This window comes from Petaurus breviceps, unplaced genomic scaffold, assembly GCF_028583685.1.
Source record: "Petaurus breviceps papuanus isolate PSGF00001 unplaced genomic scaffold, PetGlider_PUasm1.0 224, whole genome shotgun sequence".
NCBI classification, from domain to species: domain Eukaryota; kingdom Metazoa; phylum Chordata; class Mammalia; order Diprotodontia; family Petauridae; genus Petaurus; species Petaurus breviceps.
In genome coordinates, this window is record NW_027185887.1 from 13,375,670 (window position 1) to 13,447,758 (window position 72,089).

At 36.3% G+C, this 72,089-nt stretch overlaps 1 pseudogene; it reads right to left on the bottom strand.

Annotated features, from left to right (window-relative positions):
* Positions 1 to 23,353: 23,353 nt before the first annotated feature.
* Positions 23,354 to 45,252, bottom strand: LOC138166501 (nucleolin pseudogene; annotated as a pseudogene).
* Between the last annotated feature and the right edge of the window lie 26,837 nt (positions 45,253 to 72,089).

Sequence of the window (72,089 nt, forward strand, 5' to 3'; positions counted from 1 at the left end):
AAATCTAAATATGATGTTACTACAATTAAAATTATACAAGACCTAGCAGCAGGGACATTAAAGTACCACATGTCTTGGGAGACAACATATCAAATAGCAAAAGAGCTGGGGCTTAGACCAAAAATATCATACCCTGCAAAGTTACGTATTATCCTCAATGAAAAAAATGGTTATTTGATAAACTCTCAGAATTTTAAGAATTTGTCAAAAAAAAAAACTGAACATAATAGAAGATTCGACATACAAGAACCAAGAGAAATATAAAGCACATAAAGATTGATTATAAGGCATCCATAAGGACAGAGTCTTTACTTTTTATATATATGTTAAATATATGTCTGAGATTTTTATTAATAATTGGGTAGCTCATAAGAAAGATTGGGGCAAACTTGAATATAATATGTATTTAAAAAGTAAAACTATTTAGTAACAGCTAAAAAAGAGTAATTATTTTATGCAAATGAGGTGCAAGAGGAAAAAATGATACAGAGGAATTAGATGAGGAAGGAAGGCTGGTAGTTCTGGTATCCTACTTTAATTGGGAATAGAATTAAATGGGAACAATGCATATATATTTAGAAGAGTATAAAAGTCTTTCAAATGCACAAGAAATAAAATGGTAGGTTCATAAGTAGGGGAAAGGGGACAAGGGAGATATCTTTACAGGGAACAGGTAAAATAGAGGTATAGAAGGGTATTTAGACTTATGGAAATGGGAGGTTAGAGGAGGCATCCTTGGAGGGGGTGTAGGCAAGTAATAGGAGGGCAAGGTAATAGACAGAAGTGAAGTAGATGAGGCAGGAGGGATAGGGAAAAAGAGGTATGCAAAAACATACAAACAAAGATGAGGAGTAGAATATGTTTGAGAAAGTATATGTCTATATATGTATGTCTATATGTCTATGTATATATCTATAACTATTGAGAAACATATCTGAATTTTATTGTAGCCTTCTGGGGGTTGGGCAAAAGTGAAAAAAGACCAAAATAAAACAATGCACAGCAGAGAACAAAAGCAAACTTACAAGGAAGCAAAGAAAAGATAGACATTTCTCAATACAATGTGTATTATTTATCATAGAGACTTTCTTGAAATGAAATTTTAGTGTTACACATTTTGAATCCTCTCTTATATTCTGTTATGTACAGAACTTTAAAATTTTTAAATTTTAAATTTTTAAAATTTTAAAATTTTAAATTAAATTAAAAAAAATTCTTCGGATTTAAGTTCTATTATTTAAGTTTATGCTATGTTTTTGTTTCTTTTCTTTATTCTGTATTTGTGTTCTGGCCCTTGAATCTAAAAGAAAATTTAAAAAAAGTGACTTGCAATGCACATACTCACAACTTTAATGTCCCAAAGTACAATCTTTCTACAACTTGGTTTTTGGAGGAAGGAAGGAGCCATTTTAAGACAAGCCAGTTCTGAGTGTATACAAATAATATATTTTCATGATTTTAGACTTGTTTTCCCAAATCAAATAAATTATCCACTTTATCATTACAGTGCAAGTTTACATAACTTATAATAAAACAACTTTTGTTGTTGTTGCTACTGTTTAATTTTTTGACAAAAAATCCAAAAACCTACACAGTTTTATAAACATTGTAAGCATAGATTGTTTCCAAATCAAGCTTTTAAATGTTGCAAGTCACTAAGGTGACTTGATGATACACGTGACTGATTAAGATACATAAAGTATGATCCATTTATCTGGTCCACATTTTTTTAGTGATGGATGATGGGAAAGTCCAGAGAAGGTGTGCACAACTGCAGGAAAAGGAGAAGGAAGTATCTAGTATCTCAGTATGTCAAATGAAATTGGTATGCAATGTAATGATCCAAATATTCTTCTTCTCTCTCTTAAGTTATTTGAAGCCCCTGTTATGGCATCTTCTCTCCATAGGATACCTTATTGCATCCTCCACAATCTCTGACATCTTGTGGCCCCACCAGACTCCGTGACATAAGTGTTGTTGTTATTTCATTGGAAAGTTGAAATTATTGACTTCTCCAGAATCACAGTTAATTAAGTGTATGAGGCAAGGACTTGATTTCATGTACTCCTGATTCCAAGAGCAGTTCTAAATCCACTGTATTGTGTTGCTGCCTCGCAGGGAAGTTTGTCAGTCTGATGAGTTCCCTTGCAAAGGTAGCAGGCAGGGGAGAAGGTGCATCATAAAGTGACCTGTTTCAGACCCAGATATAGACCTGTCTCCAGTATCCAAGCAATTCTTTTTTTCTGAAATAGAAATTGCTAAGGATTGGAAGGGCAGCTAGGGGGAAAGTGGATAGAGTACAGGGACTGGCATGACAAAGACTTATCTTCATGAGTTCAAATCAGCCTCAGGCAACTAATTGTGTGACCTTGGGCAAGTCACTTAGCCCTGTTTGCCTCAGTTTCCTCTTCTGTAAAATGAGCTGGGGAAAATATAAAGGAGCAAATCCCTCTGGTGTCTTTGCCAAGAAAACCCCAAAGGGGTTACAAAGAGTTGGAAACAAGTGAAAAATGACTAAATAAACAACAGCAACAGCGATCACCGCATCTTTTGGATAAAGTAATGGAAGCTTATAAGCATACAGTGTTTGGACCAAGGTCACACAGTTATTAAGTGACAGAACTGGGATTGGGCTCCAGCTCTTCCGATTCAAAGTTCATATCTCTTTGTTTAGTCCAAATTTAGTTAATGGATTGTCTATGTACTTTGCTCTGTTGTAATCAGTTCTCTTCCTTGGACTTGTATATCAAAGGAGATAGAGCAACTGAAGTTTCTGACACTCATTCAATCGTCTAAGCAATGGAACAAATGTACTATGCTGAAAATGTTTCCTCATTAAAATTCTTGTTTCGTAAATGTTTGAACTTTGGATATGTGGAAAGCTATTCACAATTCTTTACAAAGAAAGGAAGTAGTGGTCACATAAAACGTTCACATCTGTGACTTTCTATAAATCAAATACTGAATGGTGGAAAAATAAATAGCCCAACACTAGAGTAATCTTAAAACCCCAAAACACTGGGGATCACTGGCATCCTCTATTCTTTGATGCTTTGTATCTCCAGACTGAAATGATCATATAGTTTCATCATTATTTTTGCAATTTGGAGAAATCAAACAGTCACATACTGATTATCCTTTGTGGCTTATAAAACAGACTCTAAAGAGGAATTCTCAAAATGTTTGGATTAATGGCAACATCGTTGGACTAATTTATAGCCTTTTGAGGTGAGTACTTTGAAGGGGGCAATGTCCATTTGGATATTTGAACAAATTCATTAAGTCCAACTGTCTCCCTACCCAGAGTGAAGCAATCTGTGATAAACTGAAAGAAGCACATTAAAGTTTTCAGGTCATGGGGATTCTATTTATTAAACAGTAAGTCCAAGTGTCCACAAAATGGCACCCTAGAAACCTGAGATCATTAATGTGTTTTCCAGAAGACCTGACACACAGTTAGAATGACACACACACCTGTCAGGGTCCTTGTCAAGATAATTAAACTGGGAGGTAAAGATGTTATCTACTATCCTTATTAAACAAATTAAGTTACTAAGGTCAATTTGCCTAAAAGTACCCTAATGCAGGTCAATATTTCGGTAAACTTGGAAACAAGAGCTTGAAGTGATGTGTCTGATAGGAGGTACAATTCATTTAGTGCTTTCATATCCATTTGAAGGCAAATTAAAATAAGAAATAAACAAATTCATGGAGTGCAACTCTTCTCCCACCTGGAGAGAAGCAATCTGTGATAAATCAAAAGAGTGAATATGGTCGCTCTCCATTATCTCTTAGACAGTTAGTGTAGGGGAGAAAGTGGAATATAAAATGATATTTGTAGAAACTTCTGGGTCTCATTCTGAAATTTATTTAACAAGGTTCTATGAATAATCTAATATCCAACACAGGTGTGAGAATAGCTATATTTGCAGCATGGTATCCCTGGAAACATTACTGCAAGGGCCAAGATATTATACAGTATGTTATGGAACTTCAGAGTGGGAAGGGACATTTGAGATGTTACTAATAGGACTTGGGATATTCAGCCCAAATGGAAACATAAACTATTTTTTTTCCTAATATGAAAATCAAACTAGATAAATATAAAACTATAAAGTTAATGAAAATTCATGATTTTACTTAGGTGAGAAATGTGTGCGTGTATATGTTAATATTCTTACATGTATTTTTAAAAAATGTCTAAATTCAAGATTAAAGAGCAAGGGTATATTACATGTTTTAATGCTTTTAAGAAGTTTGAATTTTCCATATGTACTGAGGTTAAAGCTAGTTAACTTGATACATTAAAAAGTAGGAATCAGTTTAGCATTGCTGTAGGGCAAGAGAATTTACATTTTGGCATACCTCCATCTATTACCCTGCTCTTCTGTGCGACAAATCTGAAATATGAGTTGCTGTAAGTAGTTTAGTGGAGGGGAAAAAATGAATACAGGAATCAGATAACAATTTACTTAGGGCCTGTTACTTTGTACAACATCAATAAGATTGCCTTTGTGACAATCCAGAGCCTAACATTAGCATTTTTATGACCCAAATTCTCATTAACAAGCATCTTGCTTAGGGTATGTTTCCTCAGATGGATAAGGTAGGGAATAGAACAATCAAGTATGCCCGCAAGATTCAGGCTGAGACAACTTACTGGAACCAGACTCCATGTCCTTTTGATTGACAAGGAACTTGAAAGCATCACTCATGGCTGTTCATATCTGGAAGTCAATCTTTTGTGCCTTTATTTTTCAAATTGCCATAATCATCTACAAAAACTATAAGGAATCATACCTCAAAGTCTCTGTTGCAAGAAGACTTATAGACCTAGGTTGCTGCTCTGTTTGGAGATGTTTTGAAAGGCCGAGAATCTCTTAGAACTTAAATATCTAAATAAGTACTGATGCTTATGAAGCAATCTCCCTGGATTATTACACATTTAGTCTAATAATACTGAACTTAATCAAATATTTTTGGAATTCCTTTTCAAAGGACTTTTATGAGCAGCCAAATAGAATCAATAGCCTTACCAACTGTTTATTCTTTTACAAACTTGCAGTTCCCAGTTTGTTCATATACTTTATTTTCCTAGCTTAGTCCCAAATTCATACTCAAAGGATAGAGATTTTGCACTACTATTCTATGAATATTCCAAGTATATACCTGTCTCCCTCAACTTCCCCTACCCACCCACATTCTACTGCAAATCTACCCATCTCTGTCATTATACTCTGGGAATGTCTGATTTCATCTTATTTTTTAAAAATTCTTTTGTCACTCTTTCCAACTTGTACTCACTGAAACATGGTTCCCTCCTGATGACATAAATTCCCTGGTCATCCTTTCTAGCACTTGTAATTCTATTACTTGTTTATTATTATTAATATTATTATTATCATTATTACTACTTGTAATATTACCACTACCACTCACCTGGGTGGGAAGAGATATAAGGGAGGGGAAGTAGAATACTCCTTAATCCTCATCACCACTTCCAGAGTCTCCTTCTAACACCATTATGTAGATGTTCACTAAATCCCCGTTACCTAATTAAGATTTTGGTAGGAGCTGCCTACTTAACTTAGGACTCTTTCCTTCTCAAAGAGTTCACTATCTGATGTGGTCTTTATTTCCTCTTCAATTCCTGTCCTTATACTAGGGGACTTCAACATACATATTAATACTCTCTTCAAAATTATAAACTCCCAACTCATCAACTTACTCTTTTCACAAAATATACTCTTCTATGTGACCTTAACCTTCACAAAGATATGGTCATGACCTTGATCTTGTTATCACCCCCAAATATTCTACTTCTGTGTTCATGAACTCTGAAACTCCATCAGATCATAATCTGTCATTATTCCACCTCTCCCTTTGCTTTGCTGTCCCCTTAACCCTATCCCCTCATCTTCATCATGACCTCCAATCTCTCCAGCCTTCAGTTCTTTCCCAGGCCATCACCCCTACATTAGCTACAGTTTTTCAGCTTGACTTTTTAATGAACCAGTTCAATTTCATAGTTTCCCCTTCTCATAAGTTCCTTGCCTCCTTTCTCCTATTTTTCTGGGCCAAGTCTCAGCTTTGAATCACTCCCATTATGCAGTCCTTTACTTCTACTTATGTGCTACTGGGCAAAGGTGATGAAAATTATGAAAACTTACTGACTAGGCACACTACATATTAGTTATATGATCTTATACGAGCCTTCACTGTGCTAAGGCAATCATTTTATACCAGTCTAACTGATTCATTATCTCATCCTTCACAGTGACTATTCCACATCTTTTCATGTCTTTTCAAACCTCCAAAGGCTTCTCTTCCTTCACTTCTGAGTTGAGACATTTCTTGTATATTCCACTGAAAAAAATCTTATTTTCTAAGATTTCCCTATCATTCTTCTCTCACCTCACATCACTCATATGTCTTTCTCTATTATCTCTTCTTTCACTCCTTTCCATGGGAAGGCAGTCCTTCCCCTTTCAAGGGTAAATCCCTTTATATGTCCAGTTAATCACATTCTCTTCCATCATTTCCAGCAGATTGCCTTTTCTATCTTCCCTATTCTCTTACTAATTTCTATCTCTCCCTGTCAACTGACTGTTTCTCTACTAAATATACCAGCACATTGCTTCCTCATTGAAAAAAACAAAAACAAAAATGCTCACTTGATCTATCCATTCATGCTAGCAATTATCTTATATTTCTTTTCCCTTTCATGGCTAACCTCCTTGAGAAGGTCAACAAAAACAGTGCCTCCACTTCTTTTCTCTGACTCACATATCAACTCTCTAAATTCTAACTTCCAACTTCCTCACTCAATGGAAACTGCTGTCTCCAAAATTACCAATGATTACTTAATCACCATATCTAATGACCTGTTCCCAATCCTCATCTTTTACTTCTCTGCAGGCTTTACCAATTTCAATCAACTGTTTCCCCCTGATATCCTCTTCATTTCAGCTTTTTATGATGCTGCTTTCACCTGGTTCTTCTTGTGCCTAACTATTCACTCTCATTCTCCTTTTCTAGATCTTCAATTTGGTCATGAAAGTTAATTATTAATGTCACCCAAAGGTCTGTTATAATCCCTATACAATTTTGCTTGTTGAACTCATCAGCTCCCATGGATTCAATGATCATGTCTATGAAGATTATTGTCAGATCTATTTATTGAGCCTTAACCTCTCTCCTGACCACCTGTTTCATCTCCAACTGCCTACTAGACATCTTGAACTAGGTGTCCTGTAATCATATTAAATTCATCATCTCTAAAACTGAACTCATTATCATCCCCCCCAAAAAAAACATTCCTAATTCCTCACCAACATCCACCTAGTCACCCAGTCTAACACCCAAGATATTACAGTTCTAATTCTCTCCCAAATTCTCTGTGTAATCACTTTCCAAGTTTTGCTATTTCTTCCTTTGTAACATCTTTTGCATACTCCCCCTTCCCTCCACTAATGCTACCATCACCCTGGTATAAAGTTTAATCAGCATATGCCTGGACCATTACAATAGCCTATTGGGTTGTCTCTAATCTCTCCCTTACTACAGCCTATACTCCACTTGGTAGTCAAATTGATTTTCCTAAAGTGTTTGTCCCATGTTATGCCACTATTCATAAATAAACTCCAATGGTAACTTCCTGTCTTTTGGAACAAATATAACATTCTGTTTGACTTTTAAATCCCATGATAAACTGGCTTCTTTTTACCTTTCAACCTTCTTATGCATACATATTCTCCTTTTACTCTTTCATCCAGTTACATTGACCTCCTTGTCATTCTTGACACAGGACACTCATTTTCTCTGGCCATTTTTACTAGCTAACTTCCATGCCTGATATTCTCTCTTTCCTCACCTCTCTCATACCTCATCAGTACCCTTTGTCCTTGGGGACCCTTCCACTGATTGACAGATGGGGAATTCCTCCCAGAACCTCCATTTAAGGAGAACGGCCATGGCCAACCTTCTCTACTAGTCTCACTCAGCTGTACTATTCTAGAATTCTCCATTATGCTCACCTTCTCCCCCTCATTTTCTCTTTTCAACTTCTTTTTCTATGCAGACTCCTTGTATTACACTGAACAGTACTTGAGGGCATGTATTGTCTTTTCCATATTTGTATTCCCAGCAGTTAGCACAATGTTTAGTACATAAGAGGTCCTTTAGGGTTGGCTAGATGGCACAGTGAATAGAGCACTGGTCCTGGAGTCAGGAGGACCTGAGTTCAAATTTGGCCTCAGACACTTAACACTAACTAGCCATGTGACTTTGGGCAAGTCACCTAACCCCAAATGCCTAGCCTTTCCCCTCCAAAAAGGAAAAACAAACAAACAAACATACTAGGTGCTTTAAAAATGTTTTCTAACAGCAAATTCTAGCTTTTAGCCTTTCCTAATTCCTTTTAATGCTAGCACCTTCCCTATAAGACTATAGCCAATTTAATCCATATAAGTCTTGTTTGTATAGAGTATATATTTGCTAAAAGAATTCATTCACATTATTTTCTCATCTCATTGACATCTTTAGAAAGCATATTTAGTTTTTCAATAGAAGAATGATCAGGTATAGAATTATCCAAATAATCTGGTCCCAAAGAAAACTTTACCATTGAGATGGGAACAATAATAAAATCCCTTCTGACTCAAAGATTTTATGGTTATACGAACACAAATAAAAGAGTGTATTATTGATTTTTTTCTAGCTGAAAATTTCAGATTGGCTGTGTTTAGTGATTGAATTCATGAGGCAATTGCTTAAATCTCCATTATACTTTTTTTATCTGTTGTTTGTTTTAAGAAACCTCCATTTTTCTACCAAGGTACATTAGAGTTTGTTTGTTTGTTTGTTTGTTTGTTTGTTTGTTTTAAGGAAGTATACCAAAGGTTGCTTCCCTGATCCCATTCCAATTTGCCCTTACTATTAATAACTGTCCTCTGAATCTGTGTACAGGGGCCTGTGTGTAGGGAAGCAGAATTATTTCAATAAGATAATTTCATTCTTCAACCTACTTATACAAATTCTCAAGAAGGAAGATAACTAAGTAGGCTATTACTAAACATGATAAACTTTCAGCTTTGACTCAACTGACATTCAAAATAAAATATGTCCCTAATTTTTTAAACCTTTCAGGAACAATATTTCCAGAGTAGTAATTCAGTCAGAAGCAGAAAAGAAAGGAGAAAAAAACAAAACAAAACAACAGCAAAAGAGACAGCTCTTCACTGATTTCATATTATGCTTGAAATTCTCCACACATTCCTGGCTTTACTTTCAGTGCCTTGTTTTTTCAGTAAATGTGTCAGTATGTGAGAACAAAATGAGAAGACAGATGGAGCTCCAAATGAAGCATTGTTAAGTGTTGCCCCATCCCCCACCCCTTCCTCTAACTGTAATTAAGCTCTTGCAGCCTCTTGAGCCTGTCAAGCTCAGGAAAACTTTCTTTTGGTTTGTTTGACTAAAAAGCTTTATTGCAGTTTCTGTAATAACATGGATTACCTGTGCTAATTGGTTGTAGTATTTGGTCATTTATAAATGATTTTCATTATCAGGGCTGAGAGTCTGGAAATAATACATTACTATCTGCGTTGAGACACAGAAATTCTGGACTTATTAGGCTAAAAATGAGAGAATGCTGCTTAGTAACCTTATCTGAGGGGCACCATCTTTGAAAGTCAAAAAAGTATCTGGGGCCTTTTGCTACCACACAGACAATTAGTATTGTACTCTCCAAAAGGAACAAGATGCAGAGGGCACTTCAGAACTTCAGAACTAGTTTTAGTGATTACATAGAAATTTCTGGCATTTGACTTAAAAACAGGAGGAGGAAAACTAAATATCAATAAAAGAAAAATTAATTTAAAATAGAACAAGGGACTCATTTTCCAGGAGGTATTCAATTCTATCAATGAATTAGGTTGATCAAAATACTTACTAATTTTGTGCCATGTCCAAGGCACTGTCTAAGAGGCTAGGATAGATATAAAGATTAATAAGGCACAGTCCAATACCTTCAAGTAACTTATAATATAGGAGAGAGAATTAAAATGTGTATATAATACAATGACATGAAATAGAATCTGATTTTAACATAGGAGAATTAGAAACAAAGTGTTATCAGAGTTCTAAAGAGAGATGGTATAGTTAAGGCATCTACCATGTAAGCCAGATCTTGAAGTATGGCCAGGATTTCATTAAGAAGAGCATTCTGTGATCCTGTGAGCAAATCTCTTGCAGCAGGAATGTATGGGTTAAAAAAAAATCCTAGCAAAAGAGATACTTTTCCTCAGGCCTTAGAATTCAATGGCATAGGGTGGCTACGTGATACATTGAATAGAGCATCAGCCCTGGAGTCAGGAGCACCTGGGTTCAAACACAGCCTCAGACACTTGACCCACTTACTAGTCCTGTGATTTTGGGCAAGTCACTTAACCCCAATTGCCCTCCAAAAAGCAAAAAAAAAAGAAGAATTCAATGGCATAACATGGAAAGGTGGTATCAAAGAAGTAAGCACATAAAACTTTTGTTACTATATCTGTTTTCTCAACTTCAGAAATAAGGTAGGTCAAGCACAAGTTTACCATCCTGAAATCTTTAAATGTATAGATAGTCCAAATTTTTACTTGCTCCATTTGAAAGCACACCTCAGCTCTCCTGAGTATCCTAATGGTTGTTGTTCTTCATTCTTGAAAAGGACCAAAATGAGATCACTACATAAGAGTCAAGTTACAATGTGTCTGACTGATTGATTGCAAGCTCTACCACAGACAGGGCACAAATAGTCCAGGTGAACATTTGGGGTAGATTCTCTAAATTCGTGCATCTTGAATTTCTTTTGAGCTACTTCAATTCTACTTGCTCATAGAACACAATGGCCTCTTTGATGTGGGCATGTTGGGTGGCCCTTTGCTATCATTTCCCACGTCATGAAATCAATTCTAATGTTCTTCAGAGGCACTTATAGAGTGTCCTGTATATTGCTTCTTCTGAACACCATGTGAGCACCTTCCTTGTTTCTGGGTGTTAGGGGAAAAGGAAAGATCTTCCTCTATGGTCTTTCTTTGTCTAACATGGGAGAAGCACTTTCAATTTCCCCTCTATTATTCAACTATTCTTTTACTTTAGAAGAGATTATAGCATGTAACATTTTCAAAAATAAACATTTTCACATAGCCAAGGTTGAGTTACATTTATTTCCCAACCCTTAATAAAAATGCATATTCAGGGTTTATTGTGCTTTATTTCTTCCATTCTATAGAGTATTTGATATTATACAATTGGGTTATTGCAAGCCAAGGTCTCAAGGGGCCAAATATTTCAGTGTCAACCTCTAAAGCATTAGAAAGACTGCAGGCATATGGGATGGATCAAGAATTGTAGCCATTCATCTTTTAGAACTACCTGAAGTTGTGACTAGAGGGGAAAATGTATAGAGTAGGAGGCAAGACATATTTAGAACAACTAAAACTCCTAGGTATGCAAAAGAAAAGAAAAAGAAAAGAGAGGTGCAAAATGACAATAAGCCCTCAAAGAAAAATAGTGTAATAACACACAAGAGAAATAAAATCACTGATCATTCTTCTTTGTTTCATTAATTTGGGACCTCTTTGATCGACATACTTTCTATCTTCCAATTCTGAGGGAAACCTGACTGTCTCCAAGCAGTGTCCTAGAGAGTACCTTAGATACTAAGGTAAAGATTTTGTCATTTTTCCTTTAGGCAGTAAAGAAACAATGTTTTGTTCAGGTGTGATTAAGATGAATATGAAAATGCTATGAAAAAATTCGTTGGAGAGGGAAAATAATAGAAATAGGGAACAATTAGGACATGTTTCCAATATTCCAGATGAAAAATGATGAAAGCCTCTGGTTCTCTATAAATGGAAAAGATGAAATAGAATTTAGGGGAAAAATATGAAAAAAATTGGGGCAATGATTAGGAATACAGAGACTGAGATACAAAAGTTAAGAATGACTTTATATTTTGAACTTGTGTAAATGATAGAATAGTTGAGATGTAAACAAAAATAATGAAGGTGCAGGAAGAATGATGATTCAGCAAGATGATAGGTTGGGTTTTAGACATGCTGAATTTGTAATTCTTTTGGGATATCTACACAAAGAAACAAGAAACATCAAGAGAGAAATTGGGGCTAGATGCATAGATTTGGGAGTCATCTGCATAGATCTGGTGATTGAAAGCAAGGAGGTGGATGAGGGCACCAGGAAAGAAAGAACAATGAGAGCCAGAAACACTTCCAGGAGTCAAGAAGACAAAGTAAACAGTAAAAAGCTGAGGCTTTCCCATGCTCACCTCCAAACAACTATAAAATAAAGCCCCCAAGCAAATCTTGGAATAGCAGAGTCAGCAAAAAGATGAGATAAAACAAACTTTTAGCCCAAAAAACTTGTAGGATCAGCAAGAAAGGTCCATGTCAATCAAGTGAATAGGGAGCACAGCCCGGGACAGGAAATATCCCAGCAAGCCAGAAGAAAACTCCATCTAGCAAGCCAATAGGACATCCTGAGCCCCAATGTGGTGGAGCACTCAAATGCCAACACCAGGACCCCCACCTGCCTTAGCGCTGCCCATGGAACCTCCAGACTCCAGCTCTGAGAATCACAAGGTGCGTCAGTGTATCCCTGGGCAAAAAGGCATCCTCCAGAGGCCTGACTGCCATGTGCTTTAATTTAGACATGAGGAAATGCAGAAACATGCCTCTGCACCTCTACACATGCCAGACACCACCACTTTGACCTCAGCTCAGCACCAGGTAAGCCACCAGACCCCCTATGGACTCCAGTAGCAATATCTAACCATGAGCCCAAACCCTCAGTACAGCTCCAGAAATGAGGTCCCCCATGGGCCTCCAGGCAACATAAGTGCAGCACCAAATAAACAGCAAAGGCCTGTAGCCACTAGCACAAGAAGCCAGAGGCAGTGGCCCTGCCACCTTGGCAGCACAGCTCAAATTTAAAAGAAAGTAAAAAAAAAGGATGAGCAGAAAATAACAACATTCTGATAATAGAAAGTTATTATGATGACAGGGAAGACCAAGGCACAAACTCAGAAGAGGACGACAATGTCAAAACATCTATGGGAAAAACCCCAAAGAAAAACAGGAAGTCATCTCAAGCTCAGAAAGAACTCATACAAGAGCTCAAAAAGGAATTTAAAAATTATGTGAGAGGAAGTAGAAGCAGAAAACTACAGAGGCACACCAGCTGCAGCTGCTTCCTCCTGGCAGCCTCCAGAGCTCCTGACATGCAGATCTTAGGAGGACCAAGTGAACCTGCAAAGGGTAATCGCTCTTGCTTTGATTTGCTTTGATTTGGGTCCCTATCTTAGGTGGTGGTGCTTGAAAGTGAAACACCAATGTGGCAGAGTTTATGGTGGCAATAGATAGGACACCTTCCTCAGGGCTCTGATAACATGTGCAAAAACCACACCAATTTTTGACAAAGCTCTTTCCACTCTGGAATCAGAGTTCTACTGTGGCAAAGAGCACAAAAGTCAATTAATTGGCTGGCAAGATGAGCAAGCAGAGGAAGCACAATCAGACCACAGAATCATTTTTTGGGGAACAAAAAAGGATCAAAGCAGGGAACCAGAAGAGGCAACAAAGTCAAAACTCCTGCATCAAAAGCTTCTAAGAAAAATATGAATTGCTTGAAGGCCATGGACGAGCTCAAAAAGGATTTTGAAAATCAAGTAAGAGAAGTGGAGGAAAAATTGGGAAGAGAAAGGAGAATGATGCAAGAAAATCATGAAAAGCAAGTCAACAGCCTGGTAAAGGATACCCAAAAATACACTGAAGAAAATAACACCTTAAAAGTAGAATAACTCAAATGGCAAAGGAGGCCCAAAAAGCCAATGAGGAGAAGAATGCCTTAAAAAGTCAAATTGACCAGATGGAAAAGGAATTTCAAAAACTCACTAAAGAGAATAATTCCTTCAAAATTAGATTGGAGGAATTTGAAGCTAATGACTTTATGAGAAATCAAGATACTATAAAACAGATACAAACAAGTGAAAAAATAGAAGGCAATGTGAAATATCATATTGGAAAAACCACTGACCTGGAAAATAGATCCATGCAAAATAATATAAAGTTATTGGACTACCTGAAAGCCATGTCACAAAAAGAGCCTAGAAATCATCCTTCAAGAAATTATAGAGGAAAATTGCTTTGATGTTTTAGAACCAGAGGGCAAAATAGAAATTGAAAGAATTCACCTGTCACTTCTTGAAAAAGGGCCCCAAAAGAAAACTCCTAGGAATATTATAGCCCAATTGCAGAGTTCCCAGGTCAAGGAGAAAATATTACAAGCTGTCAGGAAAAAAAAATTTTGAGTGTTGTGGAAACATAGTCAAGATAAAAGAAGATCTAGCTGCTTCTACATTAAGGGATTAAAGGGCTTCAAATATGACATTCCAGACATCAAAGGAGCTAGGAACAAAACCCAGAATCACCTAACCAGAAAAGCTGAGTATAATGCTTCAGGGGAAAATATGGTCATTCAATGAAATAAAGGACGTTCAAGCATTCTTGATGAAAAAAACAGAGGTGAACAAAAAACTTGATTTTCAAAAACAAGAAGCAAGAGAAGCATGAGAAGGTAAACAGGAAAAAGAAATCATAAGGAAGTTATTCAAGAACTATTTATATTCCTACATAGAAAAATGATCATTGTAACTCATGAGACTTTTCACAGTATGAGGATAGTTGAAGGGAAAATATAAGTATTTATAGGAGGGTGTATGGTTATATATACATATGTGAGTGTATGTATGTGTGGCTATATGTATACATACACAGAAGGAACAGGATCAGTTGAATAGGAAGGGATGATGTCTAAAAAATAAAATTAAGAAGTTAGAGAGGAATATAGTGAGAGAAGGAGAAATGGAGAGATAGAATAGGGTAAATTAGCAGATTAAAAAGTCAAAAGAAAACTTACAATGGAGGAGAAGAGCAGAAAGGTGAAAAGGAATGGGTCAACCTTACTCTCATTCAATTTGACTTAAGGAAGGAATAGCATACACACTCATTTGGATATCTTACCCTACAGTAAAGTAGAAAGGAAAGGAGATACAAGGGGGATGATAGGAGGGACAGCAGACTGGAGGAGAAGGTAGTCAGAAGCACATACATTAAAAAGGAACAGGGTCAAAATAGAAAATAAAATAAGTGGGGGACAGGATAAGATGGAGGGAAATATAATTAGTATTTCACAATATATCTACTATGGAAATGTTTTGCATAACTACACATGTATAACCTATATTGAATTACTTATCTTTCCAGTGTGGGTGGGTGATGAGGGAAGAAGGGAAACAATCTGGAAATCAAAGTTTTAAAAACAAATGCTAAAAAAAATGTTTTTTTTTTTTCACATAGATCTGGAAAATAAGATATACAGTCATTGGGGTATAGAAATCCATCTTTTTCCTATCTCTTTTTTTTCAATTTATTTATTTATTTTTATTTTTCAACATTCATTTCCACAAGATTTTGAATTACAAAATTTTCTCCCTATCTACCCCCACCCCAAAATAGAGCCTACTGAATACCCCTTCCCTGAATATGTTCTCTCTTATATCCTCCCTCTTCACCCCACTAACTTTCTAGTAGAGCAAGATCAGTTTCTATGCCCCAGTGCCTGAATATCTCATTTCCCAATTGCATGTAAATATAAATATATTTCTTTCATTTTTTAACATGTGCTTTTGAAACTTTGAGTTCCAGAGTCTTTCCCTTCTTCCCTCCACACCTACCCCCACTGGGAAGACAAGCAATTCAACATAGGTTGTACATGTGTAGTCATGCAAAGCATTTCCATAGTAGTTATATTGTGAAAGAATCACTATATTTCCCTCATTCTATCCCGCCCCCCACTTATTCTATTTTCTCCTTTATGCTGTCCCTTTTCAAAAGTGTATACTTCTAACTATCCTCTCCCCTAGTCTGCCCTCCCTTCTATCATCTCTCCTTTTATCCAGTTCCCCCGTGGTTTCCTGTGGGGTAAGATACCCAGTTGAATATGTACATTATTCCCTCCTTAAACCAAATTCTATGAGAGTAAATTTGACCCTTTATCTTTCACCCTCCTGATCTTCCCCTGCATTGTAACACTTTTCTCTTGCCTCTGTTACATGAAATAATTTACCCTAATCTATCACTCCCTTTTTCTTCTCCCAATAAATTCCTCTCTAATCTCTTAATTTTATTTTTTAGATATCATCCCTTCATATTCAACTCATCCTGTGCCCTGTCTATATGTACATGTCCACACATATGCACACAATCACATATATATTTATAGAAGCATACACCCTCCTATACATACATATATGTATAAATACATATGTGTTATATATATATTTATAAACACACACACATATTTTCCCTTCAACTATCCTTAAACTGAGAAAAGTCTCATGAGTTACAACAATTATTTTTTCCATTTAGGAATGTAAATAGTTAAACTTGAATAAGTTCCATATGATTTATTTTTCCTCTTTACTTTCTCATTCTTTTCTTGCTTCTTATATTTGAAAGTCAAAATTTTTGTTCAGTTCTGTTTTTTTACATCAAGAAATCTTGAAAATCCTCTATTTTATTGAATTACCATATTTTCCCCTGAAGCATTATAAACAGTTATGCTAAGTAGGTGCTTCTTGGTCTTTAACCTCCAGAATATCATATTCCAAGCTCTTTGATCCCATAATGTAGAAGTTGTTAGGTCTTCTCTTTTCCTGATCCTGTTTCCACAATACTCAAATTGTTTCTTTCTGACTGCTTGGAGTATTTTCTCCTTCTCCCAGGAACTCTGGAATTTGTTTATAATATTCCTAGGAATTTTCTTTTGGGGATTTTTTTCAAGAGGCAAATGGTGAATTCTTTCCATTTCTATTTTGCCCTCTAGTTCTAGGATAGCAGGGCAATTTTCCTTGAAAATTACTTGAAAGATGGTGTGTAGGCTCTTTTTGTGATCATGGCTTTCAGGTAGTCCAATAATTTTTAAATTATCTCTCCTGGATCTATTTTCCAGGTTAGTAGTTTTCCAAATGAGATATTTCACATTGCCTTCTAATTTTTTCATTTGTTTGGATCTGTTTTATAGTACCTTGATTTGTCATAAAGTCATTAGCTTCCAATTCCTCCAGTCTAATTTTGCATGAATTATTCTCTTTAGTGAGTTTTTGAAATTCTTTTTCCATCTGGCAAATTTGGATTTTTAAGGTATTCTTCTCCTCATTGGCTTTTTGGGCCTCTTTTGCCATTTGAGTTAGTATACTATTTAAGGTGTTATTTTCTTCAGTCTATTTTTGGGTCTCATTTAGCAGGCTGTTCACTTGTTTTTCATGATTTTTTTGCATCATTCTCCTTTCTCTTCCCAATTTTTCCCCCACTTCTCTTTCTTGATTTTCAAAATCCTTCTTGAGCTGCTCCATGGCCTGTAAGCAGTTCATATTTTTCTTATAAGCATTTGATTCCAGAGTTCTGACTTCATTGTCCTCCTCCAGTTCCATGCTTTGATCCTTTCTGTCCCCCCAAAAGGATCCTTTGATCTGATTGTGCTTCTTCTACTTGTTCATATTGCCAACAAATTACTTGACTTTTGGTCACTTTGCCATGGTAGAACTCTGCTTCCAGATTGCAGAGAACTGTGTCCCAAATTGCTGAGGTTTTCACAGCTGCAGGAACTCTTAGGAGGCTGTCCTCCCTGCACCCCCCCCCCAGAGCTCTGGCACAACTGGCCACACACCCCAGGACTACTACCCAAGACTGTCATCCATAGCTAAGCAGGTTAAAGCAAGAAAAATTACCCTCTGGATGGTCACTTGGTTCCCCTATGTTCTGTAGTCCAGGAGCTCTGGAGTCTGCCAGGTGGCAATATTGTCAGTTGTCACTGCTTTAGCTCTGCTACTTCTCACCTCAGGGGCAGGGCCTGGACTTTGCTCTTCCTTCTCCCTTCCAACAGAGTTTTCCACTGACCTTTTATATTCTCTTTGGTGTTTATGGGTTGAGAAGTCTGGAAACCTACACAACTGCTGGTGATTTACTCTCCTGAAGTCTGCTCAGGCCTCAGCTAGTTGAACCACCCTGGGGCCTGAACTGTGGCTCACAGAAGACTGTGCTTGGCTCACAGAGTGCTGTGATAGAACTTTCCTGTCAACCTGCCAGGCTGCCTTCAGCAGGATATTTGTTTCTCTATGTCACTTTGTGGGTTCTGTAGCTTTAAAATTTGTTTAGAATCATTTTTTTACAGGCATTGGAAGTGTCTGGAGCTGCAATCCCTGCCAAGTTTGTGCTTTTCACTGCCACCTTAGCTCTGCCCCTAGAAATCCATCTTGCCCAACTAAAAACTTAGAGGGGGGATGGGAAAGAATAGAAGAGAGGGCAGACTGGGGAAAGGGGTATTCAGTAGGCTTGCTATTTTGGGGTGGGTTTAGGGGAAAGATGGGGAGAAAATTTATAACTCAAAATCTTGTTTAAATGAATATTTAAAAATAAACAAAGAAAAAATAATTATAAAGAAATAAAAATCAAATGAGAGGTAGAAATAAAAATGGGCAAAGAGAATAATGTAAGAGAATTTTGGGGAAAAAAAGAATCAGTAGCCTGGAAAACTGCTTAAAAATAGAATTGGCCAAATGGAAAAGTAGAAACAAAAATCCATGAAGGGAAAAAAAACACCTCCTCAAAGAATACAATTGGCCATATGCAAAAGAAAGTACTAAAGCTAATTGAGGGGAATAAAACATTAAAAGTAATAATTGAACAAGTGGAAGCTAATGACTGTATGAGACACCATGAATCAATCAAACAAATTTAAAATAATGAAAAAAATGAAAGAAAATGTAAAATAACTCATGAAAAAACAACTGATCTGGAAAACATAGCTAGGAAAAACAATATTAAAATCAGCACACTACCTGAAAGTCCTAATTGGAATGAAGTCCTGGATAGCATCTTTCAATAAATTATCAAGGAAAACTGCCCTGATGTCCTGGAATGAAAGGGCAAAATAGGCATTGAAAGAATCCACTGATCATCTCAGGAAAGAGATCCCAAAAGACAACACTCTAAGGAACATTATACTCAAATTACAGAATTACCAGGTCAAGGAAAAAAATGTTACAAATAACCAGAAAGTAACAATTCAAATGTTGAGGAGTCACAATGAGAATGACACAGGACCTGACAGCTACAACATTAAAGGACTGAAGGTCATTGAATATACTGGGTATACTGGAGGGCAAAGGAGCTAGAGCTATAACCAAGAATCATGAATATGGTTGAATTAAGCATAATACATCAAGGGAAAATATGAACATTCACTGAAATAGTAAGATTTCAAGCCTTCCTATGGAGAATCCCAGAATTAAACCAAAAATTAAACTTCAATATCAAGATCCTTGAGAAGCATAAACAGGTAAAAAAGGAAAAAAAACATCTTTGAGCTAAAACTTTATATATTCCTACATAGGAAGATGATACTTGTAACTCTTAAAAATTGTACCACTAGTAGTACAGATAGAAGGAATATACATATACAGAGGGTACAGGTATAAAGTGAATTTAAGGGAATGACAAAAAAATATTAAGGGATGAGAAAGAGGAATACAAAGGGTGCAGAAGGAAGGGAGAGGTAGAATTGGTCAAAATGTCCCTCATGAAGAGGTGAGAAAGACATTTATAGTGGAGGTAAAAATGGGATGTCGGGTGATGGGCATCACTTGAAACTTTCTCTCGTATACTAATACTAATTGGCTGAGAGGGAATAATATTCACAATCAGTAGAATATGGAAATCTATCTTTCCCAAAAGAGAAGTATAAGGGGAAGAGATTAAATAAAGGGTGGTGGGAGGATACTGACAGAAGCAGGGCAGATAAGGGGAAGTGGCAGACAAAAGCAAAACTGTGGTGAGGAGGGAAAGGGTAAAAGGAGAGAGGACAAACAGGAGAAGGAATGGGGTGGTGGGAAATATACAGGTAGTAATCATAACTGTGGATGTGAAAGGGATGAATTCTCCCACAAACAGAAGCAAATATCAGAGTTCAAAAACTAGAATCCTATAATATGGTGCTTACAAGAAACACACTTGAAGCCCAGAGACAAAGACAGAGTAAAGGTAAGGGACAGGATCAGAATCTATTAGGTTTCAGTGGAAGTTAAAAAAAAAAGTCTGAGTTGACAATCTTGATTTTAGACAAAGAGCCAAAACAGACTAATTAAAACAGATAAGCAACGAAACCACATCTTGCTAAAAGGAACCATTCCATTTTATTTCTTGTCAGAATCTAGATGTCTCTGAAAGGAAGTGGACATTCCAGGATTTGGTTTTCTTACAAAAAATAGGAAATAAATCAAATCACAGTCATATCAAGAAAGTCTGAAATGTGGGAAGAATGTATGAGCTCATCCAGGTTAGGGTTCAATGAAATGATATTTATTTTGCTCAGTGATTTGACATGAGAGGAAAACTTTGTGTGTATATGTGTTCAGCAGGGGTGGAGGATGTCTTTGCTCTTCATTTCCCTTCATTGGCTGATTCTTGAATGCATTTGACTATTATTGATTTGTAATGCAGTTGGTCTCCCTCTTCTATTTGTGTGAAGTGCCCACTTACTTCTGGCATCAGTCAATTTCATTATGGCTTCAGTAATTGAGAAAAATAGGTTTTACTACAAATTATTGGGCACTGAACTCAAAGTTGCCTTTTGCTTTCTATATAGTGAAAGATGCTGTCTTCTGCCATGGATCATAGCCTCAACTCAGCTTCAGTCAGTATAATTCAAGCCTCCCCAATCAGTGGATCACCATATCCACATAGAATTCTAAGCTAATTAATTAGAGGATCTCTAAATCAGTTGCTATTGACATGGCCTCTTGTCTGTATTTCTCAGAGATTCCCGACAGAAAGGGGACATTACAGGAAGCAGTTACAACCACCTTATCCTAATTTGTGCTCTCATTGTCCTCCTGTGAAACACCATTGTCCACTCCTATGGCAACTCCTTGTGAATTTGGCATAAAAAATTTAAAGTAGCTCTTCATCAAGAAAAGGTAGAAACTCCTGTCATACTCAAGAATCACACCCCCCACCCCAGCATTTAAGGGACTTGGCAAGACAGATAACAGGGAGATGGAATACAATAAAACTACTTTTTCATCAGTCATGTTGATAGTAACATAAGGTAGATGTGCCAAATATGTTTTACATTATCTTCATATGAGTGCTTGCTGATTAGGTATCATTGTCCCTTTGTGCATCCATGCATATGCCTGTACTTTGGCAATTAAGAAAACATAATGCATGCTAATTTGAGTAGGAGGGAAATACTGTGAAAGTGTGTAGGAGATTGAGTTCCTCTTCATTTTTATGACTAATTCATATATTCAATAACTTCTCCATAGTTGATATGCCTTAGTAGGAATGATTTTATTTTAAAAGTTAGTACTATTATTATTATTTGTAAATCTGCTATATACATGTTATTTTCCCATTCATTACAGTTTGACCCATTGGAAGTGATTAATTCAACTGTGAAGGGAAGAGAAAAAATAATATGGAAACATCTGGCAAATTGCAACATGATGCTCAGTATTTTCTTCCCTATAGGATTGTAGTAAAAATGAATACACTTGATGGGTCCCTGTTTACTTGAAGCAATAAAATATTTGGTGTGATATTTTTAAAAGTTTGATTTTCTTCCTGTCTTTTGTCTCAGTGTATCCAACCACTTAATGAATTTAAATGTGTCAATCTGTCAGTTATCTACTGTGTGGGCCCTGAGAGATGGGTTGTGCTTCTCTTACCCTTTTTTTTGGTAGAAAAATGGTTTTATACCTGGGGCACAACATTAAAAACTCAAGAAAAACTCATAGACCAAATGGTTATTTCGCACATCTATCACTTGTCAGTACAAAAAGTTTACTGAACATATATCCTGTCAAAACCAACATGTTTTGCAATGAATAAAGCACCAGCCCTGGAATAAGGAGGACCTGAGTTCAAATCCTGTCTCTGACACTCAACACTAATTAGTTGTGTGACTTTGGGCAAGTCACTTTACCCCAACTGCTCTGCCCTCCCCCCTCAAAAAAAAGGCAAAAGGAAAAAAAAGCAACATGTTTTCTCCCTTGAAATGTCATCCAGGTTTTTCCAAGACTACTTCCAGTCTGTACATTTGTCTTGGAATGTCCACAGAAGGATCTTTCAATGATTAGACAACAGGGTAAAACTCCCAGAGTCCATTCAAATAGCAGGGGGAAAGAGAAGGCGGAGAAGCTATGCAAACTTCATTTTCTTTCTATGTGATTTCTTGTTTCCTCCTCCTCAATGCCCTCAAAAACCACCTCTACCTCCAAAGTTTCCTCCACCTCTGCCACTAAAGCCTCCGTGGCCTAAGCCACTGCCTCTTCAGCCACTAAAACTTCCACTACCACCTCCGTTACTGTGCCCTTGGCCTCCAAAGCCACTGGGCTTAGCCCAGTCTAGAATTACTTTGTTTCCATTAATCTCCCTGTTTTTCATGGCCTCTTTAACATGTTTAGCTATTATTTCTGAGTTAAAGTCCCCTAAACCCAACCCTTTAGATCAGGGCTTCTTAAACTGTTTCTACTCCTGACCCCTTTTCACCTTTTGGCAGCATTTATTGGTGTTGCATGGCCTGAAGGCTTGCAAAGTGCAAAGTGGGCAGGCTTTGTGTTCAGAACTACCATGTTTCCCCGATAATAAGACCTATCCTGAAAATAAACCCTCCCCTTACTGTGTAAGATTCCTCTAAAATAAGCCCTCCCCCGAAAATAAGCCCTATTGAGATTGCTACTGTAGTGGAGGTGATCCCCTATGCTACACACTACATTACGGTACCCTCTATACACCCGCCCCCCCCCCCCCGTGAAACGCACACCGCGCTCCAAGCTGCATCCAATCAGAGCTGCAGCAGTGAGCGCATCATCCTGTTCTTCCCCAGTGATTTGCTTATTGAATAAAGGTACATTTTTTTGTTCACATTTACCTGTTTATTAAAATTGCTGTTAATGTTCATTAAAATACGCCCTCCCCTGAAAATAAGCCCTCTGGTGTTTTTCTGTCCAAAAAAATTAATAAGACAGTGTCTTATTATCGGGGAAACACGGTAAGCCTGCAGTGAAATCTTGAGAGACAACATGGCCCAGGACTGCCAGAAACACCTTTAATTCATTATGTGTTTGATTTTAATTAATTTCTGGTTACTGCACATTCAGAGACCTTTTACTGTGGCCAAATTTTTTGAAACTCCATGTGGGATAATGACCCACAGTTTAAGATGCACTGCTTTAGATCACCTTGTCTCTCTCTTTTTGACTATCCTGGCACCTACAGTCATGAAACACATCTTTAAATGTTTCTTTCGTCATGTCTTTGGATAGACCATGCAAGAACAAAGTTTCATAGAACTGGCTCCTTGGTGTGGCATTACCTCTCTTCTGTCCTTTTAGCTCCAGCCATTTGACTCTGCCTTCAATTTCCATATTGTTATAAGAATTCAAAGCTTATTTTCCATCTCTCACAGAGTCATATTCAATGAATACAGACCCTTTAGATTGACCTTGGTTAATCTGGGGGAAGCTGATAGACATTGTTTTCTCAAGCAGTTCCTGCAGACTTTCTTCAGTGGGGTTGTAGGAAAGTTATTCAGCACCAGAGTGGACTGCTGGCTTCTTTTTGTTTCCACTTGAAGAATTGTTCTTCCCTCTTTCCAAATTTTCTTATACTTTTCTTTTCTCCTCTGTGTAGTCTAGAATGAGTGCCTGACCGTCAGTATTGCTTCCCTATTTCTCTACCATGCCTACTTCTGTCTTATATTCAATGTAGGCAATTACTTTGAGTATCCCATCCTTGGTGCAGATCAGTCTGACCTTAATAGTCTCTTTCAATACTTCTTTGCACTCCTCTTTAGTTACTTTATGCTTCAGATAATTGGTTAAGTGTATCTTTATATCTTGATTTTATTTGTTCTCTTTTGCTTTTACTATCTTAATTTCAGAGTTAAGCACTTTGGAACCGTTAACTTCTAGAGCCTTTTCTATGTCTTTAGCTGATTCAGATTCCACATAGCCAAACTTTCTGGTAGTGACAATGAAGATATCCACAAGAGTAAGGTTCTTTTTTTTGTATGATGCCAGTTTTTAGTTCATAAGTAATTTTGTCAAAAATTCGTAGATGCTTCAGCTTCCAGTTTCTGTTTCTTGTTTTTTTTTGGGGGGAGGGGTCTTTTCTTTGTTGTTATTGTTGTTGAATGAATTCAGTTGTGTCTGATTCTTCATGACCTCATGGGCCATATCATCCATGAAGTTTTCTTGGCAAAGATACTGGAGTGACTTGCCATTTCCTTCTCCAGCAGATTAAGGCAAACATAAGCTAAATGATGTGCCCAGGTTCACACAGATAGTTTCTGAAGATAATGTGAATCTAGGTTTTCCTGACTTCGGATCCAGTATTCCTATCCACTAAGCCATCTAGCTGATCACTTTCTGTTTGCCCCTTTCCTTTTTCCTCTTTCCTGGTGCTTTTTTGACAGATACTTCCTTCTCCTTCTCCTATTCATCTTGCTCCTTTTCATTTTCATCTTCCTCCTCCTTGAAATCCTTGGCTTTCCCAGCTCTCTTAAGGGCAATTTTCAAAGAAACAGCCTTCTCTTTGATGCAGTTACTTTAATGTATTGTAGGTGTGACTATGAACTATTCTGATCATTCTTGAAAAACAAATAAATGTTTTAGCTTTACAGATCTTTCTCTTGAGCAGAGGTGTCAAACACATGTCCTATAGGGCATATTAAAAACCCCAATGTTCCTGAGTAGGGCCATGAACCAGATTAAAATGCAATCATGTAAATTTAATAAAATAAATAGAGATAGAATGTTCCTGATTTGTGGTTTTCTACATCAATAGGTGCCTGCAGAGGGCCTTATATATGGTGGCCGTCTTGAAACAGGTCTCTTGCTCTTTCATTACGTAGTACTGGGGTTACCATAGTACTACATAGTCTGGCCAATCAATTCAAAAACTTTGTGGCATAATTAAAATTTCCCAAACATAAAGCATTTTTACTTTGTGAATACACAAAAGATAGAGCCTAAGCAAAGGCACCATGTGAACTGGGAATCAATTTTTATTTTCATTAAAACATCTACTTCTCTCCAGGACAGAAGACCATGGGATTAGTCTTTGGCAAGAACAGAGAAACATAGAGCAAAGTTAACCTTCTTTGGTCCACAACATTATGCTCACTACATATGATTGCAGCAATATTTGCCAATTCCATTATAACATGCACAAAGAATGAAAATTATCCCAAACCCACTACTTTTCCTAAAAGTAGAGATCAATAGCAAAAGGTACTGGTTTGAATTCCTTCTACTCTGATTTCCCTCATCATCATATAATAGATGAACTAATGGACACATTAGAGGAGACCCTAACAGTCTGCATTTTTTTCCTTTTACTACACTAGCCCTTAGCCCTTTGCAAAAGCCCTCTCTCATGCTCAGCTTGCACCTGAGTAGTTGTCTATAGAATCCTGCCAAAAGATGTCTGGAGGAGAAAGGAGAAAACAACTGTATTGTTTGTGGGTGGCAGCATCTTTTTTTTTATGAGCTCATCACCAATTCAAGAAACTGTTTTCTAGCACTCATTTGTAATCCATTCCTGCTTTCAAAGTGTAAGCAACATTTCCTTCCCAATGTTTTTCCCATCTCAAATGGTGCTGTAATTTAGACAATAACATGCCGAGTGCATGATTAATGAAGCTGTGAGCTGAGGATGGGACAGCTGCTGGATCACAAAGAAATGCTTTGTGTGCATGTTACAGCATGTAGAAGAAATGACACAAACTGATAATTTGTTAAATTAATTGAATCTCTCTGTGAGTGTTATTGTAACTCCCAGTTAGGAGAGGGCACAACGAGGGTAATGTACACCAAACAGGGGTGGTTAAGAGCATCCTCTTGCCTACTCCACCATGCTCACTTAATTGGGAATATTATCTATCTCTGCAGAGCTGAATATTGGGGAAATGCTTAAGGAGATACTTTTTGTATGTGGATTCCCTGAGAAGCCCAGTATCCTCTACCTTTCTCTCTTGACTACTCAAGGATGCTCCTGTACCCCTGCTCACCTGAACATCCCTTAAGGCATTTATCTATTCTCTGGAATTCACCTCCTCCCTCTGCAAATCCAACATTGTACTTAATCTTCTTGGGGATTTGATTTCTGTCAAGGGTCCAATAAATTTATTGGTGTTCCATGTATTGGTAACTGCTATGTATCATCAATATGATTATTTCTACTATGTCCTAGGTGAGATATTTGTCTAGTAGCACGATGGGTAATGGGGCATATTGGATAGAGAGCCAATTTCAGAGACAAGAAGTCTGCATTCAAGTGTTACTTCTTTTTTTTAAAATGCTTTAGTAACTTCTGATTTACATCATTCGTTTCCGCCAGATTTTGAGTTACAAATTTTCTCCCCGTTTTTCCCCCACCCATCCCCCAAAACAGCAGTCCCACAGGATAACCCTACCTCCAATCTGCTCTCTCCTATATTTTCTCCCATACCCGTTTCGACTTTTCCAGTGGATCTCTATGCCTCAGTGCCTGTATATCATTTCTTAATTACATGTAAGATGGTATTAATAATAGTATACATATATATACACACATATATATATTTTATATATATATAAATATTTTTTTGAATATTTGATTTTAAAACTTTAAATTCCAGATTCATTCCCTTCCCCCCCACCACCACCCACCCCCACTGGGGAGACAAGCAGTTCAGTATAGGTTGTACATGTGCAGCTAATGCAAAACAATAACATAGTAGATGTATTGTAAAAGGACTGACTATATTTCCCTCCCTCCTATCCCACCTCCCACTTGTTCTATTCTCTACTTTGATCCTGTCCCTTTTCAAAAGTGGGTGCTTCTAACTTCCCTCCCCCCCAGCCTGCCTTCCCTTCCATCATCCCCCTTCTCATCCCCTTCCCCCCCATTCTACTGGAGGGTGAGATCGCCTATTTAGTGTGTATTTCCCTCCCTCCTCAAGCCAGATTCAATGGGAATAAGGTTGACCCATTCCCTTTTGCCTTCCTATTCTTCCCCTCCATTGTAACCATTTTCCTTTGCCTCTTCTATATGAGAGAGTTTGCCCCAATCTGTCTCTCCCCATCTCCTCTCATTATATTCCTCTCACCTCTTAATTTCACCTTTTAAATATCATCCCTTCCTATTAAATTGGTCCCGTGCCCTCTATGTATACCTGTAAACATATATACACACATTCACATATGTATTCATATGCCTGCATACCCTCATACAAAGACATATATATATATACATATATATATATACATATATATATATATATATAATTTCTAATCCCTTCAACTACTGAGAAAAGTTTCGTAAGTTACAATTATTGTTTTTCCATGTAGGAATGTTAATAGTTCAACTTTGATAAGTTCCTTATGATTTCTTTTCCCTGTTTACCTTCTCATACTTCTCTTGCTTCTTGTATCTGAATGTCAAATTTTCTATTCAACTCTGGTTTTTTCAGCAAGAATGCTTGAAAGTCCTGTATTCCACTGAATGACCATATTTTCCCCTGAAACATGATACTCAGTTTTGCTGGGTAGGTGACTCTTGGTTTTAATCCCAGCTCCCTTGACCATTGGAATATCACATTACAAGCCCTTCAAATCCCTCAGTGTAGAAGCTGCCAGATCCTGGGTTATCCTGATTGTGTTTCCACAATATTCAAATTGTTTCTTCCTGGCTGCTTGTAATATTCTCTCCTTAATCTGGGAATTCTGGAACCTGGCTATAATATTCCTAGGAGTTTTCTTTTTGGGATCTTTTTCAGGAGGTGATCGGTGGATTCTTTCAACCTCTATTTTGCCCTCTCATTCTAAAACATCAGGGCAGTTTTCTTTAAGAACTTCCTGGAGGATGCTTTCTAGGTTCTTTCTTTGGTCATGGCTTTCAGGTAGTCCAATAATTTTTAAATTATCTCTCCTGGATTTATTTCCCAGGTCAGTGGTTTTTCCCATGAGCTATTTCACATTGCCTTCTATTCTTTCATTTGTTTGGATCTGTTTAACAGCATCTTGGTTTCTCATAAAGTCATTAGCTTCCATTTGCTCCAATCTAATTCTGAAGCAATGATTCTCCTCAGTGAGCTTTTGAGATTCTTTTTCCATCTGGCAAATTCGACTTTTTAAGGCATTCTTCTCCTCATTGCCTTTTTGAGCCTCCTTTGCCATTTGAGTCGGTATGTTTTCTAAGATATTATTTTCTTCAATCAGGTTGTTGACTCTCATTTCATAATTTTCTTTCATTGTTCTCATTTCTCTTCCCAATTTTTCCTCCAATTCTCTTATCTGCTTCTTAAGGTCCTCTATGGCCTGTAACCAGCTTGTATTTTCCTTTGAAGCTTTTGGTGCAGGAGTTTTGACTTCACTGTTTTCCTCCTGTTCCATGCCTTGCTCCTTCTTATCCCCAAAATAGGAGTGTAATGTTGGAATCTTCTGTCTGCTTTGTTTCCTTTGCCTGCTCATTTTGGCGCTCACTTATTTGACTTTTGGGCTTTTTGCCACAGTAGGACTCTGCCACCAGACAGGGGAGTTTTCGTCCCAAACGCTGGGGTTTTCTCAACTGCCGGAGGTATTAGATGGGTGCCCTCTCTGAGGTCTCCACATGCTCTGGCAAGCTGGACACACATCCCAGGACCTCCTCCCTAGACTGCAGTCCATATCCAAGCAGGTTAAAGCTAAAGCGATTACCCCTCAGACTGGTGCTTGGTCCCCCTACACTCTGCAGGCCAGGAGCTGAAGCCGCCAAGTGGCGCTGGCAGGCTGTGCCGCTGTCTCAGCGGTTTCTTGCCCCAGGGGGTAAAAGCCAAGCACTCCCACTTACTGGGTCTCAAAGTCCAGACTGCACTGGCCTCTCACCTTGTCCTTTACATCTATGTATTGATAAATCTGGAAACGGCCACAGCTGCTGCTGATCTGGAGTCCCTCTGGCTGGCAGCTGCTCAGGCCCGCCCTGGGGCTAAAGCCTTGGCGTGGTGCTGGGCTCGGCTGCCAGAGTGCTGTGCTCCCCGAATCCTGCAGGCCTGCTGGGCTGTCCTTAGCGGGAGGTTAGCTTCTCTGTGTCATTTTGTGGGTTCTGCAGCTCCAAAGTTTGTTTAGAGACCCCTTTTTACATGGATTGGGGAGGGTGGAAGCTGGAGCCACGGAAGGTCATGCTTCTACTCCACCATCTTGGCTCCACTGCCTCAAGTGTTACTTCTGATGCATAGTAGCTATGTGACTCTAACTCCGTCATTTTCTCTCTAAGTACTCAGAGCAACTAGTTTAATACTCTACATTGCAGAGAAAGTGCTAACCCAAGAGGTGGCTAGGTGGCACAGTGAATAAAGCACTGGCCCTGGAGTCAGAAGGACATGATTTCAAATCTGGCCTCACATGCTTGACACACTTACTACTCATGTGACTTTGAGAAAATCACTTAACCCCAACTGCCCTCCAAAAAACAAACAAAAAAAAAAGTGCTAATCTGCATTGGTAAATGGAATTTCTTCAACTAGTAGTCCCTAATATAAATGAAATCACAGATCTAGCCTTCATCTCAATACTTTACTACTACCGTGTTTCCCCGATAATAAGACACTGTCTTATTAATTTTTTGGACAGAAAAACACCAGAGGGCTTATTTTCAGGGGAGGGCTTATTTTAATGAACATTGACAGAAATTTTAATAAACAGGTAAATATGAACAAAAAAATGTACCTTTATTCAATAAGCAAATCACTGGGGAAGAACAGGATGACGCACTCACTGCTGCAGCTCTGATTGGATGCAGCTCGGAGAGCGGCGTGCGTTTCACGGGGGGGGGGGGGGAGAATGGTGCATACAGAGGATACCGTAATGTAGCGTGTAGCGCAGGGGATCACCTTCACTATTGTAGCAATCTCAATAGGGCTTATTTTCAGGGGAGGGCTTATTTTAGAGGAATCTTACACAGTAAGGGGAGGGCTTATTTTCGGTCTTATTATTGGGGAAACACGGTATTCATTATTACCTTTTGTGAAGTCAATCACAAGCAGCCCTTCTCAGGACTGCTGCTGTGAATAACTGAGGATCTAATTACATAGTATAGAGAACTCTATTCAGCAATAAACTTAAGCAAAACATTCAAGAAATTAAAACACAACATTCTCAACAATATACCATAACAATTTATTACTAAGGTGACCACATAGTCTTAAACATCCACCATTAAGTCACAGTAAATCACAATTTCCTCAGTCAATACAGAGTGTCCAAGGAAAGTCTTCTTTCATTTTGACTCAAGGCTGGTTTCCAATCATCCATAAACCATTCATCCGTAAGAGATAGCAAAAAGTACAAATACAACCCACCCCTACATCAGCATAAATCACAATTTCATCAGTCAATACAGAGTACCCAAATAAAGTCCTCTTTCATGTTAACTCGAGGCTCCCAGCTCTTGCCTTGACTCACAGGTAGGCAGCTGTCCATTTTTGTTTCATACCTCAACTTACAAAGACTGTTCCACTCCAAGCTCTTTGAAGTTTTTGTTTTTAGGAAGACAAAGTTTAACAGAACTACAACAATATCTACACATCTTAAGCCTAACAGAGTTACAATAATATTTACACATATTGCTGGCACTATCACTTCAATGTACTTTCTGTCTGACAAAGTAACACAAATCACCAGATAAGGCTTCTGTCTGAGAAATCAAACACAAATCAACAGTAAAGTTCCAGGACTTCTGTAAAGCAGTAAAGTCCTCTTTCAGGACTACTGTAACAACAGTAAAGCCTTCTTTCAGGGTTGCTGTAACAGCACTAAAGTCCTTTTTCAGGACTTCTATCTAAGAACAACTGATGGAGTACTTTTTCTGACAAAACAACAAACAGAATGCTAAAGTGCTGGCATCACAAACATTCTCCCTCTCAGTTCTGCTTGGTCCCCTCTCTGTTCTAGCTTTTCTCTGCTGTACTCCTTCCTTTTCCACACTTCCTGTTCTACTCTTTCATCAAACTCCTCCCACTTTGGTCTCCATGTGATGATGTTAAGCCTATTAGCTGCAGGGAAGGTCTCCAAATTCCAGTAGGCCAATTAAGGGCAGTAAAATATATACTGTTTCCAACAAAGACTTTTGATACAATCAAAGGTAAGGCTCAGAGGCACTTGAATAGATGAAACAAGCAGCAAAGTATTACTTTGCTTGCCATTATACCTTTGCTGTCAGAATATTAGATTACCCAGGGAGAAAGGAAATACAAAGACATATTCCCTCAAGGCTCTAGCCTGGGTCCTCTTCTCTTTGACCTCTCACATGGTGATCTTGTCTGTTCACAATTGATTCAACTACAACATTACTATGCAGACAATGCTTATATCTATATGTCTTTCTCTGTTCTGTTCTGAGGACCAGTCCTATATAATCAACTGTCTACTGAGCATTTCCCACTGGATGTGTGTAGGCTTCTCAAAATCAACATATCCTATATGGAATCCATTTTCCCCATGAAATAAACTTCTCTTTTGAATTTCCTTATTATCACTGAGGCATCACCATGCTTCTAGTTGCCCTGGTTTGTTAATTTTCATTTAATTCTATATTTGAATATGAATATGAATATAACTATTCACTCTCAGTCACTTATTCAAATGGTTGATAAAACCGGTAATTTTTTCCTGTAACTTCTTTTGGACATGTTTTTTTTTTCCTCTCCATTCATACACTTGCTAACCTACTTCAGTACCTCATGACCTCTTTACTAGACTACTGAAATAGTCCACAGATTGATGCTCCTGATTCAATCTCTACTTGCTCCAGTCCATCATGCATGTAGTCGATCAATGATCATTGACCTATTATGGGTCAGGCACTAAGCTACGCACTAAAAATACAAATAAATAGGAAGTCTCTGCCTTCAAGGATCTTACAATCTAATGTGAGAAGACAATACATAAAAGGAAGTTGGAAAGTATAATTGAGGAAAATGGAGAAGTTCAAAGAAGAGTTGAAGAGCAGTGCAGCCATGACAATGAGGATGATGAGGATGATGATGATGATGATAGTGATGGTGATGATGATGATACATATTCTTACATTACTTTAAGGTTAAGAGTGGCTGCTCAATGGTACCATGGATAAAGTGCCAAGCCCAAAGTCCAGAAAACTAATCTTCTTGAGTTTGGGTCTGATGTTAGAAACTTACTAGCTCTGTGAACCTGGGCAAATCACTAGACCCTGTTTGCCTCAGTTCCTCATCTGTAAAATGAGCTAAAAAAGCAAATGCAAACCCTTCCAATATCTTTGCCAAGAAAACCCATTATGGGATAGAATCAAACACAACTAAAATGACTGAACAACAAAAGTTCCACAAATTGTTTTACTCACAGTATCACATGTATGTCCCATAACAATATTGTGAATTAGGTACTAGAATTATCCACATTTTATTAGACCCTCCATAAAAATAAGGCTGAAAGAGATTAGGTTACTCTTCCATGTACACATAACTAATAAGTGTTGGGGAAAAATCAGTACTCAACTTTTCTTCCTGACATTAATTCCAATATTCTAAATAATAAACCACACTGAGAGTAAAAGATAACTTGATTGACTCTTATCATATGTTTTCATGAAAAAAAATGAAGAAGTGAGGTAGGTGAAAATACAAATAAATGGATTTGGGAACCTGTTGAATGTCCAGAACTAAGTAATAGTCACTAAGAGTCTGTTTCCAATTTGGGAAAATATATTCAGTCTTGTCCCAAGTATTTCTATTTATCCCAGTGCTGTGTAACTAAAAAAAAATCTATTAGTGACTTGGATAATGGCATAGATTCCATATTCCTCAAATTTGGAGATGACACAAAATTGGGAAAGATAACTCACACACTCGATGACAGAAAAAGACTTTGGCAGGCTAAAACTTTTTTCTGACTTTAATAATATGGAATTTAATGAGAGAATTTTAAATGGAAAATGAAATTGACACTTAGATTAAAATTAACTCTCCCATATTCACCTCCAAACAACCATAAAATAGCACCCTAAACCAAAGCATAGAAAAATAGAACCAGAAAAAAAATCCAAAACAAAATAGGGTGGAGTGATCTTTTAGCCTTGGAGACTTGAAGGATTGAGAGGAACGGTCTGTCTCACTTGGGTAAAAGGGAAGCACAGTCCAGGACAGGAAGCATCCTAGAAAGCCAGCCTCAAGCCCCACATCAACAAGCCAACAGTAGATCCTGAGTCCCAGTGTGGTGGCACAAGCAATTGTCAACACCATAACTCAACACATTCTTTAGCAAAGCCAGGAGAATGAGAGACTCCAATTCTGAGAACCACCAGTGCTTCAGAGTCGCCCTGGGCAAATAGTCAATATCCTGTGGCTATACCTCCATTTGCTTCAGTGTAGCACTAAATAAACAGGAAGACAAAAACCTTTTGGGTGCCTAAGCAAACATGTATACATAAGTACCATGTACTTCAGTGTATCCCAGAGGAAATTAAGGAACATCCCACTGCCCTTAGCCCATTTGGATGACAACACTAGGAGCCCAGCTCAGCACCAGGTAAGCTGACAGACCCCATGGCCTCCAGCAGGGTATGCCACCCACCACTCCAACTCCTCAGAAAATCACCAGACACGAGGGTCCCCTAGGGGCTTCAGGGCAACATCAGTGTACCACCAGGTAAATAGCCAGGGCCTACCACCCCTAACACAAGAAGCCTTAGATAATGTTCCTTCCAGCCATGGAGCAGAGATCAAATTTAAAAGAAAAGAAAAAAGGTCAAAAAGGATGAGCAAATTGCAGCAACAACAAAATAATGATCTGACCATAGAAAGTTATTATGGTGACAGGGAAGACTGAGACATACATTCAGAACAGGACAACATCAAAACACCAAAACACTCCAAAGGAAGTGAGAAGTGGTCTCAAGCCCAGAAAGAACTCATGGAAAAGTTAAAAAAAACAGCTTAAAATAATTTAAAAGAAGTATCAGAAAAATTGGGCAAAGAAATGAGAGTGATGCAAAATAATTATGGGGAAAATATGAGTCAACAGTTAGAACAAAGCATATAATTGCTTAAAAAGAAGACTTGGTCAAATGAAAAAGGGATACAAAAAGTCACAGAAGAAAACAATTCTTTAAGAAATGCAGTTGGATAAATGGAAAAAGAACTACAAAAACTAACTGAGGAAAACAACTCCTTAAAAGTTGGAATTAAGCACATGGAAGCTAATGGCTCAAACAAACAAACAAACAAAAAATTTAAAAAGATGAAAATGTAAAATACTCCATGGGAAAAACAACTGACCTGGAAAATAGATGCCTGGAAAGAGGATGTCAGATTCATTATACTCCCTTAAAGCCATAGTTAAAAGAAAAATATAGGCATTTTTCAAGAAATTATCAAGGAAAACTCCCCTGATATCCTGGAACAAGAGGGCAATATAAGCATGAGAAGAATGTTCCAATAACTTCAGAAAAGAGATTGCCAAATAAAACCACCAAGCAATATTTAGGCAAATATAAGAAATATCAGATCAAGGAAAAGTACCTCAAGTAGTCAGAAAGAAGCAATTCACATATCTGAGAGCCATAATCAGGATTACACAGCAGAAACATTAGTAGCTGAAACATGAAAAGATTCTAGGTTATTTAATATGATATTCAAGAAGACAAAGGAACTAGGACTACAACCAAGAATCACTTACCCTGCAAAATTAAGCACAATATATTGAGGGGGAAATGCTCATTTAATGAAATAGAAGAATTTCAAATATTTGTAAGGAGAAGACCAGAATTAAAAAGAAAAATAAAAGGGGGTGACAGAAGTGGGGAAACAATTTTGCTTCAGTTGAAGCAAAAAAAAATCAGGGGTATCAGTGCTGATCTCAGACAAAGCAAAAGCAAAAATAGACCTAATTAAAAGAGATAATAAAGGAAACGAGGTCTTGCTAAAATACCTTAGACAATGAACATATATGTACCAGGTGGTATAACATCCAAATTCATTAAAGACAAGTTAAATTAGTTACAGTAAGAAATAAATAGCAAAACTGTGTTAGTGGAGGACCTTAACTGTCACCTCTCAGAACTTAATTAATCCAAACAAAAAAATATCTTAGGAGTTAAATAGAATATTAGAAAATTTAGATATGACAGATCTTTGGAGAAAACTCAATGGGAAGAGAAAGGGATATACCTTCTTTTTTTTTCTCAGCAGCACATGGATCCTACACAAAAACTGACCATGTCTAGGGCAGAAAATTTTCAAAATAAAATGAAGAAAAATTAAATGTATTCTTTTTGGGACATAATGTAATAAAAATAATCTTCAACAAAGGACAGTGGAAAGATAGATTAAAAATGAATTGGAAACTAAATAATCTAATTCTAAAAAATCAGTGGGTCAGGGGCAGCCAGGTAGCACAGCGAGTAAGAGCACTGGCTCCAGTGTCAGGATGACGTGGAGATCGAATCCCAGGCTCAGACACTCAGCACCGCACTCAGAAATAACTGGCCATGTAACCTTGAGCAAGTTACTTAACCCTGATTGCTTAAAAAAAAAATCAGTGGGTCAAAGAGCAAATCATAGAATCATTTAACAATTTCATTAAAGAGAATAACAACAATATAATAACAACCAAAGCAGTGTAAGGGCAAGATTTATTTCTCCCATTCTTGCCTTAACAAAACAGAAAAAGATCAATGAATTGGGAATCCAACTAAAAAAAAAAACAAAGCTAGAGAAAAGAAAGAAAGAAAAAATCCCCACGTAGCTCCAGCTTGGAAATCCTGAAAATCAATGGTGAAATTAATAATATTGGAAGTAAAAAGAAAAAAAAACTATTGAGCTACTAAATAAATATAATGGTTGGTTTTACCAATAAAGTAGATAAGCCAATGTTTAATTTGATTTTTTTTAAAAGAAGAAAAACAAATATTCAGTAAAAAATGAAAAGGGAAAATTTAGCACCAATGAAGAAGTTCAAACAATAATTAGGAAATATTTTGCCCAATTATATGTCAATACATCAGACAATCGGAGCAAAATCTATGAATAATTATGAAAATATAAATTAACCAGATTAACAGATCAGGAAATATAATGCCTAAATAACCCCAGAAATATTTTGAACATGTCATTAATGAAAGGCATAAGAAAAAATCTCCAGGGACAGATTGGTTCACAAGGGAATTCTAAGGAATCCTACCAAACTCCTTTCTTAACACAAATATGATTCTCTTTTGGTTTTTTTGCATTTTGCTTTTTGGAGGTCAATTTGGGGTTAAGTGACTGCCCCAAGGTCACACAGCTAGTTTTTTTTGTGTTTAGTGTCTGAGGTCAAATTTGAACTCAGGTCCTCCTAATTCCAGGACTGGTTCTCTATTCAGTGCGCCACCTAGCCACTCTGACAAATATGATGCTGATACCTATATTTTTAGTGTTTGTTTTCTTTTTATCTGTTCCTCTTTCACAACTGTGACTAAAGTGGAAATATGTTTAACATGATAGCACATGTATAACCTAAATCAAATCACCTGCTATTTTAGGAAGAGGGGAGTGGAGAAAAATTTGGAACTTAAAATCTTGTAAAAGTGAATGCTAATAATTTTCTTGATGTGTAATTGGAGAAAAAATAAAATACTATTTAAAATAAAGTAAAAAAAATATTTAAAAGGGTAGCATAGTTATGCAGAAAATGTTCACTATCTAGGCAGAGTTTGTGGATGCAAGACAAGTCAAGCACTATGATGTGTTGTCAAATAAATCCTAATACCTTAGAAGGCTTTGAAAAAGCCATAGCTTCCGGAAATAAGGACTTGATAGTTCCAATTTACTCTTTTATGTTCTGATTGCACTCTAGTGGATTCAGAGCAGGGCAGCCAGAATTATAAAAGGTCTTTAATCCATTTCATGTGAGGATTAGTTTAAAGAATAGTGTAAGCTTAGCTTGTATAAGGGACAACACAGGGCAGGCATGTCTTTAAGTATGTAAAGGAATATCATATAGAACCAAGGTTAGGCTTATTGTGTTTGAATCTACAGGAAGAACTGAGAACATTGGGTAGAGGTTATGAAGACGCAAATTTAAGCTTAATAGCAGGAAAAAAAATGTATCAACTAGAAATACCCCAAAGAAGAATAGACTACATCGAGAGGTAGTATCTTCTTCTTCATTTGGTGGTCTTTAAGCAAAGACTGGATGAATACTAGATCTGTTATATTAAAGATTCTTTGTCAGATTGTGTTGGAGAAATGAACCACTGATGTCCTTTCTAACTTTAAAATTCTATGCTTCTTTGATTAAATAATAACGTTAGAATAGATATTGAAATACTCAAATGGTTAAAATTCAAGTAGAACCTCTCCTCTCATGTCCTCTTTTGAATGCTCCCTGCAACAGTGCAAATTGTAATTCATATATTTCTATCTATTCTCCATTACTCCCTCTATTTAACAGGTCCACTTAATTTGTTAGAATAATAATAATAATAATATTATATATAATATATAAATTACACATACATCTATAAATACATACATGCATACATACATATGTGTGTGTTTTACAAAATACTTCACAATTATTATCTTACTTCATCCTCACAATAATTTTAGTAGGTAGGTGTTATTAATCCTTTTTCAGATGCAGAAATTGAGACAGGTAGAGATTAGGTGATTTGCTCAGGTTCACAAATCAAGTAAGTGTCATACTATATTTGAACCAAGTATTCTTGTCTCCAGGTCCCAGCCACTGTACCACCTAGAAATCTTCCTTATATTCTAATAGTATGAGAATGGCAATTGAACATTAAAGCTGATAATTCTCTCAATGCATGAGTAACCCAATTTCTTCTCCTATCACACATTAACATTCTTACTCTTGGTATGCCACAGATTTACAGTCATTACATGCTATTGTATATTCACATTCACTATTTTCTGGTGCTCAATATATAATATTTTGTTTGTGTGTGTGTGTGCATGCATGCCCATGTTTGTGTGCTTTGGAGTGTGTGTGCTTTGGAGACTCTTGTGATCCATATCTTGAAGACATATAAAAACAATCATAATTGCTTCTAATTCTAAAATTATTTAATTGTTTGATTATAAGTAATACTTTTTAGAGTATATATATATGTGGAAATGGGAAAAAAACTATTAAAATTGTGATACACTTTTATTTTTTAAAAGAAATATGAGGTTGGTCTACAGATACTGGGGGTGTTAAGACTAGAAAATGACTTTGTGGAATACACCATTGCTAAAAATCACAGATTTTTCAATAATAGGAGATGCATTAAGAATAAACATGCTAGCGTGGTGATTATAGGAATAAGCTGTGGCTTTCATGACTACTTATAATAGTTTCTTATTTATATTTAACTTAAGGAGTTTTCTACATCTGAAGGAGTATTCCTTTAGTTGACTCACTTACATTTAATATTGATGGATGCAATCAACAGAATTCACTTTTTCAAGATGTTAAAGAAAATAATTAAAATAATTCAATACTTCAGTGTTCTCAAATGTCTGTGACTCAGTATGGATGCTTCCTGTAACAATGCAAATTACAACCTCATAAGTATCCTAGAAAATTTCTTTTCAAGTTTCTATGGAAAAAAATTATTCCTCATCTGATGAGCAACCTTTGACAAGTCTTCAGTACACATCTGGGCTGGTGCCCAGATTATAGATATTCATTGGGTCTTTGCTAGGAACCATTCTAGTTTGTGAGTCCTGACAAAACTAGTGCTCTACTAGAATAATTTATGACAAGTTTATAACATGATGAGGCATTAGAAGAGGTCTGTGGTGAAGTTAAACTATTAAAAATTACACAGAATCATTAAAGGATATCCAGTATAGCAAAGGTCTTTCTCTACTGTATATAATATACAGTAAATGTTGACAATATTTTGACTAAGCTAATGTCTCAAACTGAACTTAAAAATAACATCTACTAAGTAGAAGAAACTGGTATCAAAAAGGCAACATAAGATGGAAAAGAGTTCTGAATTTCAAGTGAGAGGAGTTGGATTCAAATCCTATATCTTCCGCCTACTACCTGGGTGAACATTAATGCAACATAATATATGGGATAGATGTCAGGAATTGAAGTCAGGAAGACCCTGACTCAAATGCAACTTAGTTCCATGAGTAAATCACTTAACATTTCTTGGCTTCAGTTTCCTTCTCTGCAAAATCTTTAAGATTGATGTCTTTGCTATCTCCAAAACTATCATTCCATAATCCTAAGTATGGTTGACTTAAAAATAATGTATAAATATGAAAAATGACTATGTAATAATGTGGTTAACTGCAACAATGACACCAGAAGTGGTATATCCATAGATGCTATGGCCCACTCAAAGTTTTCCAATTAAGGAGAAGACTCCATGTTGATTAAGAAATTCTTCCATGTTTCCATATGACTCCAGATTTGCTTTGACAGCTATTGAATGGCCTTAGTGTCATATAGTCTTCATTTCTAAGGGGTGGATAGATTTTTGGACAACATCAAAAGATATTAGGAACCAAGTCTTAAACTTATGAAGAAGCATGATGTGGTGGACAGAGTGCTGGAATTGGTGTCTGAATTGTCGGACTGAACCTCACTTCAGACAAGTACTGCTATATAAACCTGGATATGTAAAAATAATAATATAATAGCAAGTAATTATATAGCACCTACTATGTGTTGAACACTGTCATAGTACTTTACAATGATTATCTCATTTGATCCTTACAAAAGCTCTGGGAGGAAGATTCAATTGTTATCCCCATTTTTTCAATTCAGTAAAGTGGTACCCAGTGCTTATCATATATTAAGTGTTTAATAAATATTTTTTGATTAACTGATTGAGGTAAACAGATATTAAGGGACTTCTGCAAGGGGTCAGGGGTTATAAGTATTTGAGACTAGATTTATACTAAGGTCTTCCTGAGTCTAGGTCCACTATTCTGTCTACTGTGCCATCTAGTTGCCTCCATCATATAACTTCTATGAGGTGAACCTTAATTTTTTGGGGGGGAGGGGAGGGTTTGCTGGAACAATAGGCATGCATATATTGGGAATACCTACATCATAGGATTGTGATGAGACTCAAATGAGACACTTTGAGTGTAGTACTTGGGAAATTTTGGAGTGATTTATTATTTTCTGGTGGATATAGCAGTTAATAGACATAGCCATGTGTCACCCCACATCAAGGTTTTGACTTTAAATTCATGAAGCACATTTTTTTTTCTTTATTTTTAAGGTCAAGATAGATGCATTATTTATTTCTATATGTAAATATTTTTTCTATTAATTTATTTTTAGTTTTCAACATTGACTTCCATAAGATTTTGAGTTCAAATTTACTCCCCATCTCTCCCCTCCCCCACTCTAATGCACTTTCTGATTATCCCTTCCCCTAATCTGCCCCCTCTTCTTTCTACCCCAACCCCTCTTTACAACCCTTTATTTCTCTATTTTCCTGTAATGCAAGATAGTTTTCTGTATCCCATTGCCTGTATATCCTATTTCCAAGTTGCACATAAAAACAATTTTTAACATTTGTTTTTAAAACATTGAATTCCATATTCTCTCTCTTCCTCCCTCCCCACCCACCTTCGTTGAGAAGGCAATTCAATATAGGCTATACATGTGTAGTCATGCAAAGCACTCTCATAAGAGTCATGTTGTGAAAAACTAACTATATTTCCCTCCATTCTATTCCAACCTCCATTTATTCCATTCTCTCCTTTGACCCTATCCTTCCTTAAAAACATTTGCTTCCGATTATCGCCTCCTCCATTTTGCCCTCCCCTCTGTCATCCCCCACTCTCTTATCTGCTCCCTCCCTATTTCTCTATACAGTAAAATAGATTTACATACCCAATTGACTTCATTGTCTTCCTCCTGTTTCATGCTTTGATCCTTTTTTCCCCAAAATAGGAGTGTAAAGTGGAATTGCTCTGCTTCCCTCATTTGCTCACGTTGCCACTCAATTGCTTGACTTTTGAGCTTTTTGCCACAGGAGGACTCTATTTACCAGACAGAGGAGCTTTGTCCCAATTGCTGGGGTTTTCTCAGCTGCTGGAACTGTTAATTTGGTGCCCTCTATGAGCCTCCACACACTCTGGTAAGCTGGTCATGCACCCCAGGACTTCCACCCTAGATAGCAATCCAGATACAAGCAGGTTAAAGCAATAGCAATTACCCTTCAGACTGGTCACTTGGTCCCCCTACAATCTGCAAGCCAAGAGCTTAAGCTGCCATGTGGTGGCAACTGCAGTGCCATGGCACCTCAGCAGCTTCTCCCTCTAGGGGATAAAGGCTGGACCACACTCCCAAACTACTGGATTCCAAAGTTCACACTACACTGACTTCTCACTTTGTCTTTAGCATCTATGTGTTGATAATTCTGGAACTGCAACAGCTGCTGGTGATCTGAAGTCCCTCCAGCTGGTGGCTGGTTGTGGCTGCCCTGAGGCTAAAACCTCTGACTCATGTGGGGCTGGGCTCGGCTTCCAGAGTGCTGTGCTGGCCCCTTCTTGTGGGCCTGCTGGACTGTCTTCAGTGGGAGATTAGCTTCTCTCTGTCATTTTGTGGGTTCTGTAGCTCCAAAGTTTGTCTAGAATAATTTTTTACATGAATTGGAGGAGGTAGAAGCCAGAGCCATGCAGAAGTCCTTTTTCTACTCCCCCTTAATTTTATTTTTTTACGTATCATCCCTTAATATTCAAATCACCCCTCCAACCACCTTAATACTGAGAATGGTCTCATGAGTAATAAATATCATCTTTCCATGTATAAATATAAATAGTTTATTTTTAATAAATCTCTTATGTTTTCTCTTTCCTCTTTTCCTTTTCATGTTTCTCTTGATTTTTGTATTTGTAAGCTAAATTTTGCATTCCACTCTGATCTTTTCAACAAGAATACTTGAAAATCCTCCATTTCATTGAATGCCAAATTTTTTTTTTACTATTATGGATTATACTCAGTTTTGCTGGTTCTTGGTTTTAATCCTAGCTCCTTTGACCTCCAGAATATCATATTCTAAGCCATCCAAACCCTTAATGTAGAAGCTGCTAAATCTTGTGTTATCATGATCGTGTTTCCACAATATCTTAATTGTCTCTTTCTGGAGTTTTACAATATTTTCTTCTTGTCTGGGGAACTCTGAAATTTGTTTACAATATTCCTGGGAGTTTTACTTTTGGGATCTCCTTTAGGAGGCAATCAGTGGATACTTTATATCTTGATTTTACCATCTAGTTCTAGGATATAAGATCAGTTTTCCTTGATAAATTCTTGAAAGATGATATCTAGCCCCCCTCCCCATTTTTTTTTTTTTTTTGGTTCATGGTTTTCAGGTAGCACAATGATTTTTAAATTCTCTCTCCTGGATCTATTTTTCTGGGTCAGTTATTTTTCAAATGAGATATTTCATATTGCCTCATAGTTTTAAAAATTGTTTTGGTTTTCTTTTATAATTTCTTGATTTCTCATAAAGTCATTGGCTTCCCTTTGCTTCATTCTAATTTTGAAAGAATTATTTTCTTCAGTGAATGTTTGGATCTCCTTTTCCATTTGGCCAGTTCTAATTTTCAAGGCATTCTTCTCCTCATTGGCTTTTGGACTTCTTTTGTCATTTAGGTTATTCTTTTTTTTAAGGTATTATTTTCTTCAGCATTTTTGTGGTATCCTTTAGCAAGCTGCCAACTCATTTTTCATAAATTTCTTGCATTACTCTTATTTCACTTCCCAATTTTTCTTCTACTTCTGCTATTTGATTTTAAAAAATCTTTTTTGATCTCTTCCATGGCCTGTGACCAATTTGTATTTTTCCTGGAGGCTTTGAATATAGGAGCTTTCACTTTGTTTTCCTTTTCTACTTGTATGTTTTGATCTTCCTTGTCACCATAGTAAGAGTCTATAGGCTGATGTTTTTTCCCCTCTCTGTTTGTTCACTTTCCCAGCCAAGTACTTGACTTTTTAACTCTTTGTTAAGGTAGGACTATACTTCCAGGGTAGAGGGCAAACTGTTCCAAGCTTCTGGGTTTTTTTGCAGCTGTTTTCAAAGATAGCTTTAGGGACCTGTAAATATTCAGATCTTCCAAGGTGGTATGATCAAAGAAGAGGTATTTACTTCTCTTCTGACTTGTATTTTGTTTTGTGAGGGACCACAAACACCCCTCTCTGCCCTGGAAATGTGAGGATTCCCTCTCCACTGCTATTACAAGGTCTGCCATGCCAGAACTACTTCTCACCCAAGGACTACCACCCAAGATTGTGACCCAGATCTTCTTTTTTTTTTTAAGACAGAATCAAAACATTTATTCAGACACCAGAAAGTCAAATCCCAACACCAGAAAAAACAATTTCATCATAGCAACAACAAAATCTATACACAGTAACACTGCAGAGAGCAACACTATCCCAAAACCTTCCCATGAAAAGACACTCACAATACTAGCTTTCTCCTTGCCCACATCCTCTCTCTTCCCAGCTCTAAGTGCTCTGACTCCCAGCTTCCTCTCAGCTGTGCTTCACCCATTCAGCAAACTCTTCTCACCACAAGCTCCATGTGATTATATTTGGCCTATTAAGGAGCAGGGATAATCTTCAAATTTCCATTATCATTTCAGCAATGGAGCCACACATTAATCAACTGGCTAATTTGATTTAAAAAAAAGCCAAATTGTTAAAATAAAAAAAATGAGAATGATGAATTCACAGTGAATTGAGGATATAAAGATAATTACCACAAAAAATAGTATCTGATTATATATCAGCCAAATTGAGAACTAGTTAAGATCTTAATACAACCCAGAAAGAGAAAATGGCTAAGTTATAAATGAATTCCTAAAGAAAAAAATTCCTAGACCAAACAGAAATAAATTCTATCAAACATTGTTTTTTTTTTCTTTCATTTTTTTGCTTTTTGGAGGGGGGAAGGCAGGGAAACCAGGGCCAAGTGACTTGCCCAAAGTCACACAGCCAGTAAGTGTTAACTCTCTGAGGCCAGACCTGAACCCAGGTCCCCCGACTCCAGAGCCAGTGCACCACCCACTGTGCCACACAGTGCCCCCTATGAAACTTTTAAAAAGCAATAAACACCTATATTTCATCAATTATTCTTAAAAATATACTACTAATTTTATGAGGCAAGTATTATCCTGATACCCAAACCTGAGAGGGATGAAACAGAGAAAGAGAACTATAGTCTAATATGACTAATAAGTAATAATGCAAAATTTCAGATCAAATTTTAGCAAAGCAATATTTCCAGAAATTATTCATCATAATCAAGTTAGATTTAAACCCAGGATACAAGAGTATTTCAACATTTAAGCAATATGAGATAGTTTAAATGATAACTGTTATATATTTTAATTTTAAATTGCTGTTATAGGGAGCTGCTAGGTGGAGCAGTAAACAGAGCACCGGCACCAGAGTCAGGAGGAACAGATCCCAAATCCGGCCTCAGACACCCAATGGCAAAAACTAGCTGTGTGACCCTGGGCAAGCCACTCAACCTCAATTGCCCTACCTTCCCTCCTCCAAAAAAAAAAAAGCAAAAAAAAATTACTGCTCTATAGCTTTTTTTAATTTTTATTAATTTGTTTGTTTACTTTTAGTTTACAAGAATCAATTCCACAATTTCTTGATTTTCTAATTCTGTCTTCCTTCCTCCCCTCCCCTCCACCCATGGTGGCATACAATCAAGTATAGGATCTGCAAATACTTTCACTTTGGACATTAGTCAGGTTATAAAGACGGGTTGTATCAGATAGAATGAAAAATGGTAAAGATGAAATAAAACCAAACAAGAAAAAGAAAAAGATCAGGTAGTTTGCTTCAATCTGGATTCAAACTCAGTTCTTTCTAGTTATTTCTCTGGATATAGACATCTCTTTCCATCATGAGTCTTTTGCGGTTCACTTATATCACTGCATTGCTGAGAAGAGTCCAGTCTATCAAATTTGTGACCCAGATCTTCTAAGTCATCTTTGGTGTTTGTGGGTTGAGAAGTCTGGAAAATTCCACAGTTGCCAGTGATTCATTACCCTGAGGTCGGCTTTGGCCCCATCTGTGCTGGCATGATTCATGCTAGACTGTGCTCCTTTCCCAGCCCTGCACAATAGACATATCATGTCAACCTTCCAGGCTGTCTTTGGGTTGGAAATTTGTTTCACTCTCTCATTTTGCAGGTTCTGTTGCTCTAGAATTTGTTTAGGGTCATTTCTATAGGTATTTGTGAGGGGAAAGGTTGGGGAGAGACCTCAAGCAAGTCCCTGCTTTTATTCCACCATCCTGATTCTTCTCCTGAGGCACATTTTTCTAGAGTTCTTTGTGAACTCTTTTTAAAGAACCAAATTCCCAAAGAATTATTTTTTAAACTATTTTTGAATGTCCCCAGCTTAAGAAAGCCCCACTGGATGAATGTTGAGCTTAACATATTATGGTTAAAATATGTTTTTTCAATACTTCCTAAACCATATAATGAGAGTCTGTATCAACCTCTTTTTTTTTTTTTTTGGTAAATGAATTTTATTCTATTGGTGTAAGACAGGGGAGGAAAAGGAATACATGAATCTTTGGCCAAATCATAAATATAAATCCTGATTGCTTACTATAATTTATGTTTTTGAACATGGAAACATTCTAGAAGTTTAACATAACAAAAAAGAAAACTGAGATACTTTTCTTTTTAAAAAGTTCTCCTCCCCCTCTCCCCCAATACCATCAAATCAAGTGAGGAATGAAAAAATATAAAATCATACTGCCAAGGCTTTTCCTTTTGTCTGTAAAGGAATCCAGAACATGTTAAATTTTGATAAATCTGTACTTGCTTGTTTAAAGAACCATTTGTTAAAGAACAATTTGTTCCAAAACCATTTTGAATGGTGCCTCATGACTTAATTCATTTGCAAAGACCATTAACCAAAATTAGGTCTTCTTAAAATTCTTGGGTCAAAACCTCTTGGATCAGGTTTTTTAACTGGGTTCCAGGTGCTTGAACTGGGCACAGAATAGTCTATGTGCAAACACAGAAATTAGAAGCCCTGTCATGTGTTATCACATTTTGCTTTCATGACTACACTACAAGATAAGTAGGGCAGTTATTAGTAAGCCATGGTAAAGGCCAAAACCAGACCAAGTTTGATAGGCAGTCTAATTGGAAAGACATCAATTGCTCGTGGCTAGGTCAAGCTAATATAATAAAAATGACAATTTTACCTAAATTAAATTATATATTTAGTGCCATACCAATCAATTTACAAAAAAAAAAAAATAACTACTTTATAGAGGTAGAAAAAGTAGTAACAAAATTCATTTGGAAGAACAAAAGGTCCAGAATATCAAGGGAACTAATGAAAAGAAATGCTAGGGAAGGTGGCCTAGGTATACCAGATTTTAATCTGTACTATAAAGCAGCAGTCTTCAAAACTACTTGGTACTGGCTGAGGAATAGAGTAGTGGATCAATGAAATAGATTGGGTACACGAGCCTCAGCAGTCAACGACTATAGGAATCTACTATTTGATAAACCCAAAGACCCCAGCTTTGGGGATAAGAACTAATTATTTGACAAAAACTTCTGGGAAAACGGGAATGTTGTATGGCAGAAACTGGGCATAGACCACTATCTAACACCATATACCAAAATCAAGTCTAAATGGGTGCATGATATAGGTATAAAGGCCGATAATGTAAGCAATCTGGGAAGGCAAGGAATAGTTTGCCTCTCAGATTTGTGGAGAGGGGAAGACTTTCTGACCAAATAGAGAGCATTATAAAATGCAAAATGGATAATTTTGATTACATTAAACTGAAAAGCTTCTGTACAAATAAAGCCAATGTCACCAGGATTAGGAAGGAAGTGGAAAGTTGGGAAAGAAGTTTTACAATCAGTGTCTCTGATAAAGGACTCATTTCTAAAATATACAGAGAATTGAGTCAAATCTATAAGAATACAAGTCATTCCCCAACTGATAAATAGTCAAAGGATATGAACAGGCAGTTCTCAGAGGAAGAAATTAAAGATATCCATAAGCATATGAAAAAATGCTCTAAATCACTCATTAGAAAAAATGAAAATCAAAACAACTCTGAGGTACCATTTCTCACCAGTCAGATTGGTTAACATGACAAAACAGAAAAAATGTCAAATGCTGGAGAGGATATAAACAAATTGGAACACTAATGAATTGCTGGTGGAGTTGTGAACTGGTCAACCATTCTGGAGAGCAATCTTGAATTATGCCCAAAGGGCTAAAAATAATTTCATACCTTTTGACCCAGCAATACCACTTCAAGGGTTGTATCCCAAAGAGATCATAGAAGTGGGAGGAAAACCCATATGTACAAAAATATTTATAGCAGATCTTTTTGTGGTGACAAAGAACTGGAAATTAAGGGGCTGCCCATCAATTGGGGAATGGCTGAACAAGTTGTGGTATATGCTTGTAATGGAATACTATTGTGCTATAAGAAATGAGGAGCAGATGGACTTCATATTTACCTGGAGAGGCTTATATGAACTGATGCTGAGTGAGAAGAGTAGAGCCAGGAGAAATTTGTACGCAATTATAGACACAACATATGTGTGATAACCAGCTTTGATAGACTGGACTCTTCTCAGCAACTCAGGGTTATAAGTCAACCCCCAAAGACTCATGATGGAGAGAGATGTCTACATCCAGAGAAAGAACTGAGTTTGAATCCAAATTGAAGCAAACTACCTGCTCTTTTTCTTTTTATTGTTTGGTTTTGTTTCCTCTTTCCCATTGTTCATTCCACCTGATACAATCCCTCTGTAGAACCTGACAAATGTCCAATGTGAAAGTATTTGCAGATACTATACTTGATTGTATGCCACCATGGGGAGAGGGGGAGAGAAAATTTGAAAGTCAAGGAATTGTGGAACTGAATCTTGTAAACTAAAAGTAAACAAATTAATAAAAACCAAAAGAAAAAAAAAGAATTTTGTTGGAAAATAAATAGGAGAGATGTTTATTTGAATAAGGAAGGAACACATTGACCAATATATTGTATAGATATCTATTTCTCTATCTATATCTATGTGTATATGTATACATAGATACAGATAGATAGGCATGTGTGTGTATATATATATATACATTTATACATCCATAAAAAGAGATGATAGATAGGTAGATAGATAGATAGATAGGTAGATAGGTAGATAGATAGATAGGTAGATAGGTAGATAGATAGATAGATAGATAGATAGATAGATAGATAGATAGATAGATAGATAGATAGATAGATAGATAGATAGATAGATAGAAAAAGAGACAAGGCTAGGACATGTATGACAGAATCAGCATAGCTGGTACAAAGCAAAGCATTTAGTTTAAAGTAGTTAAAATTATTTTTGTAGTAAAGTTGGAGAGATTACAAGATAGCATAATTTAGTGTATTAAAATCTATGACTTGTTTAAATAGACAGATGCAAGTCATGATGACTATATTGATGAGGACCTTAAAAATTCTTTAGTAGATTGCCCAAGGTACCTGTGCTTATTTGTGTGTGTGTGTGTGCTTAATGAAAAATATTATAATGCTATCTTACTTACTTTATATGAATAGATAATACTAAATAAATATTTTATAGATCTTTTATTTTTTGATCACATTTATTCCCAAATCTACCTTCACCCAGGAAGCCATTCCTTGTATTAAGGATTAAAAAAAAAATAAGTAGCTCAGCAAAATCAATCAATGTAGTTGTCTGACAATATATGGAACATTTCATAACCACAATCCTCCATCTCTTCAAAAAGACAAGAGATCTATATTTTCTCACCTATTCGCTGAGTTCAAGTGTGGTCAGTGTAGTATACAGAGCTCATTTCAATTTTATTTACATTAGTTTTTTTCTTTATGTTTCCATTGTTATAATCTATATGTTTCTTACTTTTCTGGTTCTGATTACTTTGTTCTGTATCAGTTAACTAAAACAGTTTAATGAACTGGGAGAAACATAATGTAAAGACATTGGTTTTTGAATGAGTGGACCTGGGTTCAAATTACGGTTTTGCTTTGTTGTTGCTGTTGTTTGTTTATTTTGTTTTGTGATTTACCTATGTAACCTTGAATAAGTAACCACTCTGATTCCCATACTTCATCAATGAAAAGAAAACGTTAGACTGAATAGCCTCCAAAGCCTCTTTTGGCTTAAAATGTATAATTTAAAATTTCCCATGATTCTCTGAGTTCATTATATTAGGTTTTTATATGATGCAGTAATAATGTACTATATAGTAGGTGCTTAATAAGTGTTTAATGATGAATTTCATATACTAAACCCATTCCTAAATCAGTGGACTCCTTTTTTTCAAGTTCTTTTCCACCACAAAAGGGAACTTGTAAATATGTTGTAAGTACATAGGAGCTATTTTTTTGTCTTTTAACTCCTTGGGATTTATGTCTAGCAGTTGGACATTTGGATCTAATAGCATAGATATTATATTTACATTATTTACAGAATTTCAAATTGTTTTCCAAATGATTAGACCAATTCACAACTGCACTAGTCTATCATTGTGCCTCTTTACAACTCCATCAATAGGCTCAATTTCTATCTTGTACATTCTTGAGAAATTTTATGAATCTAAGATAAAATCTCAGAATTGTTTTGATTTGTATTCCTCTTATTTCTGATTATTGGGATTATTCTTTCATAAGGTTGCTGAGAGTTTGCAATTCTTTTCTTTTTAAAATACCACTTATTTATATCTTTTGAGCACTCATCCATTTCCCATGTAATAAAACGTTTTGTCAATGAATTCAGAAAAGCATAGATGACATGCTTATCATATTTGTAGCTATCACAAAGTTTAGAGGGAGATAAAAATTGTGACATGACAGTTGCAATTTAAATATATCATGACAGGATAGAGTTTTAGTCCAATCTAATATGAAGAAATTTAATGGGGATAAATGTAAAGTCCTTCATCCAAGCTGAAAAAGACAAAGAAAAAATAAGAAATCACAGCTATAAGAAGGGGAAAGCATGACTAAACAGAAGTTTGAACAATATCTGAGGAACTTAATCCACTTGAAGATCAATCTGAATTTATTTTGATGTAGAAACAAACAACAACAACAATTATTGTGATTTAAGCAGCCTGAGATTAAGAGTTCAGCCAAACTGTCAGTCAATTAAGCTCCTTCTTTGAGCCAAATACCTCTACTCTAAGCAGTGTAGATACAAAGAAAGCACAGAGTAGTCTCTTCTGAAGGAATATACAGTTTAATGGATAAGACACCGTACAGAAAACTATGTAGAAATAAGCTATATAAAGGACATATGAATAAATTGCAGATACTTCTCAAAAGGAATGCACTAGCATTAAAAAAGACAGGGAAGCTGGATCTGGAGAAGGAGTACCTGAGTTCAATGCGGCCTCTGACACTTAACACAAAACTAGCCATGTGACCTCGGGCAAGTCACTTAACCCCAATTGCCCTCCAAAAAAAAGCAAAAAATAAAAGGTGGGGGGGGAGGGGCAGCTAGGTGGCGCAGTGAATAGAGCACCAGCCCTGGAGTCAGGAGGACCTGAGTTCAAATCCAGCCTTAGACACTTAATATGTACTAGCCATAAGATGTTGAGCTCCAACTGCTCTGCCTTCCCCCTCCAAAAAGAAAAAAAAAATCTTATAAAAGTACTGCTAGGTGGCACAGTGAGTAAAAGCACGGGCCCAGAGTTGGGAGGACCCAGAATCTGTTCAGGCCTCAGATACTTAACACCCACACAAAAATAAACTGACCATGTAACCTTGAGCAAGTTACTTAACCCCAATTGCTTTAAAAAAAAAAAGATAGGAGAAGGCATCTTGTAGAAGGTAAGATTTACATTGGCATTTGAAGAAAGCCAGAAGGCAGAGAAAAAGGGGGATAAAGTTCCAGGAATGGGAGAATAGGGAATGAAATGGAATGGAGTATTTTCATATGACTATAAATTGTTTTGATTTGTGTCTTATGGTAGCCATCTCTAGGGTGTGGAGGGATAGAAGAAGTTAAAATGAAAAAAAAAAAGAAATATACGTGTTAACGTTATCATATGTGTAAAAAGCAATAGCAAGTTGTACATAACAGATTGGCAATGTCATGTGCAATCATTTTTATTATACTATGCTATGAAAATGCTTGTTTTATTCCGTAAATTAAAAATAAAATAAATGTGACTAAATTAAATTTATGAGAAATAAAAAGAAATGGAATAGAGTGAGGAGATAGAATGTCTTATACAAGGAGTCAGCCATGAGGTCAGTGTTGCTGGATCACATTGTAGATTGTGAGGAGTAACATGTAATAAAACTAGAAAGATACCATATTAATGAATCATATTATAATAGTATTGAATGATCTCTTCCATGCTGACTGTATTGTTAAACAATGTGTATCACAGTTTAGATAAGACATAAATAAACTCCATAATGTTCTGAGTTGGGCTACTTGGATAGTGAAGGAACTCAAGATTATGTCCTAAAGAATTTGGGGTGTTTATACAGGAGAAAAGTAGACTGGGTGGGGAGGGGACATGGTTTTTGTCATTCATCATTCTGCTAGCTGCTATGTGGAACACACATTAGTCTTTTTCTACTTCACCCAGAGGGCAAAACTGTGACAAAGGGGCAGAGATTATAAAGTTGCAAAATTCAACTTGATATCAGGAAAAAAAAATTTCCTAACAGAGTTAAAGGAAACTAAATGAACTTCCATGGGAAGGACTAGGTTGCCCACTCAATGACTCAAGCAAAGTTGAATGGCAACTTTGGGGGATATAGAGGTTTATATTTCTTCAGGGATAGTTTGGGCTAGATGAACTCTGAAACCACTTTGTCTTTCTGAAATACTTTAGCCTCATGATTCTGTAAATTTACTTCTGAGCAGTGAGGCAGCATGGTGCAGGGGAAATGACAATGATTTTAGCAATAGAAGACCTGAGTTTACATCCTACAAGGTACAGCATTCACAATATTACAACTTATCACAGAAAATCATAATATATTATTCACAACAATTTATTATTAAAATGGTCACATAGTCTCTATCATAGTGACAACAAGGTTTTGAACAAAGAATAATCATCTCAAAGTGCAATAGTCAAAGTCTTCCACTAATGGGTTACACTAAGTTACAAATCAGTCACTATTCCGTCATCAGTCACTACTCAGTCATTAGTCACTACTCAATACCCTGTTAAGGGGTAGTGGAAAATACACAGGCCATCTACCCCTTGGTCACAAATAAATCACAATCTTCACAGTCAGTACACAATATCCAATTAAAGTCTTCTTTCAGCTTGACTTGAGGCTGGCTCTCAGCTTCCATGGTTCCACTTCCATGGTCCCTGCTCCAACTGTCACCTGGGTTCAAAGTCAGGTAGCTCCCACTTACTTGTCCAGCTCCTCGACCAGTTCTTTTAGACAAAAATTTTAAAAACTTAAAGTAAAACTGATAATACAGTGACCTCATCTGAAAGTGCATACATTTCATATCTGTAACACTCCACCTCTTTATTAAAAAACAAAAAACAAAGACAAAACAAAACAAACAAATAAACAAAAATCACAAATATATTGTCTCTCCCTTACATCCTCACCTTATGGGAGGGGGGGCAATTATAAACAAAATCTTAAAAATTATATTTGTAGTCAATAAAACTATTGCAACTTTCAAACAAAATAGATAAGAAGTTAAGCGCTATAGTATACATCCAGTACAGATGGTCTTACATGTTTACAGTCTTTGCTATTGGGGGTGTGTTTATGTATTAAAAGCTTGTATTCCCTTGTTAGCATGCTTCTTCCTTTTTTGTCTTTCACTAGATTTTGTGTGGTTGCTTCCATGTAGTAGGAATCCAACAAATATAATTAATTAATTAATTAAAATAATTAATGATTTTGGAAGCTAAGTGGAAGTGAAATGAGTAGTCAGGAATGGGAGATAGCAGGTTTCAACCAGAATGTATAGAAGTTTTGCAGGAAGGTGAAAGAAAAAATGAACAGAGGAGCAAGAAATGGAAGGTGCTGTTTTGTTACTGGAGTGATCTGTAGCAAAGTAGGGAAGATTAGTACCTTTAGTGATCTAACACATGTCCAGTTCTCTTAAACCTGTTAAATTTGCTGTTTGACTTCTCTATTATCACTCATTGTTCTACCCCTTAACCTCACTTTGGTAAATAAATAAACTGCCTATTAAGTATGAATTCAAACATTAATCACTTCAATATTTCCCTCAACTAATACTTGGTGTTCCCTTCTATAGCTTGTCATCTTTTTTTAAAACTTATGAAAGAACCCAAGAGAATTCCTAATCATTTATTTATCACTAGAATTGAGTCTGGATGACCATGTGTCAAAGATGTTGTTGTATATATTCCCATACAACCATAGATTGTAATGATCATTTCTTGGATCCCACACTATCCTAAGATTCTGCAATTCTATAATTCTGTGTCCTTTGACAATTCCCTTTAAGATTATACCACAGGACTTCTAAAACCATTCCTCCTTCACTGTCTTGCTATCTGTTACTCAATCTTTCTTTCTACAGTAATTTAGTTTACAATATCACTACCACAGTAATAAAGACTTTCAGAGACAAATGAGATTTTAGAGCCCAAGGTAGTAAGAAGATATGAACTTTGTTGTTATCATGAATATGGTGATTCCCTGGGAAGATAGGGTATATTGATATATGCTTTCTTCTGGGAGTGATTTTTACCAATACAAGACAGTACACAGGGTAGCTCCTGAAGTTGTGACTTAGATGAGAGAGGTTGTTGATTTGGAAGATACCCTAAAGATCATCCAACTCAACTTCTCTCTTTCTAGTCTTGGAAAATGAGGGAAAAGATTATTATTGATCAAAATTCATGTTTCCCAACTCTTGGTTCAGTATTATTTCTGCAAGATTTACATAGGACTTAATTGTTCACTGAGGTGCTTTATCCTAACAACTCTATGAAGTAGGAAGTAAAAATATTATCACATTTTATTCAGGGAAACTAGGCTTAGGGATTTTATGACTTCCCCAATTTCTTCAGAGGAAAAAAATGGTAACTAGGGGTGATGTTTTATGTCCTTTGTTTGATCATCATATCAAACATATATATATATATATATATATATATACACACATATATATATCTGTGTGTCTATGTATATATACATATCTAAGACTATATGTATATACATATACATATATATATATATAGTCTTAAAGGTTTTTATCTATGAGACAAGTTGTACAAATATTATTATTCCCATTTTAGATGTAGGGAAACCGAGGCTTAGAAATTTTAAACTAGGGGCAGGTGGCCCAGTGAATAGAACACTGGCCCTGGAAACAGGAGGGCCTGAGCTCAAATCCAGCCTGAGACACTTGACATACTTACTAGCTGTGTGACCTCGGGCAAGTCACTTAACCCTAATTGCCCTGTCTTCCCCAATCCAAAAACCAAAAAAAAAAAAGACATTTTATATTAACTCCCTCCAATCAAACAACTTGTTTCATAAACAAGTTTTGAATACTGGTCCTCTGATCCTTTCTTCTCATCCCAGTCCCTCTCTTATCTCTTCCATCACTATATGATCAGTTACTCTGAGTGCGGTCTTACAGTAAATCTACCCAGTGAGTAATCCCACAGAATAAGTGGCAACAAAGGTTACACAAGCCTCATAAATAATAATATAGGAAATTCATTTATTTTTATTAATACTTTAGCAATATGTGAAATACAGATCTTGGAATATGTTGAGACATTTCAAACAATATCTGTATTGTTGAAGACAGGCATTTCACTTTACAGTTTGAATTTTTCATTGTATCATAAATATGGCATATTTCAGCATGGTGTGTAACAGAAGACAGGAAGCTGACTATTTGATTTCAGGAACCAGATTTAAGCCTGAAATGACTCCATGTATGAAACAGCATTTCTATTATTGTGACCCAATTAGAAATGTGCTGAAATACTCAACAATTATTTGAGGAGTCAGTGAACTCAGGGGTCTGTATTTCATAGCAAAGTTGATTCTCCCAATGTTAGTATTTTCCATTATGATTTCCTGTTAATTTTTGTGGGAGTATTATTTCTTTATTTCTCTTTTTTTTAATTGCCTTAGGCTAAAACCTGGTAAATCCATTGTCAGTCCATTTACAAATTTTCCTCTCTCCCTGAAAATGCTTGAATTTATTAATCCATTTAGTCAGCAGCTGACTTGAATTTTTTGCTTACCTTGGGTAAACTGGAAAATGCTGGCCCCTTCCAGTCATACTTATCCTTTTACACAAAAATCACAAATGCTGGTACACATATGCAGGCAGGCATGCACACACACACACACACACACTCATATCTCTATAACTTTTGTTACCTTTAATGCTCTGCCACTTGGGATACCCCACTTGTTCTGCCTCTGTGGGAAAACCAATTATGCAGTTAGGACCTATTTTGGCATACAAGCAATTAACACTTGATGAGATTTGTATTGCAATATGAAAGTATAATGGTAACATTCTGGTTTCAGTTAGGGAAACACCTAGTTAGAACCTATTACAATATTGCTTCCATACCAAAAATAATTTCCATTCCAGTCCCATAGAGACATGGTAATGACCTTCCCCAGTAGGACTGGCATAGCAAATCCATTTTGTGGGAAGTCTTCAGAGAAGATAATGTTGCAGGTGCCAGTCTGAACAAATGTCATCCAAATTATGTTACCACTAAAGAGGTGAAACAGAAAGGCCAAATTGTATTAAAGCAATTCCTTTGTTAATGATACTATGCTACACCTGCTGTGCTAACATTGGCTATTAATATACCCCAGAAATAAGGATTTTAATAAAGGTCACTGTAATGCCATGCACAAGTAGCTTTCCAGAAGAATGCTACTGTGAACAGCTTTAAGGTTCTGATTACACAGTATAGTGAACCCTCTATTCCATAATAAATCAAAGCAAAACATTCACAGGAAATCAAGGTGCAGCATTTACAATATTACAACTTATCACAGAAAATCACAATATAGTATCCACAAGAGCTTATTGGTAAAATGGTCACATAGTTTTCACCAAAGTGGTCACAATATTTAGAACAAAGAACAACCATTTCAAAGTACAATAGTCAAAGTCTTCCACTCATGGGGCACATTAATTCAATCAGTAACTTATTCAGCAATCACTTACTAAGTAACACAGACAAACCCTCCATCCCTAGGTCACTAGTAATTTCATCATTACTCATTACACATGGAGAGTTCTTTTCATCTTGACTTGGAACCAGTTCTCAGATTACCTGGATCCCTTCCATGGTCCCAGATTCTTTCTGGAGTCACCAGACTGTCACCTGGGTTAAATAGCAGACAGCTCCCAGTTCCTTGTCCAGTTCTCTGGGTATGTCCTGCTCCACACTGAAGTTCATAAGGTTCAGTCCATCTCAAATCCTCAACAATTTCTGCTCCTAGGAATTCAAAGCTCAACCAAGCCACAAATAGACAAAGTCTCAGCATCCTGGTCATGCTTCCTCAGTCTTCTGCTTCCTCAATCAAACATATGTCACTTACCTAGTTCAGGAGAAAAAGGACATCACCCCAAACTTCAGAGAATACAAATAAGTTACAAGCAGAAGTTACAAGCAGACAGAGAAACAGATCAGCAGACAGGCTTCCAGGTATCTGACCATTACATCCATACCTATTTAATTACTAGAGATGGAAGCACCAACATCTGCATTTTCAAAGCCGCCGGGCTCTACAGCTACCCAGAGTCTCATCTGGTCAAATCACACAACTCTTTTCAAAGTGAGCCCCAAAATAAAATCTCACATCAGGGTACATATAGCCTTCTCCTGGCTCAGAGAAGGTCACATCCCTCTTGACCCACTGCCCAATAACAAAGCAACAAGATGTGGGCATTCCTGAAAAACAAGCCTCCTGCAACAGGGTCCAGGTGACCACATTCAGCCTATTAGGGGGCAGAGTATATTTTCAAATCAGGGAAGGTTCTCAGAGTCACTTAAACCTATCAAATGGCCAAGGGGCAGGGAAGATCTTCAGATTCCCATTCCCATAACATTTGGGCCCCAAGATATTTCATGACCATTACATAGGCAATTTTCATTCGAATTAGCATTAAAATTTCTTAAATACAACATAATCCTCAAAAAATAGAGACATCAAATTTGCAAGATACATAACATAACAACTCATTGCCAAAGTGGCCACAGGGCCTTAAACAAACACAAAGTACCTTGCATTATAATCTCTTCAATAAGTCCCAGTCTTAACACTGTTCCAGCCCCTGCTACTAAGTCCTGAGGGGTGACTGGGCAACAAAACCAACAGGGTGGGGTCTTTGGGGGGGACCATGGCACTTCACCCCACCCACCATAGACACAACTCCATCCTCCCCTTGGATGCCAAAATGTGGGATGCAGCAAGAAAACACATTCAGTGATCCTCTCTTGCCACACAGTCCTTATCTTGTCCTGTGGCTGAATTCTGTACTCTTGGGTGCCTCCTCCTCCTGCAGGAAGCAGCTGCTCCTGGCTTCTGCCCCAATCCCCATGCAGGCAGCTCACCATTCCTCCTCTTACCTCATCAAAGTTGGCATATAAGAAGTTATGCACTCCTGTTTCATGGCTCCACAGAGTCACAGTTACCCCAACTGGAAAAGAAACAATTATCCCAGCCCCCATACATTCCTTTTACTCTGCAGATCCTGTTCGTGATGACATTTGTAGCAGCAAGCACCCTATCATACCCAGGATGACTGCTAGCACAGGTTCCTAGATCTGTTTTTCTAAAGCAAAGCAACTCAAAATGAGTTAACAATCTTGCTTTAATCAAAGGAGCCCAGCAGCCCCCCAGGCTGAATAAGGTGATTCTGATGTTGAACAAGCTGCAGAAGACTGAGGAAGCTCTGTGATAAGTTGTAATATTGTGAATGCTGTACCTTGATTTTCTGTGGATGTTTTGCTTTGATTTGTTATAGAATGAATACAGTGTTCACTATACTGTGTAATCAGAAACTTAAAAGCTGTTCACAATAGCAGTCCTCCAGAAAGCTGCTCGTGCGTGGAATTACAGTGACATACCTGGAAGAATTAACTATCCCAAGTCAAAATAGCAAATGTTACAGTATGGTGTTAGGTCTGGCACGGAGAATTAGTAGTCAATATTTCAGATGCATGTTTTGAAGATCCTACATTTTGGTTTGCATAGCATACACATACAAAGGAGCTTGTTATCCAAGGATCATTGCAGTATTCCAGATTGATAATGAAATTGAGAGGAGTCTAATTATGAGAAGTGAATGAATTCCATCTTAAAACTTTTTTTTGAATGAGTGAAAATTTATCTATGTCTACAAGGAAACTGAAGCTCTATACATACATATACATATTTATAGTGTTCTGTAACAGAAATCACTCTGTAAATAATTATTGCTAATTAGATGGATTTGGATATTATATCCATGAATGTGTGTAATATATGGATGCATATATAGTAACTTTTATGTGTTGCTTATATAAAATCTATCTTTACCTGCTTATGTTTATATATGTGACATATATGTGTACATAAATAGTATTATATATGTGTAGGTGTATACATATGTATATGATCTCAGGCAATTCATTACATGTAACCATATAGACTCTGGGAGTCTCTGTCCTAAATACCATTAAGTCATCTTGCTCTCAGGATTTTAGGGTACCCCATCCTACCTTCTCAAATGATATTGGCTTAAAACCTTTTTCCAGTGTTTCTTCCCTGTAACAATCACTAGTTTTTAATTAAATATAATATATTTGCTGGTGTGTCTATATTATATCTGCATACATTTAGCATCTGAATATACAACCTATTTCCCTATATATGTCTATATATACACATATACATTTACACATATATGTGTACATTGCATGTATTCAATTATATATGTTTATATGCTCATAAACATATACATGTTTATTATATATTTTGTATTACATATAAAATGAATATTTTTAAAATATGCAAGTTATATAAACTCTGGGAATCCTTAACCTAATTCCCATTTACATTGACCAGTTGGGTCCTCAAAGGATGGTTACCAACATTCCCCCTTAGACTTCTAGTGGTACTCTGAGAGATCAAGGTGACTTCCTTTATGCTATTGGCTCCAGCCCTCATCCCAATGTGTTTATTCCACTATCAACCAATATTATCTATTCAATATGGTCTAGTCCCTGTAAGATAATATTTCCTTAATATACCAATAATTAGAGACCCAGTAAAAATTAACAAATTTGTATAACTATCTTTTAAAACAGTTATATTTACTTAAAAATAGCAAGAAGAAATGTACAAATATATTACCCTCCACCTGCGTATACTCTGCCTTATATCACCTTGGGTTTTGGCTAGAGTGGGCCCCCATTTAAAGTGGTTACTACAAACAATTTGTCCAATCATGTTCACTTTGAAATGCTCCATAGTTAAGAGACAAACTCTATAGAAACCAGAGTCTTCCCAAACACAAGATTAACAAAAGAGAAAAATAGAAATTTTCTCCAGTCCTCACATCTATAATGGTGATGGGAATTTGAAGATCTTCCCTGCCCCTTAATATGTCTAAGGGAATTTGAAGATCTTCCCTGCCCTTTATAGGCCAAATGTAATTACATGGGGCCGGTGGGGGGGGGGGGGGGGGGGGGGGGGGGGGGAAGAAAGTGGCTTGCTGAAATGGCGGCACAGGAAGAGCAGAACAGAAAGGAGCAGGAGGGAGCAGGACCAGAACTAGGAGTAAGCAACTCAGAGACAGAAAAGCTAATGTGAGTGAGAGAGGGGCATTTTTGCTTAAGGGAGCCTGTTTTGTTTTGAAGGCCTGACTGAGGGAAGGCTTGGCGATGTTGGTGCTCACTCCATTGGTTATGTATACCAACTTTTTGATTGCTATGATAGATTTGGCTTTCTGGTGTTGGGATTAGACTTTCTGGTCTTTGAATAAACATTTCGGTTCTGTTTCCATGTGGATAATCTGCTACATTTTTTGATTCATAACTACAATAGCATATTCATAGCCGTCATGGGTGCTATGAATATCACACTGGTGTTATAACATCTTCTCAAACTTATTCAAAATAGGAATTATAATAAAGAGGTAAAGCCATGTCAATTGTTTCCACTAACATACTAACAACTTTAATAAGGCTGAAAACCTGATGAACTCACATCTAATGTGCTTAGTCAGCACCACTACCAGCCACTATAATCTGACTAGGTTACAAAAACCAACCCACAGACTTGCAAGAGAATGTGTCTCTTTTCTTCATCCATGTGCCTTAGAAAATGAAAAAAACAAAAGTTCCTCAGGTTAGCACTACATCATGGTCATGCTCTGTGGTGCAAAATGACTCATCCAGATAATTGGGCTGACATCATTACATATGGCATTTCACTAGAGCTTAGGAAAAAAAGACCCAATATAAAATTGGGGCCAGTTCTTTCTCTTGCAAGGAGTCACTAAGACAGAAAACAAGGTCAATGGAATATGAATTACCTATATGGGAGAAGACTGAGTTATCTTTGAGTACTAGTTCCAAGGAAATTGCAATCACCTGGAAAGTAATCATAAAGCAAGTGATAGGGGAATATAATGATTAAACATAGGGAGACTTAGGACATTGTTATAAAGCAGAAATATAAGTACAAATCAAAAGAATCCACAGTTTACTTTTGGGATGGAGTTTGGAACATGGGACACACTGCAAATTCCAGAGTGGTTAAATTCAATGATTCCAAGGATAAATTATAAATACTCTAAACAATTAGAAGTAAGATCTTCAAATAAGATAGGATGAGAAATTTAGATAACAAAAGACTATACTGCACCCACAAGAAACTGCAGGAGGAAATGGAGTAATTTTCCAAAGAGCAAAGACCTCAAGATACGGTACAAATGGATATATTCTGCAAATATGGGACTATAAAGTAATGAGAAAAAAAATAAAAGTTCAACTAAAGTATGTAAAGTATTCCTACCTGGCTAGAAGAAATTATTTGCTTTTAAAACATGCCTGAGAAAGGAAAATCAAGAAAAAAAAAACAAATACACCAACCAATAAAGGCACCAATAATAAAATAATCCCTCCCCTACAAAAGGAAAAAAAACCTGAAAGACTCCCATAAGAATAATAACAACAACATGGACATTCTTAAAGGATTTCTTTCATAGGGAGAGAAAGGGGGAAATGGCAATAAAATAGAGGAAAAGATGGTGGAGAAACAGTCTTGAAACATTGTACACTGAGCTTCACCCTACCTACAGGTGAATCAATGGTTGCTGTTGTTTAGGGTGAGGAGTAGACTGGGGGCTAAATTATAAAACTAAAGGAAACAGAAGATGGGAGAGATGAAGAAGACAAAAGAGAGTATATGACAAACCTCTCTCAGGAAGGAGAAAACTTATAGGAAAATGAGGGAGGAAAGGGAGAGAAGTAAGATGGAATCTTATGCCTGTGGTGGGAGGAGGTCTGACTGAAGACATTTGCACAGGGGAAGATAGATACTCTAAAGAGAGAATGTGGACATTAAAATGGCAACAATCTGCAGGGGTTTGGGACTAAGAGGGACTATTCATCTTTCCTCAGGAGAAGGGGAATCAGTGCTACTAGATACGACTGAAACCCAGAAGAGTGAAAGGGCAAGAACCTAGAGAAGAGATTTTATGGAAAATTGGAAGAAAGAAACAGACAGTGACCTTAGGTGAGAACAAATGGAAGAAATCATCAGAAAAATCTGGGACATCACAAAATTTCTATCATGAGGCAACACTTTCATCACCTACAATAGATTTTTTTTCTAGGAGTAGTTAAAACAGGAAAAGCAGACAAGGGGCCAAGATCTATATGGAAACAACATAGAAACACTTTGGAAGAGAGGACTAAATATAAGTACCTTAAAACTTTACTTCCACAAGGTGTAGAGTGCCTAAAGAAGGAACAAACACATGCAAATCAAAATAAAAATAAACATGGAATTACTATAAAGGTCATGAATAAAAAGAAAAGTCTAGAATAAATAAAACAAATAAAGAAGAGTGGAAATGAAGTTTTACTTGATCACTTAACTAAGAGGGAAAAATGGGAAGAATTAGTTTTAATTTTTAAAAAGGAATAAAAAGAAACTAAAAAAAAGTAAAATTGCAACACTATGGGGAAAGTTTAACAAATGAGAGAGGCACATTTGGTGGCACATAGAAAAGATTCAGTGGGAATAGGATGTCCATAAAATAGTTTAAATTGCTAAAACTGAAGGAACCAGAGAAAGAAGAAAGAACATTCTCTTAACAGAGAAAGAATAAAGAACATTTTAATTTAGAGTGAAAAAAATATCCAAACAGTATGAGATATAATTGGAGAAAAATATAAATCTAACTCATAAATTTAAATGTGAATATATTAAACAATCCAATAAAATGAAAAAATATTGATAGATTAAGAAGAAGAAAAAAACCCTGGTCCTAAGAAATATGCGTAAATGAAAAAGAAAGACACAAGGTAAAAATGAGAGACTAGGGGAAAAAAATTGCCACGAATTAGCTAGTTGAATCTGAAGAAGCATTATTTGAAATAATACTATGAAACAAAGCAAAAATGAAAATATTCACAAAATAAAGAGATATATGTGAAAATATTATGCTGAAAGGAATGACAAAAACCCATCAATAACAACCCATGTATCAATAATAACCCATGTTAATTTGATATACTCCGAAACTTTAGCCTCTAAATTTATAAGTGAAAAAAAAAACTAAATTGGCTGAAAAGATGTAGACAAAAATACAATAGTGGAAATAAATGTTAATGTTCCTCTCTCCATTTTGTATAGAATTAACAAATATAAAACAAAATATTGAATTAAAGTTTAGACTTCAGAATTTTGTTTAGAACCTTTCCCAGACATAAAAGTATTGCTACTTATTGATGAAAATCCCAGAAAATCAACAAAGATACCAATTGAGATAATCAATAACTTCAAAAAAAACTGCAGGCTACAAAATAAAATTTTAAAAATTCAATAATATTTCTATATTAGAATAACAAACTCTGGAAAGCATTAATAGAAATCTGATTGCAAATAACAACAAATTGCACAAAGTATCTGCATATCAGTCTACCAAAGCACAGAAGTTAATTGCATAGAATTAATAACAAAGCAATTGTAATGGGAATATAAATTTGAAGATCTTCCCTTCCCCTAGGCTAAAGTGCACCTGGAGCCTGGGGTGGGAGGCTTGTTTTTCAGTAGATACTGCTTGATTGGCCAGTGAGTCAATAAGTTTGCTACATTCTCTGAGCCGGGAGAAGGCTATATAAGCCCTGATGTGTAGCTTTGTTTTGGGGCTCACTTTGAGAAGTGTTCTGTGATTTGATATGGATTCTGGGAAGCCATTTTCCAGAGCCCCCTGGCTTTGAAAAACCCAAATGTTGATTTGGTATGGATGTAATGGTTGGACAGTTTGGAAAGCTGTCTACTTGATCTGTTTCTGTCTTGATTATTCTGTCTGTATACTTTGAATTTCAGGGTGCTGACCTTTTTCCCCTGAATGAAGTATACGATATATGTTTGACTGATTAAAGTAAACTTGTTAACCCATTTTGAGTTGCTTTCCTTTATCAAAGCAGATCCAAGAACCTGTTGGCAGCAAACCCTGAGGACACTTGGGGTGCTTGCTGCTACAGCAATGAAAAAAGAAAAAAAAACTACCTAGGGTACTATTCAGTGTTCATAGCTGAACTTTATCAATATAATAGAATTACATAGTATCTATATTAACATACAATTTCAATGCTTGTGAATCAAATTATCAAAAATAATTTATAGGAATCAATAAAATAACAGCAAAATTCACTTTAAAAATACAATAGCTAAAATATCAAGGAAAATAATGGAAAGAACTATAGAGAGGGCATAATATTTCCAGACTTTGGACATTATTATAAAGCACAAGTCATCCAAATTATATGGTATTGGTTAAAAGTACAGGTAAATCAGTGGAACAGAGTAGACAAAGGAAAATTAAGAAAAGTGAAACTCAATAACAGTATTCAATAAAATGAAAGAATAAATAATTTGGTAAAGGATTCCTTATTTGAAAACAAAACTGCCAGAGAAACCTAGAAAAGAATCTGCTGAAATTGTGATTGGTTCATCTCACAATATATTCTACATGAATATATTACTTTTAATAAAGAACATGTTCATTAAAAGACTATACAAGAAAATCATTTGAAGAGAAGGAGTTTATGTACCTTTGAGAGATATGGGTAGAAGATATACTTTTTAACCAACCAAAGGAGAGAGTCTATAACAGAAGGTAAAATGGATAATTTGATTATATGTAACTGCAAAACTTGTGAACAAACAAAATTAATGTGCTTAGTTTAACATAGGAAGCAGTTAAGTGGGAGAAAATAATTGCATACAATTTCTTTGATGAGGGTTTGGTACCTAAGATATGTAATGCATGTATATGTGAGGGTATGAATGTGCATATATGTCCATACACATTTGTACTTATAAAGATGAATATACTTATATGCACACATATAATTGTATTTATGCATATATATATGTAAATCTGTATGAGTATATACTCAAAGATGAGGAAAAAGAGGCTGAGAGGAGTTAACTTTCCCAGAGTCACATAGATAATTGAATGTTTGAGTCATATTTGACCTCAGGACTTCCTGACTCCAGGTTGAACATTCCAACCACTAGCTATCAATAGTAATCTGAGTTCGTATTCAATTAACACTTTTGATACTTGCATGTGTGTTCACTAAGGGTAATATTAGTCCATTGGTTACAACAAATGGAAAAATTTGGAATGCTTTGAACAAGTTCCCTTATCTTGTGAGTATTCCAAAAATGCACACATATATGAGGTTGTTGCATACATTGCCAGGCCTAGCTCAGTATTTGGGATGCCTCCAAAGGAAAACATGGGAGAAAAGAGTCATTAGACTGCCTACCATACTAAAAGTTTATAGAGTTATTGTGTTGACCTCATTGTCAGATGCCTATGAAACCTGGACACTATACTAGGGCCATGTAGGAAACTGAATTGTTTCCATTTGAAATATCTCAGAAAGGTTTTGAAGACCACTTGGCAAGATAAGATTACTAGACACCGAATTCCTTTCTTGAGCTGAACTGACAAGCATTCAAACCCTATTGCAATGAGCACAGCCATTATAGGCTGGTCATGTGGTTTGAATGCCAAACATATCTTTGCCTAAAAGAGGGGTTTTTTTGGAGAACTCTTACAAGACAAGAACTAACACAGAGGTCAATAGAATCAACTGGTCCTCAGGAAGAACACTCTCAAGGTTTCTCTGAAGAACTTTAGAATTGATTTGAGATGAAAAAGATACTGGCACAGAACAATTCATCATGGCATGCCTGTATCAAATAAGATACTGATATCTGAACATAACAGAATTTCAATAGCTCAAAAGAAACAGGAGACGTACAAATTTAGAAACATGTCGATTTCAAATATTAATACAAACAATTTGTTCCTGAACTGTGGTGGAGCCTTCCTGACCTTGTATTGGTCTGATCAGCCACAGTCTGATACACTCTATGTTGACTCCAACAGAATGATTTCATTTTGGTCCTCTTTGAGTATGAAGGACAACAATCAACTCATATTTATAATGTTAGTAATATTAGTTCATATTTATATAATACTATACATGTATGCATATATACATGCATGCATATACACACATGCATATATTTCATTAGATCCTATCTATAATACTTTGAAGTATAAAGTACATGTATTGCTATTCTCACTTTTCAAATGAGCACTATAGAGGTCAGATAAGTTAAATGATTTCCCCAAATTCAATCTGGAAAAAATGCAGAGCCAGAATAGGACCCCAAATATTTTAACAACAAATAAGTATGTTTTTCCCATTATATAACACTATATTTCTGAACCAATAAAGAAAGGGAATAAGAGTTAAACTATTCTAAAAGAAGACAATGCAACTTTTAATGCCAGAATTCTTATTCGAGTTATTGTATAACACATTTTAGGATGATACCTCTGAGAGGCCTTGTAAATCTAGGATTCTATAATTTTATAACAGCAAAAACCTCATTCCAAGTCTTACATTCACATATGACTATTGACAAGAGCATGTACAAATACAATAAACTGGTCCTCAAAAAGGCCAAGAAGAAGCCGAAATCATGATCAAGTTCCCTTAAGAGTAAGTGTATTAAATTCACTTTAATCATTAGTTAACTACTGTATAAAAGGAATTCTGCTTTATCCTCAGGATAAATGATGAAATAAGGGTTTCAGATTTGATAACTCTATCATTATTCTGTAATTTGTAGGCAGAGAAAATTAAGAAATAAGAACCGGGGTGAAAAGAGCATAGATTTTGTTATCTGTTGATTCCTTTGGCATATTCTTAAGAGAAATCTCTTATTATTAAATTAAAATTCTCTACCAATTCTTCCAATTCCTCAGATTTTTACTGAGAATTCTAGTATTGAAACTTTGAGAAATCTGTCTATGTGAGAGGGATTAAATGAAACCAAGTCCTCCTGATTCTTCCAAACAGATTAAAACATACAGTATAATCTAAAGGAATAATAAGCAAAAAAGAGGAAAGGAAAGGAAACTCAACAAGAAAATATTCTGTGAAGAAAATACTGAAAATAAGTTGGCAAAAAAAGTTCATAATAAAAATGTAAAATTAAGGTTAAAAGAAACCTAGGAAAATTTTATAGAAGAATAGACTAATTTCATAAAAACTAAAACTAAAAATAGCCAGAAGAATTTCAGTAACATTTTTAAACCTTAATTACAAAATGAAACAAAGCAAGAGCTATGAAATTAAGACTGATGAATGTTAGGGGTGGACTCAAGATGGCTGAGTAGATACAGGACTTCCACAGGGCTCCAGCACCCATCTCCTCCAATTAATGCAAAAAAATGACTCTAAAGAAACTTTGGAGCTACAGAACACATGAAATGACACAGAGAAATTAATATGCCCCTGAGGACAGACCGGCAGGCTGGCAGGAAGATGCCAGGACAGGGCTCTCAGAGCCGAGCTCAGGACCACAGTAGCCCAGCGTTTTAGCCTCAGAGTAGTCTGACCAGCCACCAGCTGGAGGGACTTCAGATCACCAGCAGCTGTGGTGGTTTCCAGAATTATCAACACATAGATCCTAAGGAGAAAATGAGAGGTCAGTGCAGTGTGGATCTAGGGATCCAGTAGTTTGGGAGTGCAGTCTGGCATTTATGCCCTGGGGGGAGAAGTTGCTGAGGCCCTGAGGCCTTGCAGCCACCACCACGTGGAAGCTTCAGCTCCTGGCCTGAAGATTGTAGAGGGAACCGGCAACTGGTCTGAGGGGTAATTTCTCTTGCTTTAAGCTGCTTGGATTGGAATTGCAGTCCAGGTTAGAGGTCCTCAGGTGTGTGGCCAGCTTGCCAAAGTGTGTGAAGAGAAGGCACCCAAGTAAAACCTTCAGCAGCTGAGAAAACCCCAGATATTGGGACAAAGCTCCCCTGTCTGGTAGCAGAATCATACTGTGGCAAAAAGCTCAAAGTCAAGTAATTGAGTGGCAACATAAGCAGGCAAAGGAATCAAAGCAAGCAGAGCAATACAACTTTACATTCCTATTTTGGGGACAAAAAATATCAAAGCATGGAATAGGAGGAAGACAACAAAGTTAAAACTCTTGCACCAAAAGCTTCCAAGAAAAATACAATCTGGTTACATGAAATAGAGGACATTTAGAAGGATTTTGAAAAACAAATAAGAGAATTGGAGGAAAAATTGGGAAGAAAAATGAAAATGGTGCCAGAAAACTATGAAATGAGAGTCAACAATCTGACTGAAGAAAATAACACCCTAAAAAATAGACTAAATCAAATGTCAAAAGAGGCTCAAAAAGGCAATGAGAAGAATGCCTTAAAAAGTTGAATTTGCAAGATGGAAGACGAATCTCAAAAGCTCACTGAAGAGAATCATTCCTTCAGAATTAGATTGGAGCAAATGGAAGTTAGTGACTTTATGAGAAATCAAGATACTTTTAAACAGATCCAAACAAATGAAAAATAAAAGGCAATGTGAAATATCTCATTGGAAAAACAACTGACCTGGAAAATAGATCCAGGAGAGATAATTTAAAAATTATTGGACTACCTGAAAGCTATGATCAAAAATGAATCTAGAAATCATTCTTCAAAAAATTCTCAAGAAAAATTGCCCTGATGTCTTAGAACCTGAGGGCAAAATAGAGGTTGAAACAATCCACCGATCACCTCCTGAAAAAGATTGCCAAAAGAAAACTCCTAGGAATATTATAGCCAGGTTTTGGAATTCCCAGATTAAGGAGAGAATATTACAAGCAGAAAAGAAGAAACAATTTGAATATTGTGGAAACACAATCAGATTGACACAGGACCTGGAAGCTTATACACTGAAGGATGGAAGGGCTTGGAATATGATATTCTGGAGGTTAAAGGAGCTGGGATTAAAACCAAGAATCACCTATCCACCAAAACTAAATATCATGTTTCAGGGGAAAATATGATCATTCAATGAAAAAGAGGACTTTGAAGCATTTTTGACGAAAAAACCAGAGTTGAATAGAAATTTTGACACTCAGGTACAAGAAGCATGAGAAGGTAAACAGGGAAAAGAAATCATAAGGAACTTATCAAAGTTGAACTATTTATATTCCTCCATGGAAAAACAGTAATTGTAAGTTATGAAACTTTTCTCAGTATGAGAGTAGTTGAAGGGAATAGAAATGTGCATATGTACATATATATGTGTGTGTGTGTGTGTGTGTGCGTGTATGTATGTATGTATCTATTTCTTTATAGGAAAGTACATGGGCATATGAATACATATGCGAATGTATGTATGTATGTATATATATATATATATATATATATATATATTTGTATAGGTATACATAGAGGGCACAGGACCAATTGAATAGGAAGGGATAATACTTAAAAGGTGAAATTTATAGATGGGAGAAGAATATAATGAGAGGAGATGGGGAGAGAAAGAATGTGGTAAACTATCTCATATAGAAGGGGAAATGGAAAATGGTTACAAGGGAGGGGAAGAACAGGAAGGCAAAAGGTCAATGTTATAATCAGTGAATTTGGCTTAGGGAGGGAAAGACATAGTAACTAAATAGGGTTTCTCACACTACAGGAGAGTAGGGGGGAAAGGGATGAGGTGGGGATGATGAAAGGGAGGGCAGGTTGGGAGGGAGGGAAGTTGGAAGCATCCACTTTTGAAAAGGGACAGGATCAAAGTAGAGAATAGAACAAGTGGAGGTGGGATAGGAGGGAGGGAACTTTACTCAGTCTTTTACAATATATCCACGATGGAAATGTTTTGCATAGTTACACATATACAACCTATATTGAACTGCTTATCTTCCCAGTAAGGGTAGGAGACAAAGGAGGAAGAGAATGAATCTGGAGTTCAAAGTTTTAAAATGAAATGTTTAATATATATACTATTATTAATATTATTTTACATGTAACTGGAAAATAAGATATACTGGCACTGGGGCATAGAGATCCATCTTGCCCTACTAGAAAGTCAAAGGGGGTATAGGAGAAGATATGGGAGAGAGCAGATTGGAGGAGGGGATATCCAGTGGGATCGCTATTTTGGGGTGGTGGGTAGGGGAAAATGGGGAGAAAATTTGTAACTCAAAATCTTGCAGAAATGAATGATGTAGACTAGAAGTTAATAAAGCATTTGATAAAAAAATTAAGATTGATATTTATTGAGAAACTAAAAAGTACAAATAATGGATTATGACAAAAAGCTAGAAATTATGAACACCCAGAAAAATAAATGTGTCAGAACTCAATTTCTCAATAAAATGATAATTATAACATTATTGGGGATTAATTTTTTAAAAAAACATCAAAAATCTATAATTTAATCGGTAATTTCTACATATATAAATTTTCAATTTGACTTAGAAAACACAATTTCAATACATAATCTAAGATCCTGACCTCCCAGCAAAGCATATTGAAATAAAACTCTAAATATAATATTTCCAGATATTATAAAAGAATTACCTGGGAAATTAAAAAAAAAAAACAGAGGTCAAACTCAATAGAATCCAGAGCACCCTAGCAGAAATCCATCTTAAATTTCTTTCAGCTAGATATGTCTGAAAATTTCCAGAGATGACAGGATAAATAGAATAGAAATTACTGTCTTAAGCAATAAAAGACTGGTTATAAATTAATACGCTCAGAATTTCCCAGAACTAGGATGAAGAAAAAGACAAGAATAAGATACGGAAATGCAAAGAAAATGATTTGCACCTGAAAAATGATTCTTCAAAGTTGAACATAATCTTACAGAGGTCAAGGAAATAAACTTTTTAATAAAATTGATGACTTTAACACATTATTTCTGAGAATGAAACAAAATTCTGCAGTCTTTTGTGTGTAAACACCATTAACAAAAGAAATTTTAGAAAAGTTACAGTCTGAAGAGCTGGAAGAGAATACGTGATGATCATTCCTAACATGGAGAAAGGAGAAGAAAATACAAGTTTCCCTTCTAAAAAATCATTGAAAAAAATGAAACGGAAATTCTGGATCTTATTTAAAAGGGAAAAAAAATATGAAAGAAAGACAAAGAAGAATTTAAGCAAACAAAAAACAACCTTAGTATTTCTTAGAAATTGACCATTGGAGGTAAAGACTATTCAGATATACATATAAAGTAACTTCTCAAGGATGGTGACCTCCCTGAGGACAGCACTTTCTTTTGCCTCTTTTTATATCTCCAGCACTTCCACAGAGCTTGGCACGAAGTAGGTGACTAATACATATTTATGTTTTTTAATTTAATTTATTTATTTTTAGTTTTCAATCATTTCCACAAGACTTTTAGTTACATTTTTTTCCTTTCCCTGTCTGTCCCCTACCTACCTTCCATCCCAAAATAGCAAGCCTACTGAATACCTCTTCCCCAATATGTTCTCTCTTATATCCTTCCCCTTTACCTCCTAACTTCCTATTAGGGCTGGATGGGTTTCTATACCAGTGCCTGTATACCTTATTTCCCAGTTGCATGTATAAAATCAATTTTTAAACATATGTTTTTAAAACTTTGAGTCCTAGATTTTTTCCCTTCTTCCCTCCTCACCCACACCCACTGCAAAAATAATCAATTTAATATAGATTGTACATGTGTAGGTACCCAAATCATTCCCATAGTACTTACATTGTGAAAGACTATATTTCCCTACATCCTATCCTGCCCCCACCACTTACTTTATTTTCTCCTTTGAGCCTATCCCTTTTCAAAAATGTTTTCTTCTAACTACCCTCTCCCACAATCTGCCCTCCCTTCTATCATCCTCCCTATTTTCCCCTAACCCCCTATTATCCTGTAGGGTAAGATACCCAATTGAGTGTGTATGTTATTCCCTCCTCAGGCCAAATTCAATAAGAATCAAGTTGTCCCATTCCCTTTCAATTTCCTGCTCTTCCCCTCCACTGTAACAGTTTTCTCTTCCCTCTTTTATATGAGATAATTTACCTTGTTCTATCTCTCCCTTTCTCCTTCTCCCAATAAATTCCTCTCTCACCTTTTAATTTTATTTTTTAGGTATCATCCTTTTACATTCAGCTCATCTAATGCCCTTTTTCTATGTATACATGAGCTTACAAATTCCCGCACTAACATATATTTACATACACATCCTCCTATACACACATATATAAATGTATGTGTATATATATGTGTATATATATACACACACACACACACATACACACACACACACACACACACACATATATATATATATATATTCC